We start from the raw sequence: 61,196 nt of genomic DNA on the forward strand, positions 1-61,196 counted from the left end.
GTGTTGGCGGTCGGTTCATATACCATGACTGAAAAGGTGGGTTTGATTTTGTTCAGATCCATCTCTGGTTTGATTATCATGCTTACAGTGCTGTATTGCTCTTGCTCCTCCAAGTTCATGGTTGTGTTTCGTAACAGGTCTTTTGGGCTAGAAATGGTTATGTACCTGTTGTCCGTTGTTGCTGCGAATGGTGGGTGCGGGTGTTACCGTGTTGGCGGTGCTCGTGGTACTCAGACTCGTTGATTGACCATCCCTCGATCTGGCTTTCAATTGGTTTTGAGTTGCTTGCTTTTTGTCGCAGCATAGCGGGTTGTAGGTGTGGGCTTCTGTATCTGTGTTGGCAGTCGAATCTCTCACCTTCAAGAAGTTTGAAACTGTATAACTTAGGGGAGGTTTCAAAATCCTCATCAATATTTGATGTTGGACTGATTGGTTCGATTCACCGGTGTTGTTTTTATTTTTTGTATCATCCATTTGGGTTGGCCTACACTTTGTGTGGATTGACTGGGTCAGGTTTATGTCCCCCCAGTTCTTTTTTGTTTTTATTTTTTCCTTTTTTTAATAATATATATGAGCACCTGACATAGATTGGAACCAGCAAGATATTCTAACTTTGTTAGACCGTCTTCTATTCCTTTTTTATGTAGATGGACTCTTGCCTTATCAAAAAAAAAATTCAATCAAATTCTATTAATTTGCATTTATCAAAATACCTCAATTTCTTATTTCAATCATAACCAATTAAACTTGATCATAAACTTAGTTCATATTCGACCACGAGTGAGTTATGACACATAATATATATAAAAAAATACAAAAAAAAGTTAAACTAAATAACTTTCTTTTTTCGTCAATAAATTAAATAATTTTCTACTTAATAAAAAAAACCCAACATCATCGAGTTATTTAATAATTTAAATTTATTCATATTTAATTTATATTTTGTTAAAAAAAATCTATGTTTTTTGGAGTGATTTCTACAATATTTAACGTATTTCTGCACAATTTTATTAAAAAATACAAAAGTTTACATATGGACTAAAATTAGTGATTGAGAATTTTATAAGGACTAAAAGTTGAAGGAAAATTTTAGAGGGATTAAAAAAAAGAGTTGATATATTTATAAGGACCAAATATAAATTCTACATATGAGTTTACTTTAAAAGAGGGACTAAAAGTGAAGATAATAAACTTTAAAAGAATAAAAAGTTGAAGAATTTTTTTAAAGGGATTAAAACGAAAAGTTGACATATTTAACAAAAAAAATAGAATAATAATTAGATGAGCGATTCTTTAAAAAAAAGGTTAAATGCGTTTTTAGTCCTTACAAAATCACGAGTTTTTTGTAATAGTAATTTTAGTCCCCAAAATATTGAAGTTTGTAAAAATAGTCTCAATTTTGAAAACCTTTTACAAAAAATAGATATTTTTAGTCCTCCAAAATAGTTCCTAAAAATACAAATAGAGACCAAAAGTGAATAATTTTTTTATAACAACTTTGAAACCTGCTTTTACGGTCGTGCGCAGGTTTGCTAGGTTATCCGTGATGAGTGAATTGTTGTTAGGATATATTAGGGATTGTCCACTTGGTCTATTATATCATGATGTATTCTCGTTCGTGTTGTACCCAGGTCAGGTTTAATGCCCCCAATATCTGTATCTTTTGCTTAAAGAAAAGTAATAAATTAAGTGATGAACACGTAACATGATCGACCACTATTTAGAAAATCCGACCAATCATTTATAAAATAGACTAAGTGGACCAACCTTAATATGATAAAATATCTTTTAACAAACGGATACTTTAAGTGTGTCGTACAAAGTCACTATTGTTTTTTTTTTTGAAAGAAAAGTCACTATTGTCTTATGCGTATGAAAAAAATCTGGTTGAAAGAGGACAACCCAATTTGTGTGCTCCACTGATTCTTCGACGAAGATTAGTATTTATTTTTTGGTACAAAATTAGTCATTGTTAATCAACGGTAAAAACTTTGTATCAATATCATGATAAAAAAATGATTTACTATGTATAATATAGGCCCCGTTTGTTACAGATGAAAATAAAAGTGATTTTGACATAAAATAATTTAGAGATTATGAGCCCGTTTGTTATAGCCTTTTTAAGAAAAAAATCACTTTTTTTAAACAAATAATCACTTTTAAGAGTTTTGCATCCGTTTGTTACAGATTTTTAAAAAAAATCAAAATCTAAAAACAGCTTCAAATGAGAAGCTGTTAAGAGCAGCTTCTCAAAAAATAGATTTTTTTTAGAGGAGAGCGAAAATACGATTTAAAAGATTGAACTAATTTTGTAACAAAAAATCCCTTTTATATAGTTGTATCCAAACAAACTAGATTATTTGTTTAATAAAAGTGATTTTTATTACGGTAAACAAACACAAAATAGATTCTGATTTTTAACAAAATCTCTAAATTATTTTATGTCAAAATCAATTTTATTTTAATCCGTAACATTTTTTTTATAACTAAAAATAATAAACATAACAAATAAGAAAATAAAATAAAAGGGATATTATTTGTTGCTTCATGTCGTGGACACATCCCTTATCCGTTACCTTATTCTTAAAGCTTATTAGGTTAGGCAACACCTAAACCTAAAAATTTCCCTCTAATTGTGCTGCATTAAATTCTAAGGATGTTAACCCTAAGAAAAGTTCCCCTAAAAGATGTTGGTAAATAAAAATATGCTAATTTTATTGGTAAATATTAAAAATATTTTACTAATGTTTTTCCCCGTTGATAAAAAAAAAAACTAAGAAATAAAAGAAGAATATCAGTTCTTGGTAAATTATTTTTTTTTGTATTTTTTAGATCTTTGTATAATTTTTAGATATATTTTTGTCTTTTTAATTAAGGTTTTTTCTAACCTATTCTGGTACTGTTCTTACATTTTTCCATTGTTTATGCTAGTAAAAAAAAATTGTTAGTAAATAAGATTATGATTTTTTTTTTGGTAAATTAAAAGAAGATTTTTTTGGTAATTTGTTAACGCCATACACTTGCTTGCTCTTCTTTTTACCCTTCTGCGAAAGTGTTAAAAATTCACTATCTTTTAGCGTGCGTTATTTTATTTTTATTTATAATACTGCAAATTTCGAAAGTCAATGAATTACTTTGACAATAATGTATGAAATTTGTTTGTGGAATTCATTGTTATGCTTAATCAATTGAAACTGGCGCAGAAACAATTTTTCTGACTTATGTCCCAAACTTCATACTCTCTTTTTAGTTACTATCCCGCTCCCGCGAGTCACTCTTTTCCGCTCACTCTCTCATTTTCTGGTGACCTTGCATCCCTAACTTTAGCGGCGGCGGCGGCGGCGGCGACACCTCTTCTCTTCTTGTCGCAGCATCCCTTGAATTGATTCCTTCAGGTTTGTTGGTTTAAACTTTACAGTTTGTTGTCAATCGTCATCTTCATTCCATTCTATTATTCAATTTTAATTGCTTAAAAATTGGGCAGAAATTTAACCCTAGAAATAAAAAAAATTAGGGAAAATTTTGTAATTTATAGATTTTTTTTCACTTATGAAATCGCACTCGAACCCAACTTCAATCAATATCATTTATAAGTTGTATTTATTCCATTTGTGCTAATTAAACTCAACTATATCAAATGTCATTATATATTATTGTGTGAAGTTGAATTGATTCTAAAGTTTCCTAGTTTTATTTAATTGATTCTAAAGTTTGGTTCTATGTCATTAGCAATTGATGTGTGAATTGTGCATTTTGTAGGAGCGATACAACTGTCAAACAAATACAACTGTCAAACAACATAAGAAACTTAATGCATTTTTCAAAAGGAAAGTTAACCGAAGAATATGAAAATTCTATAGCTTCAACATTGACACTTGAAAAGAACCCTCAACAATGAGCAGCCTTACAAGATTTTGGGCAAGATCCGCCATTGAACTGAGTTCGGTCGAATAGATGCACCTGACAATGCTATGTCCCTCCAACGCAAACACTCTCACACATTCATCCATGTCCCAATTCCACAAACTCAACCCTTTGAAATCTCACATTCCCTCTATAATCACCAAACCTTCCACATCAAACCCGGTCCACTCAACAATCATCAATGAGCCCGGTTCGCTCAATCCACTCACCAACCTCACCACTCTTCTATCCTTTTGTGCCAAAACAAAAAACCTCCATTTAGGTCAAACAATCCATGCTTCAATCCTCATCAATGGATTCTTAAACAAAACTTTATTTCTCAATTCCCTCATCAACATGTACTCCAAATGCAACCAAATCCAAACCTCTCGTTTCTTATTCGACAATTCTTCGATCAAAGACGATGTTTCCTGGAATTCAATCATTTCTGCATATGCTAAATTAGGTACTAAAACTAGTTACAGAGAGGTCTTTCATCTTGTAACTAGAATGCATCGATTTGGTTATGCTTTCAGTGATTATACTTTAAGTAGTATACTTAATGCTTGTTGTTTTTGTGTTGATGATAATTGTTTTTATGGGAGATTGATTCATGGATTTGGAATTAAGCTTGGTTTGGATTTGAATGTTGTTGTTGGAACTGCTTTACTTGATATGTATGCGAAAAATGATTGTTTAAGGGATGCGGTTAGGGTTTTTGAGTGGTTTGATTTGAAGAATAAGAATGATTTTATGTATAATGCTATGATTGCTGGGTTTTTGAGAGGGGGTTTGTGTCGTGGAAATGCACGGGAGGCGATTAGGGTTTTTAATGAGATGAGGAGGATAGGAGTGAAGTGTTCAAAGTTTACATTTTCGAGTATTGTTAAGGCGTCTGTTGGCATTGATGATTTTGAGGTTGGGAGGCAGATTCATGGGCAGGTATTGAAGAGTGGTTTACAAGGTGATGAGTTTGTCGGGAGTTCTTTGGTGGATTTGTATTCGTTTTTTGGTGATGTTGATGATGGATTGAGGTGTTTTGAGATAACGCGTAAATTGGATGTTGTTTCGTGGACGTCAGTGATTGCAGGTTGTGTAAAAAATGGACAGTTTGAAAAGGCTTTGTCTTTGTTCTATCGATTTTTGGCCGATGGGAGGAAACTAGACGAGTTTATTGTATCGAGTGTGATGGGTGCTTGTGCAGATATGGCTGCAGCAAGGACTGGAGAACAGATTCAGGGTTATGCGTTGAAATTCGGTGTTGCGGATTTTACCATTGTTAAAAATACGCAGATTTGTATGTATGCGAAATCGGGGGACATTGATTCCGCTCGGATCACCTTTCAAGGGACAGAGAATCCTGATGTTGTGTCTTGGTCTGTGATGATTTGTAGTTATGCACAGCATGGTTTTGCTAAGGAAGCTCTTAGACTTTTTGAGTTGATGACTGTCTCTGGAACTGAGCCTAACCAGATCACATTACTTGGGGTCTTAACTGCTTGTAGTCATGGAGGTCTCGTTGACGAAGGATTAGGATACTACGAAACCATGAAGAAAGATTATGGCATAGCAGCTAACGTAAAGCACAGTGCTTGCATTGTTGATCTTTTAGGACGTGCAGGAAGGCTGGAGGAAGCTCAGAGATTTATTTTTGATTCTGGTTTTGAGGATGACCCGGTACTGTGGCGTGCCTTGCTCGGTGCTTGTAAGGTTCATAAGGACACTGACATGGGAAAACGTATTGCGGACAAAGTAATTGAGCTTGAACCTTATGAAGCTGCGTCTTATGTGCTTCTTTACAACTTGTACAATGACGTGGGGAAAAAGAAACATGCTTTAGAGGTTCGGAAGCTCATGCAGGATCGGGGAGTTAAAAAGGAACCTGGTATAAGTTGGATTGAGGTAGGAAATACTGTTCATACATTTTTGGTGGACGATTGTTCTCATCCAATAAGTGAATTGATTTATTCAAGGTTGGGAGAATTGTTGGCGAAAATAAAGGAAATTCGCTTTGACAATGAGAAGCTTCCTTTGGGCATCTCTGAAATTGAATGCAGTGGTACTGTCAGAATGAGCCACCATAGTGAAAAGTTAGCCGTAACTTTTGGAATTATATCTTTACCAAAATCAGCACCAGTGAGGGTGATGAAGAACTTGAGGGTTTGCTCTGATTGTCATACAACGATGAAACTCATCTCCAAGGTAGAGAAGAGAGAAATAATTCTTCGAGATGCCATTCGTTTCCATCATTTCAAAGATGGTTTATGTTCTTGTAAAGATTACTGGTAACACAAAGATCAGTTCCTTTTGATAGCATATTTTCGACAAAATCAACTCCCCCGTGTGATCATATGTTGGCTAGGAAACATGATACTTTACTGTATGAATAGAAGGAACAACAGCATTGCCAAGCTCCTAGGCCAACAGTCTCTTATCTCTTCTGTTTTGCAAAAAGAGTGGTAACTAAAAGTAATTATTTCCTGATGAGGCGTGTATGTGTACATTATAATTGCTCTCATACAAGTATGGGATATAGAAGAATCTCTGCTAAAAGGTTTTATAATTGGTGGATTAATCATATATACTGCAAGAGGAGGGAGAAATACAAGATTGTTTTCTAGCAAAAAGAGGTATTGACATTGAGGATTTCATTGTTACTGTTTAATCATGTTTAGTTATTCACTCATTTTGTATCTATATTAAGTGTTGATAATGAGTACTTTGGACATTTCAAAAAGAAAAAAAGATAATGAGTACTTTGGCACGACAGTTGGGGTTCTGCCATATGACTAGAATGTCATGGGAGGTTGAGGAATCAGCCTCTTGGCTCTTGCTAATGTTTTCCAATTGTAAGATAATGTTACAACTTACAATGGTTCCAACCCCTTCCAGAACTCTATCATGATAGCAGCTTTTTTTATCATCAAGTTGTTTTTTCCCCGACATTAATGATAATTAGTTTTTTCTTTTATTGACCGTAATTTTGAAAATTCCATGGAAGTTCTTGTCTCTATTAAGCTTTACATTCCATGTAAATTTACACTTTCTTTTCATTACCTCACTTTTTCTCTAGGTCTTTGTGGGGTACTTGCAATTTCTTTCAACCATATGCATTGCTTGGACCATTCAACCTTCTATTTGTCAAGCATCTTTTCAATAGTTTACGTGGTTTTCCCCCTTTCTGCTGCCTTAATTCTACCAACATATTTCTAATTTCTATAAATTACTTGGCTGGTTGTGCAGGTAGTTTTGAGCTTATCACACTCATATGAAGAACAGAACCAAGGTACGGAAGATGCTCATTACTAATGTAAGTTCTGCCTCTCTTGCTTTTTGTTTCTTGAACGGCGGTTCTTACATGATGACCTATCCAGTGTCTGACAGATATATCTAAACTGCTATTCAATTTAATGTGAAAATGCTTGCTCATGTGAAACTTGTACATAAATATGGAATGGCTTTTAAAACAAGACTACAGGGCGACAGGTGGTTGAGCACAATAATCTGTCTGCTACTAGTATCCCACTTTAGTTGCAAGAGATTAGGGCTCATATATGTACTGCTGCAACAATTTATTTAAATTCATTACATATTGAGTCATGGTCTTGAACTTGATGCAGCGCTTAACTTTGAGATTCCTCTATAATTTCATTTCCTATTCCCATTCTAATATTATTAAAAGAAAATATTAATTTATTTTTTTATTAAATATCAATTTACATAATTCTGCTGTTTAACGTGAACTTTATGCGAACTGTTTGTAGATTCATGCCTTCAGACTCTGCGGTTAATGGGATTGGAGATACCATCAAGAGTCATTATATTGATCCATGGCCATCATAGACACGAGACTTGTTATTTGGAGATTTGACCGAGCATTTCCAATTGACTAATTTCAAGGAATTAACAGTTCCACTTTATTACAGGGAATTTGAGAATTCCTCCTCTCTTTCGTCTCTCTCATAGCTTCACAAACGCTTCTATCATCATCCTCGCTCACCCATGCTTCTCTCATCATTCTGCAAATCGCAAAGGGATTCATCTTTGCTTCACTTCTCCCTCTCTCATCGCTCTCGCTCTTTGCTTCAATTCTCCACGAAGAAGAGAGGTGATCTGAAGGTATTCATCTTCTTCATCTACCAATTAAATTCCTCTCTTCTTAGATCTCGTCATCTTTTGCCAATTGATTTTTATCTCATGTTCTGTGCTGTTTTATCTTTGATAGTTCAAATCATGAAGGAATTGTTTAACGTTTTACCTTCCTGATATTGATGCCAAACTCGCATTAATTCTAATTATATGGATTCATTGAATATTGAATTAGGAATTAGGAATCCTTTTTTTACCTAGAGTTTTGATTTAGGTATATGTTCACATTCAGATTTAACAATTTAGTGACACATATCTGCTTTTTAATGTTTATTAGTCAATGTTTTTGTTCTGTATGTTGAAAATTTTCTTATTTTTACTTATTCAAAGCATTGCTATCTATTTTATGTTGATGCCAATCCGTGACATGTTTAGGAGATATTTTTAGAACAGAGTCCTACATTGTCTGTGTTTGAATCACATCCATGTTTGTTTTGCAGTTTCAACAACTTATCAAACAGTAAACCTTCTTTGTGGTCATCCATGCTAAGTACAAGAGATTGATTATTTTTGGTCATGCCACCTTTGAGTCTCTTTGCATGTGTAGATGCTTCATAGCTAAGGTAATTCTCTTTGGAAGAATAAACTATACTTCTCACGAGTCTCTTACCAGTGAACTCATGAAATGTTATTTAGATATAAGATGGCGAATTCTTGTCTGAACTTCCCATTTTAAGTTCATTTAACATACATGACTTATCCGTGATGTTCTCTTAATATAGTATAGTATAATCTGTCGGCGAAGAAAAATATTTAAATAATTTGTTTCTATAAAAAATATATAGTATAATCTGTCAGTGAGGGAAAATATTTAAAAATGATGTATAATTGATAAGTATGAGAACCATTTATACTAAGGTGTCTCATAAGTGATTGCCAGTAGTCATGCTTAGACAAATGAGATTGTTTGTCTTGCCTTTTAGATATTTGAATCTTATGATGTGAATATGTGACAAATGGATGGAGATTGAAGAGCATTGTTTGAAATTAATTGAGAACTCGTCTTCAATCTAATTTGATCTTTAAAATCATTTTGTTCAATCTGCTATTAGTCTACCTATGAATTGGAAAACATCAAACATAAGTTCCAAACTTAGTAAAAAGTATATCGCAGCGAAATTCGAGCTAGACATTTATGTTCCTTTGGGAGCACATTTTTGACAAAATCAATCCCCCTTGGCATCGTATGGAAAAATGATAGCATTGCCAAGCTCCTAGGCCGACAGTTTCAAATCTCCTCTGTTTTAACAGAGTCGTTACTGAAAATAATTATTTCCTGACATCAATAGGAGCTTTGTATCGCCAAATTGTCTTTTTCCTCTTGACATTAATGACAATCAGCCTTTTCGTTCATTATGTATTTTTTTAATTGACTATAATTTTGAGAATTGCATGGAAATTCTGGTCTCTATTGTGGGGGGACTTGTCAATTCATTCAACCATATGCATTTCCAAGACCATTCAATTTTTTATTACTTAGCATCTTTTCAATAGTTCATGTGGTTTTCCTCCTATCTGCTGCCTTAATTCTGTCAACATATTTCTAAATTACTTTGCATGTTTTGCAGATAGTTGAAATTTTGATCTCAACGCACACATATTAAGAACAGAAACATGGTACTGAATATGCTCATTACTAATGTAAGTTGTGCTTCTCTTACTTTTTGTTTCTTAAATGTTGCTTCTTATATGTGACAACCTATCTAGTGGCTGACAGATATGTCTAAACTGCTAATCAATGTAACACGAAAATATTTGCGCATCTGAAACATATTCATAAATATGAAATGGGTTTGAAAACAAGAAGATTGGAATAGAAATTTGGTGGGATTACTGTGAATTTTAACCAATAAAAAAAAGTGTTTTGGAAAATACTTGTGTTAAAGAGTGTATTGTTGTTGTTATTTTTCTATAAATTCATTAAAAGTTGCATCATAGACTTGATGCAGCTTGCAACTTTTGAAATTCCTCTATAATTTCATTTCCTATTTGCATTTTTTTTTACTAAAATATCCTATTTCCATTCTAATAATATTAAAAGAAAATATTTAATTTATTTTTATTATCAAATATCAATTTGCATCATTCCTCTGCATAGCCTGAACTTAAACTTATATTAATAAAATCAGTATAAATGACAAAGTTTTGAAAATACAAGTACATATATAACATTTCATATATTATTATTATTAGGTGAAATTTTACTACTTGTCTTATATTTACTTTAGATTTCATGTGGTCTTTTTTTTTTCCATAATTATTTTTCACCGAAGATAGTTTTATTTGGAACATTGTTGAATCAAATAAAATTGAAAATGTCGATTTTATGAATAAAGCTTATTAACAAGTGTTTCAATAGCATTGTTTAAATAACTTTAAAAAAAATATATTGTTTTAAAAATACAAGTTAAATAATTATCAAAGTCATAAATACATATTTTTTTACTATTGATCACTAAAAAAATGTTTTAAAAGTATTAGACCCCCCTATTTTGTCAATCTCTCTTTGTTATAATTATTTATTTATTTACTTTATATGTATAATGATGTGTAAGTTTTGATTGGTTGTGACCAATTGCAATTTCTTAGTCATGTGACCATCTAAGAAAATGTAGAAGAAAAATAAAAGTATAAGACTCTATTCATTGTTTCTTGGGGAAATAGTCACTTTGGTCCTTGAATGAGTGACGAGTAGTCACAATAGTCCCTCAATGTATCGAAATAGCAAAATAGTCCCTGATTGTGCACTTTGTTAGTCAAAATAGTCCTTGATATTAAAATATTTCATTAATATTGTCATATTAGTCCTTCAATAGACTTACTTATTGTCATATTAGTCCTTATACGCACTTACTTATTATCATTTTAGTCCTTATATCAAAAGAGTTATTGTGAGTATTAAGGGGTTATTTAAGCTTTAGGGACTATTTTGACTAACAAAGTGGACAATCAAGGACTATTTTAAAATTTTGATACATTGAAGGACTATTGTGACTACTTGCTACACATTCAGGGACCAAAGTGACTATTACCCCTGTTTCTTTCAATAACACATTGTATCACTCAATGGTAAGTTATCCAATTTCCCATCAAATTCAGACTTTCTGCAGTGAACCAACTCTTTCCAATGCACTCCACCACTTTCTAACAAAGTCAAGTTCCATATTATTTTTTCATTGTCTGTACACTGTCCAAAAATTAAAGTAAACATCTATCTATCTCTATGCATGCACACAGTAAGATTCTCTCATCCCTTTTTCTATGTCAAAACAGTAAATGATCTATACCATCCTTTCTATCTTCCCCTGTCTATTTAAACATGCATACTTTATGTTAAATTTCATAAACCACCTAGAACAACAATAACATCAACAAAGTATTTTGATATTCTTCCTTTCCCTCTACGCTCACTAGAAGGTATTCTCCATTTTCTTCACTTTTTTTCATTCTATCACTTCAATCTCAATCCATACTCTTAAATGTTGCTCCAATGTTTATTATTCTCCTTCCATTAATCTGCGCATAGTTTTGTTTGTTCCTATTTGTTGCCTTATAGGTTCAGTGCTTAATATTTTGTTGTTATATGTTCCTATTTGTTGTGATATCAATTGAAATTCATATTGTTAGGAGGTTCTAAAAATCAACTGTGGTATTGTTATTTACTTATCTGTTCAAAGAGTGTAACTGTTTGTTTTGAGAATTTTCTGGTTTGATGAGCATGGCTCGTTGCATAATTATGTCAGATTGTATAGAAAACCCATAACCTTCCTCTGAAGAAAACCCAAATTACACGGCTTAAATTTGTCTTACAACTTCCTAGACTATAAAACCGCATTGTTTTGTAAGTTTTCAACAACAAAAAAAGGTAGTATTTTAACCCTAACAAATTAACTTTGGTTGTATGTTGAAAATGATATTTAAATTATTTTTGGAATGGTCAAAATGTGAAATATTCAACTATTTGCTGGCTCTGCTTTCTTATATTTAATTTAATCTCTTGTTTTGTCACCAGATACATAAGTGAGACAACAAAACTTGGTTCATACAATATCATTCCAGGCTTGATTAAATGGAGGTCATTCAACAGCTTCTCTATTATGATTTGCTCTATTGTTTGTAATCTCCAACTTGAGTGTAATTTCTTTGATTAATTAAAAAGGTATTACCTATTACTCCTATTTCTTATACTAGCTTATTTTAGATTAATGTAATATGTTTCATGGAATATTTTCTAACTTTTTATTTATAATAGTAAAATTCTGGAAATGGATTTATTAATTATAAACACTATGCTATGATGATTATCATTGATAAATGACAAGTAATTTTAAAGGAGTTATCATCAAAACACACGATTTCAAAACCATATGTCTTTCTTTTGTTTGAGTCCCTATCTATCTACTTTTGGAAGTTACCATGTTTGGTTCTTTTTTTGTGTTGATTTGGTTTCATTACTCAAAAACTCATATGGGTTTGTTCAGATTCTTGTTGGTCTATTTGTTTTAAAAAAAAAATTGTAATGGTAATTGGAGGGACCAAAGCTGTAATATCCCACTTAAAAACTCTATCAATTATCTATATCAATTATTTCTATCTTTGAGATTTTAGTAAGGGCAAAATGGTAAACCTGCATTGTAAGACTATTTAAGTGGCCAAGACAATTTTTCCTTCATTTCTCCAATTCATTTCTCCACTAGAAATCCAAGTATATGGTCCATATACAATCCAAGTATATGGACCATTTGTATCTAGGATATTTATTCTAAATGTTATATCTGGTTGAGCCTGATCAACTTGACTTGTATATGACAGTTAGGGCAAGATGTCCGGAAGACGAAGAGGTTCAGCAAGGTCTGGTTCTAATCAAACTGCTGATGAAGGTGTGGATCCTGCGGCTTACATGTGGGCTCAGATGATGCAACAGCATCAGGCAATGCAACAACATTATCAGGATCAACAATCTCAGAATGCCCAACAACATCAACAAATGATGCAGCTAATGCAACAACAGATTCAGCAGCAGGCCCAAGTTTAGCAGCAGTGGGCTGAAATGATGCATCAGGGTCCGGTCTTTCAGCAGCCCCCTCCTCCGCCACCAACTGTTGGTAATCCGGTCTTTCGACAGTATAACAGACATCATCCTCCCGAATTTAACGGATACGGTGAACCTCAAGAAGCTAAAAGGTGGCTGAAACAAATGGAGAAAAATTTCCGGATGACAGAATGTACTGATGCTGATGCTGAGAAAGTAATGTATGTCACTCATCAATTCAGAGGCGCAGCGGAAGAATGGTGGGAATTTGCTCAGCGCCGAATGCAAACTAATGGTGTAGAAATCACATGGGCTACTTTCAAGGAAGCAATGCTAGAAAAGTATGTTCCATCGTCCTACAGGGCACAGAAGGAAAGAGAGTTTTTGGAACTCAAACAGGGAAGCATGTCAGTCACTGAATTTACAAAGAAGTTTGAAGAATTGTCTTACTACTCTGGTTACAATGAGTGTGCAGAAACAGATACTTGGAAGATAAATTAATACAGGCGTGGCTTGAAAGGTGAAATTGATACGATTGTGAGTTTGCAGAAAAACACAAGTTTTGATGAACTGGTTCATGATAGCTTGACTGCCGAAATGGGGATTGAAAAGACAGCTAGGGAGATAGCAATGGCCTATGAGAAGAAGATTTCAAGACAAGCATCGAGATAAGTTGAAGCCTAAAGGTTCTCCACAAAGGGGAAAACAGCCCAATCTTCTCAGAACAAATCCTATTTGTAAGAATTGTGGAAGAGCTCACAAAGGATAATGTATGTTTGGTACCGGAATTTTCTATGCATGTAAGCAACCAGGACACCTTGCCAATGAATGCCCGAACAAGCGTAGTAAAGGCACTAATGAAGGTACTACTACCAGCAGGGGTCAAGTGTATTCGCTGGACGGTAGGAAAGCTCAGGCGAACACAGATTTGATTGCGGGTATGTGTCATATTGGTCAAAATCCAGTTAGAGTACTTTTTTGATTGTGGTGCAACTTGTTCTTTTATTTCCTTTAAGTGCATAGAGACCCTGCAGTTACCCTACAGATGGTGGAATTGTAGCTAACTACGTTTGTCAGAATTGTCCTATCACCGTGTCAAATAAGACGTACTATATAGACAGTGTGTCTTCCTGTGAAACAGCTAGATGTGATTTTAGGCATGGATTGGCTTTCGGCAAATAATGTATATTGGATGTTCGGAGAAAAGTATTTACATGCCTACTAATGATACGGCCGAGGGAGTAGCGTTATCAGAATTAATTAATCACACTCATCAGATGCTCCAGTTCATTTTTGCTAATGATAAGAAGATCTATATCATGCTCACTGTGACCTCAGAATCAGAATTGAGTCCCCATGACATTCCAATTGTTAATGAGTATCTTGATGTCTTTCCTCCTGATATCACCAGTTTACCCCCAGAAAGAGAAGTTGAATTTTCTATTGATCTCATTCCGGGAGCCGAGTCTGTGTCAGTGGTGAGAACTCATTAACAATTGGAAGAATTTTAAGAATTTTCTATTGAAGGAGACAGTCTTATTAGTCTTATCTCGATAAGTTCTGAAGTTGAATTTTCTATTGATCTCATTCTTTAAGTCTTATTAGTCTTATTCTGGGAGTTGAGTCTTTAAGTTGAGTTATCAGGCCCAGTGTGTCCCCTATGGAGGTTATGTAGAAAAGACAGTCTTATTAGTCTTATCTCGATGCTTGTCTTGAAATCTGTCTTTCCTCTTCTCATAGGCCATTGCTCTCTCCCTAGCTGTCTTTTCAATCCCCATTTCGGCAGTCAAGCTATCATGAACCAATTCATCAAAACTTGTGTTTTTCTGCAAACTCACAATTGTATCAATTTCACCTTTCAAGCCACGCCTGTATTGATTTATCTTCCAAGTATCTGTTTATGCACACTAGTTGTAACCAGAGTAGTAAGACAATTCTTCAAACTTCTTTTTAAATTCAGTGCCTGACATGCTTCCCTGTTTGAGTTCCAAAACCTCTCTTTCCTTCTGTGCCCTGTAGGACGATGGAACATACTTTTCTAGCATTGCTTCCTTGAAAGTAGCCCATGTGATTTCTACACCATTAGTTTGCATTCGGCGCTGAGCAAATTCCCACCATTCTTCCGTTGTGCCTCTGAATTGATGAGTGGCATACATTACTTTCTCAGCATCAGTACATTCTACCTTATGTATCGTGTACTCGTCAGTCAGTGCACATTTATTCAGACAAGAATTTTATTTAATGTACTCTCGTCAGTTAGTACATTTTGTATTTAGACATGACTTATGGATGGTACTCGTCAGTTAGTACCTCCATCAGATTTTGTTCTGAGTAGGGAGGCATAGTCCAGAAATAAAAATTGGAATTAGTCGTGGTATGGAGTACCACTCAAGGGGTGGAGAGAAATTTGCTTTCTAGTGAGAGAAATGAAGGAAAAATTGTCTTGGCCACTTAAATAGTCTTAAAATGCAGGTTACCATTTTGCCATCTCAAAGATAGAAATATTTGATATAGATAATTGATAGAGATTTTAAGTGGGATATTACAAAAACAAATCTTGATAGATATGGGTTTAGTGGGATATTACAAAAGCAAAACTTGATAGATATGGGTTCATTTGTATAGTTGATAGATGGAAGTTGTGAAGGGAACCAGCAACGAATTCATTGAGTACATGTTTGCTGAGGAATGGATTTCGAAGTTGTTAAACCTCAAGCTGGTAATTACTTTCTCCTTTGCTATATATGGAACCATTTAGGATGTTAACATAACAAACAACCTATTGATTTACGATATTGTTTGTTCTTGTGTGCAGATCTCTATGTTCCCATTGAAGATGTAAGTGAAAATCACTGGCATCTCATGGTTCTACACATTGATGACAAGATTTTTCAGCTGGACTCGTTTCTGGTGCCCGAGAAAATTGATGGCCGTCACGCGGTCATTCGAAAAATCGTTTCTGCTAATCAATGTAATACGAAAATATTTGCACATGTGAAACATATTAATAAATATGAAATGGATTTTAAACAAGAAGATTGGAGAGGCTTGGCTATAGAGCTGAATATAAAACTCCCACTCTAGGTTGGAAGAAGCAATAGGTTGCTAGTATCCACCTTAGTTGCAAGAGATTAAAGCTCATATTTGTAACTACTACAACAATTTCTCTAAAATTATTAAAAGATAACATTTAATTTATTTTTATTATCAAATATCAATTTGCATCATTCCTCTGGATAACCTGAGCTTAAACTTATTAATAAAATCAATATAAATGACCAAGTTTTGAAAATACGAGTACATACATAACATTTCATATATATTAGGTGAAATTATACTGCTAGTCTTATATTTACTTTAGATTTCATGTGGTCTCTTTTTTTTTCCATAATTTTTTTTTCACCGAAGATAGTTTTATTTGGAACATTGTTGAATCAAATAAAATCGAAGATATTAGTTTTATGAATAAAGCATAGTAACAAGTGTTTCAATAGCATTGTTTAAATAACTTTAAAAAATATATTGTTTTAAAAGTACGTGTTAAATAATTATCATAGTCATAAATAATAATTATCAGAGTCACTAAAAAAATGTTATATGGAGTACGAATTTTCCATTAGCAAAACAATTTCAAACCGAAAATGCTTCAAAACCACGTAATGAGGAACATTCATCGGACATATCAAAATAGGATGATCTGAAAAATCCAATCTAGGAATGATTTTAACATTCTCAATTCTTTCCTTAAATTGATTACATTTCCTAGAAGAAGTTGGAGCACCACCCTTTTTTCTCATTAGCACACACAATATGAGTGAAATCTCCATATAACATCCATAGATCGATAATAACCCTAGCAATTTGCTTCAAATCATCCCACAACACTCTTCTATTATCTTCATTAGGACTAGAATATATTGGAGTAATATGTCATATCCTATCATTGGCAAATTTCACTTTCAAATGCATAAATTAATTTGCAGTTAAGAATTCAATATGCGAACTACATTCAAACTAATCTAACAAATAAATATTAATATCTGTCATTTAAAAAAAAAAAAAACTTAATTCAAACTAATGAAGATTTTTCTCGTGTAAAATGATTGAAGGGGATTAATGATTGGGTCAAGGCTTGATATCGTTAAGAAATGCGATGAATTTCTTTTTCCACCTCATATTTCTTAGAGACTCTTCATTTGTTTGAATTTTAGAATTCAAATTTCTAAAATCCAAAAAAAAAAAAAAATGAAGGTCATCTAAAAAGTGTGGGGCAAAAAATAAACAGTCAGATTTGCGGTTTCCATTAGTAACACGCCTTCAGCTGTACAAACAATAGCGGAGTATGAAAAAAATGTTTGAGTGGGCCACCAAAATAAGCTATAATGTATAGACAAAAAATATATGTTGCCATAGGCATTATGTACAGAAAAAAATTGGTTACAACATTAACTACAAACTTTTTTTTGAAGAATCATTAATTACAAACTTGATCATCAAAAAATTAAACTACATATCTTAAAAATTTAAAATATTTTCTACGTATTTTGAGGGACATGAAATTATCAATATAAACTCATGAAATAGGAGAAAGTGGTATGGATGAAGAGAAAGAGAGAGAGTAATTTATTTTCAAATCCAATGGTATTTTAATAATTTTTCCTATAATTCTTTTGTGGGGTGGGCCATTGCCCACATACGTTCTAATGTGGCTCCGTCTCTGCTTAGGGCATCACATATGTTGCCTTAAGTTGCCGTTGTCACCGCCATCTCAAGTCATCGTGTTTGTAAATCCTCTTCTTTGGTGAATGTTCTATTTTCTATTTGGTCAAAATGTATTAAACTTAATTTCTCCCTTTTAAAACCCCCTAATATTGATTGATGTCTTAGTAATCTCCTTTCTTATCCCTTCAATTTCAATCAAACGACTTGATTTAGCTAATCTCTAAGCACATAATATAAAACCCTAAATATTTACTATATGAAATAAACATTGCTAGATCGTAACTCATTTTATTTTATCCTTTGATGCTATTATAATAAAATCTTTTTTTCCTTAATATTAAGAAATCATATCAACATTACTTTAAAATGAAATTACATTATTGATTTGTCAACTCTTTTGTAAAAAATTTGAAGATTTTATTTGTAGATATACTTGTACAAACACATTGAGATTGTACAAATAGCTCAGTCATAGATCTTTCTATCAAATATTGCAACAACATAAGACTGCAAATCGTTCACATTGTCCACCTTTAGGGTAGCCATGATCTAAACAATATTGGTTACAATATTCATCATTATGTGGGCACCAATGAGTAAGATGCTTACATACTGTTTCATCAAGATGTGGAAAACCTTGAAATGCAGCTGCAATCAATTAAATGAAATTAGAAATTAATATGATCTAATATTCTAGAGAAATTTTGGCGTTTTAGAAAGATTTTATAAATTTTCATAAAAACATAGTTCCTAATTCTTCAATTAAAAATATGGTTTCTAATTTTTATAAACAACAAAAGAAACATGGTCCGTAAAACTTCAATCAAACGTATTTTTAGTGTCCTCGTAAGCTTAGCTCAGTTGTTAGGGACAATACATAATATATGCAAGGTCCGGGATTCAAACCCCGGCCACCACAAAAAAAAAAAAACGTGTTTTTAGAGAAAATATAAATAAACTGAGTTATAAAACTAGTTTATTACCTGCAACCATAACAAAAGCAATGCACATAATTGCAAAGAAAGAAAAGAGAGGATTGAACTGGATTGCCGTTCTGCCTTCAAATGTGTTTTTTTGAAAGGTTGACATAAACCAAAACAACAATATGCTATTTAAAATGATCTAAGAAGTTGATGCAATAAATTTTGTTTTGACTAAATTAATGAAATAAATAATTTTTTTAAATTAAAAGATATATGAAATATTATATTTTTTAATATAAAATACATTATTTTATAATTATTTCTTTTAATATTGAATGGTTGATAGAAACCGCGTAGCAATATGGTATTGAAAATGAACAAAGAAGTCAATGCAATGAATTTTTTTGACAACTTAATTAATGAAAAAAATTCAAAACAAATTTAAAGGATATATGAAATATGACATTTTATCATAATTTATTAGGATATAGTTTATATATTTCACATTGAATTCTTTGCATTTCACCTACTTTTATGTATTTTAAATTGATTAAAATTTCAAAATATTTGTGAAAGTGACTAGAATATATATATAACAATATGCTACTTAAAATGAACTACGAAGTCAATTCAATAAATTTTGTTTTGACTAAATTAATGAAATAAATGAATTGTTTTTAAAAGATATATGATTTTTTTAATTAACTAAGCGAAATTATATTAAAGAAACAACAAATAGTTCCTCAAGTACAAGACATGCAGGAGGAAACTGAAAAGTGAGGATTACACAACAGTTAGGTTACATAGAAGCCGATAAAAAAAACTACAAAAACAATTACAACAAAGCATGTAAACAACGTAATGAGTTTAGCTTCCAGAAAGGATAGTTGAAGTCAAACATAAGGTAGTGCCATGTGAACCACCAATATTTTGGAGTTTAACCTTTTCTTCAAGCGGTGCAAGCTGGTCCATCTGATTTTGAAAATAATATAAGCAAAAATCAACTTTTTATGTTCATTCATTAAATGATGTATCTAGTTAATAATATTGACCAAATACATAATTTAATGAATGAACCTTACCCGTGACCTTACCGTGTTTTTAAAAAATATGGTTGAAGTAAGTTATGTGAATAATGTACGTTATAAAATTACGACATATATTTCGAAACGGAGGGAGTAATATATAAGACAAATTATAACATATAAGATGTTTGCACGCGGGTCGGACTGAACGGGTGGAGCGGTTTATTCGGCTTACCAAACCCAGTTAAACAAGGGTTGATACGGTTCATTGCAGATGGATTATACGAAGCCTACAAGAACCAAACCCGACCGTATATATTATAAATATGTAATAAGCTTGTCTAACACGTGGACTATTACACATGTTAAAACAACTAAAAATAATAATTGTTTATTGAAAAACATTAATTATTTATTTAAAAGTTATATATTTAATATAAAATATATAAATTTCAGGACAAATTTACTATTTTAAATTTCTTAACATATACAAATTTACACGTAATAGAAAAAATCATATATAATTCCTGATGGCTTAAGATGTAAGCAAAGCTATTGTCAAGTCCAATCAAATAAAAAGTTTTCAGCATCTCTTCATTTCTTATTCCAACATTGAATATATCACGTAAACAAGTTGACATAGCAGTAATACTCTCTCCGTCTCTTAATAGATGACCTAGTTGACAATATACATTATTGACTTGACATATTTTGATTATATTTTTCTACTAATTCACAAAGATAAATAATATCATGTAAGATGTTGTTGGATTCGTCTCGATGAATATTTTTAAAATATTAAATTTTCATAATTTTTTTAGTAGAGAATTGAAGATATCAAAGATAAAACATATGCATTGATACGTATGTTGGAGTCAACTAGATCATCTATTAAGAGATGGAGGGAGTATTAATTAATACTCCAACATACACTTCTTCAGTTCATATCTTCAGAAAATAATATCTTCACAAAGTTGTCTCTCTCTTCATTTATTTTTCTCTTCCCTTCATAGTTCATACACAACAAGATTCCCTCTTCTGTTTCTCTATGCCAACACAGTAGAAATCAATGCAATCCTACCCTCCTCTAAATATTTAAACACGTACTTTCTCCTTTTTAAAATGAGTGTCGTTATATGTTTTGGCATACAGATTAAGAAATAGAATGAAATAATCATTCGATATAACGCTTTTAGTAAATTGCCCTTACTTTATACGAGAAAGACAAAATTAAAGTTGCATTGAAAATTGTGTGAGAGAAAAGTTGGAGTATTTGTTGAGGGTAAAGTTGGAAGAAAAAAATTAAAGTTGTATTAAAAATGTAAAGTGACATTTATTTTGAAACAATTTTTTTTTATTAAAGTGATACTCATTTTAAAACGGAGTATAATATACTGTAGTGATAAGTTAATAAATTAATAGGGTGGTTCTGAGGTTAATTATAAGACCATTTACAATGGTCACCAACATTAAACACCCTTCAACACCCACTTTTTCAATTCCCAACACTCCACATCATCTTCTCTCTCTTAATTCAACACTCATTCAACTTTAACCTCTCCAATGGTTTTTTTTCATTCAACACTCTACCCCACCACCTTTTATTTCTTATTCTTATTTAATTTTATATTTTTGTTTTTATAATTACATAAAATTACAATTATCGATTATAATTAAATTAAAATAAAGAAACACTTAACATTTTTTTTTGTAAAAACAAAATTTATTTAAATAATTTATTTTTATTTTCTCAGACTTTTTTGTGTGTTTGTAATTTTATTTGGCGAGCATGTATATTTAAGTATTTAATTTTTTTTTCTTCCATGTTCAACATATCAAATGGCGAGCATGCCATTTGTTGTTTTTTTTTTACTATTTTTTTTTTGTTTGCCATGTGAAATGGCGAGCATAATATTTGTTTTTTTTTTTTTAGATTTTTTTTTGCATGCCATGTGAAATGGCGACCATGCATTATTGTTTTTTTGCAATTTTTTTCCTTCTACCCTTCAATTGAAAAAAATTGATGGATATGGCCCCATGTTTGATAAACAATTTGGCGAACAACAGCTTTTTTAAATTTTTTATTTGATGTTTGATAAATCATTTGGCGAACATCCTTTTCTCAATTTTGCAGTCCAATTGCGCGCCGCCACGTGGCATTCTGTGGCAGATTAATTGGTGTTGAATCTGTTAATCCTCTCTCTCATGCAGCAGTTCATTCAACACAGATTCAACATGCCATTGCAGTGGTTTTGCTTGTTGACTGTCAGGTTAAACACTCCCATTGCACATAGTCTAAGGGTTGTTGTGTTGTAAATAGTTTTCAGCTTTTGCAAGTGTTTGTCGCATAAAGCTATATGCAGACCCAAAGGAAAGCCATGCAAGTGTAGGCTTTTCAGCTTGACTTGACCACACATGCATGCAGAAACTTCACCGAGCCAAAGTCTTGTATAAAGTGTCGCAGCAGGTACTACTGCAAGTGCAACTGCCTATTGCGTGTTTATTTTTTTCTTTTTTATTTTTCGTTTTTGTATACTGTTTCAGAAATCAAACATTGCATTTATATTGGAGGAGGAATTTTATTTGAACAATTATTATTGTATTTTTTATGTTAGGGTTTGAGCTCCAACTTTGTATATATTATGCATTGTTCCTACCAACTGAGTAAAGTTCACGAGGACATAATAATTCATGCTTTAATATCATCGTTTTTACTTCTGAAAAAAACCATTATTTTACTATTTAAACAATAAACTTGATTATTTATTTTGATATTAATATTTTAAGACATCACAGCTTTTTGTAAAATTACTATTACGAATTTTTTATATATAAAGAATCACTTTTACGGATTTAGATCAATGTAAGAAAAAGAGTAGTAAATGAAAATGCTAACAAATATCTTTAAGACATTGTTTGAAGCAACAAAAGTGATAATTTTTGCTTAAAAAATTACGTACTTATTACTTTAACATGTGTTTACTTATATTTTTAAGATGAAATTTTTTATAACAATTTCCTTTTCTTGAAACAATCAAAACTCAGCTAATATCATTTATTAAATACACCCTCCGGTCACAAATATAAGCAAAAATCCATATTATAGATTCATTCAATAAATGATGTATGTTGTCTACTATAAAGACCAGATACATCATTTATTGAATGAATTTAAAACATGAATTTTTGCTTATATTTGTGACCGGAGGATGTAATATACAATATAAGAAGGAACATAATCATGAACATGACGACTAGCATTTGAGATAGCTAAAGCATGAGCAATTATATTCGTTTGAAGCTGAAGAAACTTGACGTCAAAGTTGTGATGTAATGCTAACAAACCTCTTATCTTTGAAAATTACATGAAAAAGTTGTGATGTAAAGCATGAGCAATCACCTCTCTCTCCCTTGTTTGTCATTTTATGCCACTATATGATGTGAGTTTATCCGTAGATACATTATGAGTCTGCAAAACAATGTCAAGGAGTAACGTCCAACACTCCACTAACAACTCCTCCTACCACACCCACAACCGCCTACACAATTTCTACGCCTAAACCGCCTACCCCAACCTAATAAGGAAACATTCCAGCCACCGTACTCGACTTATTCTCAGCTAAGTCAAATAAACGCCTAACCCGCACACTCAAAGAAGACCGTCCTAACCACTGGTCATACCAAAAATAAGAATATGTCCCATTTCCCACCTTTTTCGATACACTCTTTAGTTTTTTTACAAATTAGTACAATTTCTAAAAAAATTATTCATTCGTTTAATTTTGACTCATGTTTGATTAGTTGGTCCATAACCTATGTCGGGTTAAAGCAACGATGCTTTCTCTTATACAGTAGAAAAATTTAATATTTCCCTCCACTATATCAATTTAATACTTAATGGTAAATTCCTAAAAAAACATCAAAATTAGTACCTAACACTTTTATACAGTGGACAAATTATTCTATTAGTTATTAAAAAGGCTGCTAATTTACACTCATCTAAAAACACTAAGGTGTAAGTTACCAACATAAAACAGAATGAATTAAACTCACAAGTATATGATAACAGTCAGAATATCACAAGCTCTTTAATAATGCCAACATATTCCAGTAATTTGCACAATCAAACAAATCTGATAACAAACAGGATTAAATGGAAAACACGGAACTGTGAGAAAATCAATTAGTATATACACAGAATCAGAACTATGAGAAAACTCTCCTTAATAGTAATTGCACTTTATTTCAAACGAAAGTAAATTTACATCCTTGAGATATCCTAGGATAGGAGGACAATTCTTCTATAATTGTATTTATTCCCAAAACCATTCCTTCAGTAGTAATGCCAATTCTCATCTCCTGTAAAAGACTCCCATTCTTTAAAATATATTTTGCAAATCGAAGATCATTTGCCGAGCCGTCAAAGTTTAAAATAGTACATGATCTGAGGTTAGATGTATCGCAATCAAGAACCGGATATGGGCAATCCAATTCCCCGCATAAGCTGGTAAACCTATATCTCCACTGTCAAAGGGATAAAAATTAAAATTTATCAAAATATATACAACATCGATCGCACGACGCAATAATGATCTATCAGATAACATTTATAAAATATAAGGAAAAACAAAAGAACAAGCAAACAAAAATACCTTTTTAATGAAAAGAATTTGAAGCTTGGGACAATGGCGGAGCAGTTTTACTACACCATACCAACAAATATATGAATAACTAGGAAACAGTAGTTCGATGGAAATTAAGTTTGGAAAGAGTGGAATGGCTTTCAAAGAGACCGCTCCTGTGCATTCCATGACTATGCGTTGAAACTTGACATTATTAATACCATTAAACAGACCATCCATTATCCCTATACTCACTCTAACCAACATAGGCAATGCCAAGGGTTTAAGCCCTTCTTCTGCTGCATTGTTTTCATCATGTCTCATAAAATAGATAAGTTCAGCATGCAAATCTTCTAGGATAGGACAAGCATGGAGAAAATTTATGTAATCATCCCGATTTTCAAAAGAAACTGATGTCAGATTTAGGGTTTTGAGTGATGGAAAATGAACACTCGAAGTATCCTTTCCAACATATAAACTTTGAAGTTTGAGAACAACAAGGGTTTGCGAGACGAAAATAACATGCTTTAAGGTGTGGAAAGGCAAAGTGAGATGAATTTCCTCTATATGAGGTTTTTGTGCGGCTGCGAGCCAATTTGTCACATTAAATCTACTATTTTCCTGGTGGTATCTAAAGTCATACTTAAGGCAAATTTTTTTGATGGGTTGGTTGGTTGAAAGAGGAGAGAGGACGGCATTATTGACAAAACTCCGGAAGCTCTCAACAACAGGGAGTGAATAGCAGAGTGTGGTCCACCGCTTGGAAAGAATGGACGTAGTAAAAGCCAGTTTGGTTTGGAGAAAAGAGAGAATGTAAAGCAGTAACTCATCTGGTAAATCACTGATTCTATCGACCAAATTGTTTTCGCAATTGTAGAGCGCCTCCTGTGAAAAAATATTTATTAGTTGACCATGGAAAAAACTACTATTATTTCATAAAACTACTATAATAAATTTTTGAAACAGATACACAAAGCAGCAGTAACAATTAACCTGAACCATAGAAGAAGAAGAAGAAGTTGAATGAACCTTCTCTTCTAATTTTTTCTTCGATTCTCGGCGTTCCCTTCTTTTCTTCATCGCTAAAGTAATGAATAAATTCTCCAATTGTATAACTTGGTTGCTATTTATACTAAAAGGCTCACACAACAAGCCCAAGGTCCAAACCAATATTTTGATATTTCATCTAAAAATAATAATTTTGATCTAAAATAATTTTTGCACTTTATTATTTTATGTACGGTTAAATAGTTGTTTCCCTTAACGTATAAACGAGTTTTGGAGAGAAACTGCAATTTGGTGAATATGTATCAGAACAACATACGAAACCCTAACATAACAACCAGCGATGTAAAACCAAGAAACATGGCAAAAATTGTGGCATACAAAGTACTATGTTAATGATAAATCTGGAAAATTTAAATCTAATAATTTCAAATTCTATAGGTTAGTGAGTGAGGAGAGAAAAACAAGCACAACAAACCTTTCCTTAATTATTTGAACAAATTCAGTTTCCAATCATCAAAGAAAGCGCAAGTCTATTGATAGAAAAAACCAAAACACTCACATCATGGGTTTGCTGGAGGATTTTGAGCACCATGCCACCAAAGTCTATTGATAGAAAAAGAAGGCCACATAAAAAAAAATAAAAATTAAATGATGTATTGCTATTCTAAATTGACAATTATTTTGGGATATATTAAAAAAATGCAAAATTACACAATTTGTCTCGTAACTAAATTTTAGGTAGCACTTTCTTCCTTTATATTTTTTTGTTTTGATTTAGTCCTTTCTGTTATAAAATGTCAACATAGTTATCCATTTTTATGAAAAAAATAATAATAAAAAACTCCAAAAATATTTCATCAAACTCATAAACAAACCAAAATATTCATTATACAAATCTAGAAAATTATAACTCATTGAAAAAATCTCATAAAAAATGATAAAATATTAACATTTTTAACATAAATGATTAAATCTGTACAAAAAAAAAGATATTTTTTTTTTGAAGACGCTAAATTAGCCCATCCAAATTGAACAAAAAAAAAGAAGATAAATGACGAAAATGTTACCTAAAATTAAGTTAAGGGACAAATTTTGTAATTTTGCCTATAAAAATTACTAAAGTAAATTAAAATGATAAGAATGGAGTATCATTTAGATATGTTTCTCTGGCCTACCGACTCTTCACCTTTTTTGTTTTTGGTACAAAAGAATGCTTAAGCCTGGAGAGAAAAAACAAAACTAAGAAGCTAGCCGAACACTCTTAGGCATGCAAGTCCCAGAAAAATCATCAAATAGTAAAGTGAGCTCATGACCTTTTTAGTCACTTGACAACAAGTTTACAGTTCGCCAAGTATACTTTCTTCCAAAGGAATATAAATCCAACAGGTTGCATTCAGAAATTACTTGGGAAATTTTATCTGCCCTGGATTGGGAGAAGACACCTAGCTCCTCATTACCTTGAAGGAAGTAAGATGTCATTAAATTCACCTAACAATAACCATGGTTGATTAATACGGCTTCTCAAATTACAAAATAAACCGATAACCGGCCACGCATAGACATAATAGGACTAGTGTAAATACCTGAGCATAATTTTAAACCAAACAAACATTGTTATTAACAAACTTATTCCTCTACAGTTAATCAAAACTGAGAATTAGATTGGTAATCACATAAAACTCCCTGTGGATTGATACTCGTTTTACTACTTGATAGAACCGTGCATTTGTGGAACCTATCATAATGCCATGAATTTTATTTCTTTGGCAACGAATAAAAAATTGAGTAGGAAAGAAGTAACCAGTACGACTTCCTTGTTGAAATTTGGGGCCTAACTCAACCTTACAAAACAGGCTTTGTGGGGTTGTGTTAGGCCCAACCACGATTTCTAAGATGGTATCAGAGCCTCTCCAAGATCCATTGGGCCACCTGCTATCAGGTTTGTTTCCGCTATCGGGCCACCCACCATTTATGTCCACGAACCAAGCCCAATAGTGCTGGTCGTGAGGGGGTGTGTTAAGAGTCCCACATCGGATAGGTGATGTTGTGAGGTGAGGATTGCCCCCACTTATAAACACATTGTCAGGCCATCACCTATCCGATGTGGGACTCTTAACAATCTTAACATTGTCAGGCCATCACCTATCCGATGTGGGACTCTTAACAATCTTAGAAATCGTGGTTGGGCCTAACACAACCCCACAAAACCGGTTTGTAAGGTGAGGATTGCCTCCTCTATATAAATTCTTATCAAGAGGGCCTAACACAACCCCACAAAACCGGCTTGTAAGGTGAGGATTGCCTCCTCTATATAAATTCTTATCAAGAGTCTTATCTATCCGATGTGGGACTTGGGTTTTTCCCAATACACCCCTCTCACGCCCAGCACTCTTTGGGCTTGGTGCGTGAATAGGTTTAGGCGGCCCTTCGACAAGCTCTGATACCATGTTGGAATTTGGGGCCTAACTTAACCTCACAAAACCGGCTTGTGAGGTGAGGATTGCCCCCACTTATAAACACATTGTCAGGCCATCACCTATCCGATGTGGGACTCTTACCATTCCTAACCTAATTCATTGCTCCCTTGATTTCTGGAACTAAAGAGTCTCCTCTTGAAAAAAAATAACCCCTCATATGCATAAAACTACATATTGACTTGAATAATGTCTTGCTGCATCAAGAGATACTAATTAGAACCTTTAATATTGTGGAGACAATTGAATTTCTTTTACTGAACTTGTTCAATATAAAGGATTAAACTGTTATTTCGCAAAATTGAGATACTAAATTGCCAACCCTTACAACAATATGGACTGAATTGCTCATTTAGTATTTTTGTCTGTCTGCATGAGCCTTATTTGATAGTAAATGAACACACTTTGGTTTTAGGTGGGCTATGCTGGTTTTGCTCTGTGTCAGAGGTGTTCTGTTTCCCAGGATGCACTCGACAATGGTGGAAATAGTTTAAGCTTTTCAGATTTGAGGGAAGTGAGGTTTGATCGCAAGAAATTTGAGAAGTACTATGAAAACTTTGCATACAAGGCACTTCTTTTTACTAATAATAATAGTTCAGCTTCAAGAATGTTGGAAAAGTTTTCTTTGGTGATCTATTATAGGCATGATGTTGCTGATCTCAATATATGGATCTCTTCCATCTTGAACAGGGGAGTGAAAAGTCTAAAGATTGTTGTTCATCTGAACTACTACCATTTTTTGCTAGCACATCCAATTATCTTTTAAATTCCACACTTCTGGAAGAATTGGAATTGGTGCTTAGGACATTGAAGCTCCCAGAAATTTTGTTCATTTTGGACACCTGAAACATCTGAAGCTGTCTGGTATCAGTTTTCTCATTCGCACTTCCTCTGATTGTCTTACACTTAGCTTACGAGTTCTCAAAAAGTTTGAGATCAAGAACTGCAATTGGTCAAGTGGAAAGGATGTTATTGTAGAAGCTTCTCTGCTCCAAAGTATTTTGATACAAGAAGAATATGTAGACATTGACGACCTACAAGGCCAATCAATCAAATTTAATGCGTTGTATCTCAAAGAATTTAGTTACTGTGGTTATGGTACATCACAACAAATTTACTTGTTAGGTTGCGGTTTTCTGTCTTATGCTTCTATCAAAATCATTTTAAACTCGTGTGAGAACATTGCAACATGCTTTGCTTTTCAACTTCTCCAGCATTTCCATCAAGTGAATTGTATCAAACTTGAAGGGTCAAAGGTAAATATATTGTCTAACTTTTTCTAACACTAAATTTGTAATGTCAAATATTGAATTTGTTATAACTTATTATTGATTTTAGTTAATAGAAAACACATACATATGTTGAATTCTTTTCTTTTTTATTCATTAATTGTTACAAAATTTGTGGCATGTTTATTCATAAGTTTGTTATCTATGATCAAATTTGTATTTCTTCTGTCGCAATACAAAATCAGTTTCTTTATGTCATCTAGGTCCTAACACAATCAGAAGTTGTGTCTTCTATATCTGGTCTACCTGAACTGGCAAATTTGAGCCATTTGGAGCTTGGCTTAGTTACCATTGAAGTTATTTTAGGCCTACTTCAAAGATCACCAGTTCTGAAAACACTAATTTTCAAGGTTAGTATTTAATAAATGGAAGTAATAACTTAACTATTGCTGCTCTATATTCTTAGAAGTTGCATATTTGTCGAGTCTTATTTTTCTTTTATTGTGACTACTTATAGGCTTGCGCAAATTTATTTGCTCTTTTTATACGAGTATCTTTTTTAACTTTGTTTGATGATTAATGAACAGAAACTACCGAAGTTTGCCAAAGAGGTTCTGAATTTAGCTGTTGTCCCTGAGTGTTTGACATCTACTCTCCAGATTGTGAACTTTGAAAAAGTTGATGGCGACAAGCAGGAGCTATTATTTTTAGCTGAATTTCTTTTGGAAAAGGGGAAGATGTTGGAGAGGATGAGTTTCTTCTTCGATAATCCAAAGCTGGCAAAATCTAAGGCTATGAAAGAATTTAAGGAGAGGGTTTACTCATTTAAGAAAGGTCCCTCTTTTGGTTATTTGGTATTTTCATTTGATTAGGATACAAAGGAAGTGCTGCAATGATTAGATCCACCAAGTTTTTTTTTTTTTTTTTTTTTGTATTTTTCATAGAAATGGTGACTATGGATTTTTAGCATATTAATTAGTAGTATCTTTGAACATATGGCATAGTATAATGCTAAACTGGAAGTCACCAATATTTTGACGGTAGCGGCCGATAATGGTGCTATAGCGGCCGCGCGTAGCGTAGCGGCGGCAAACCGCTACGCTAGTTGTTGTAGCGCTGCAGAATGAGATAGCGGCTGCTATAGCGGTATAGCGGAGCGGATCGCGGCCGCTTCAGCCGCTATTTGATTTTAGTTGAAAATTTTCAAATTGACACTATTTTTAAAACATTTTGTATGGTTTCCAAATTTCTAAATTGATTTTAGGGCATTTTGGGGATTCTTAAAACCAAATTGACTCTGTTGTATGGTTTCTCTGTTCTTCTTTTCTTCCTCTATTTTCTTTTGTTTTATGGTTTCTCGTTTCATAATTTTTTTATTTGTACCTCTATCTTTTGTTTTTTGGTGTTTTGATTTATGAGTGTCTCGTGAGATTTGAGTGTTATACCATTATTCATGTAAATTGTTAAAAAAATAATCAAATATCGGTGACTGCTATTTGTCTTACCGCTATACACTAATCGGCTATCCCACTTTTGAGATCGGCCACTACGCACCGCTATCTGAGATTGACTACTATATTGAATTTTGATCAAGACTTCTGATATTATGTTGGAGACTTGAAAACTTTCATAAGATTTGAGTGTTTTGTATGATTTATGAATGTTTCATGAGATTTGAATGTTATATTTAATTTTATATTAGATATATTTTTGTTTATAATTTATAATATTATTTACATAATTTGTCAAAAAAGTTATCAAATAGCAGTCATAGCGCTATGTGCTATCCCGCTATAGCATTTTTAGGGTCGTGTGAGTTATAATACCGTATGAATATATTGTTTACGTAATTAAGTAACTTGTAAATTTCCACTCAATCATGCATCTAATTGAAAGTAACCATCTAGAATTATGGATATTAAGTTCATGCAAAACACTAACGATTCAAGTATTCATACATTAATTCAAATGAAAGTGTACATCCTGGAGACCTAAGATAGGAGGACAATTCTTCCATGATTTCACTTTTTTGCAAAACCATCATTCCTTTACTAGTAAGGCCAATTGTCCTGTCTTGTAAAAGACTCGCATTCTGTAACATATACTACTCCCTCCGTCCCGCAATACTTGACCTATTTGGAAAAAAAAAATTGTTCCACAATACTTGACCTTCTCAAATTTTTAAGCTTAATTTGATAAGTTTATCCCTTATAAATACTTTTTGTGGTCTCCATATAAAAGTTTGTAGTGGAACAAAGAAAGTAATCATTACTTAAAAGCAGGGGCGGTTCTATGGCCCGGCGAGCCCGGGTACTCGCCTGGGCTCCGGCCCAAATTTTTTGCAATTTCTTATGTAAATCGCCTTGAATTTCTTATATAAACCCCTATAAATTGGGCAATTTCTTTAAATTTTTTATTATTTGCTTGCAATTTCATATGTAAACCCCTATAAATATATTGCAATTTTTTTTCGCCCGGGCTTTATAAAAATCCTGGCTCCGCCACTGCTTAAAGTAATCATTACTTATAAGGGCAATTCAGTAAAAATATCATTATCTTTCTATCATCTTTACACTTTTCTTAATAGTGAAATTGTCAAGTAGGTCAAGTATTGCGGGACGGAGGGAGTAACAAATTTTCTCGAAATAAAACAAACAGAATTGCAACATTACCTAAAACTTTAATAGAAAAGTGTTGATAGCCACTAGCAAATCTATGTTCTTCAAGAAAATGTCTTATGATCTAAGTTTAACTACACAATACTAAACCTAGAAAGAGCTGAAAAGGCAAAGAACAAGAAAGTTCAGGCAAAAAAAAAACCAATTCACGTCTAATGCAATTCTTCCGCGCTATCCGTTTGACTTGGCCATGAAGAAAAATTATAGAACAAACATTATGACCCAAAAATATCAAAGAAAATAGACTAGTTGCAGTCATTGAGTCATGGCAGTATCATTGAGAGTTAAACATGTGGTAAGTCATAAAGATGTTATCAAAACCACGAGAAAAACATCTGAACCATGGATTTATCAGAATCAAATACAAAAATGTTATCATCCACAAGTGGTATGTCATAGAAACAAGATAGAATAAATACATGCACAAGTGCTCGACTAGGTCTGGAAGAAGAATTATAGAACAACTGTTATCATCCAAAAATGTTGAGTCATGGCAGTAGCATTGAATTGACAGTTAACAGTGCCAAAATATTCAAAACACAAGTACAGTCAAACAATTCTGACAATAATAAGGACATAATTCTCACTTTCAATGTAATAGAGCAAAATAATATTAAAAGCATCCAAACATAATCATTATTAAGTCACAATGGTACATGAGACCAAGCCTATATATGTTGTCTAAACTATCAAACTAAATGGTTGCAACATAATAGAATAGAAACGAATGAAAAAACCAATAATTCTAGTAACTATACTCATTCAAATGAAAGTTTACATCCTAAAGATATCCTTGGACATGAGGTCAATTCTTCAAGAATCTGACTTCTTTCCAGAAGCATTCCATGAGTATTAATGCTGATTTTCATGTCTTGTAAGAGGCTCGAATTCTGCAAAATATATTTTGTAAATAGAAGATCATTTTCCGACCCTTGAAAGTTTGAAATAGTACATGATCTGAGGTGAGACGAAACACATTCAAGAACGGATGTTGGGCATTTCCATTCTTTTGATGAGCTGTTATTCCCCCACTGTCAAAGAGATCATAAATAACATATTTATCAAAATACATAAAAAGAAAAAAAAAGAACAAGCAATCAAACAAAATACAACTCAACAAACCTTTCTAATCTTAAGAATTTGAAGCTTGGGAGAATAATGGAGCAGTTCTGCTACATCATCCCATCCATGAAATGAGCCATCTAGGCATAGATTAATATAAATCAAGTTTGGAAAAACTAGAATTGCTTTGAAAGAAGCCGTTTGATAATTGGCTCGTGTGATTATGTTTAAACACTCGACATTATCAATAACATTAAACATAGCATCCGTTGAACTAATACTCGCTCTAACCAATTTAGACAAGGTCAAGGAAATCAACCCTTCTTCTGGTACATTGTTTTCATCATGGTTTATCTTACTAAGTGCACAGATAGGTTCAACGTGTAAATCTTCTAGGTTAGGACAAGCAGAAAGAAAAGTAATGTAATCATTCCGATTTCCAAAATGAACATATTTCAAATGTAGGGTTTTCAGTGATGGAAGATCAACACAGGAAGTATCATTTGCAATATGTAATGTGTCGAGTTTGAGAACAACAAGGGTTCGGGAGACGAAAATAATGGGATTCAAGGTGTGGTAATACAAATAGAGATGAAATTGCTCTACACCGCGCCGTAATGCGGCTTCAAGCCATGAGGCTAAACGTTTGTTGATGATGCCACGTTGATTGAGGTTTCCGTACCAGCACTTGATGCAAAACGTTTTGAGGGGTTTGTTGGTTGAATATCGAGGAGAGAGCATGAGATTATCGACAAACCGACACAAGCGATCAAAGGTTCCATACTCGTTGAAGGTTTCATCATCGAAGTTGAGAACGGGGAGTGAATGGCAGAGTGGGGTCCACCGTTTCGAAAGAAGGGGGGTTGTAGTGAAAACTTGTGTGATTGGGAGAAAAGAGAGTATGAGAGACAACAAATCGTCAGGTAAATCGCTGATTCTATCAGCCATCGTTTGAGTAACGACCAAGGAAGGTTTTGCGGTAGTCAATTAGGGTTTGTTTCTATTTATTTATACGATCGACAACGAAGTCTCCTGAATAAAATAAGATCGTGGAACTAGTATTAATTAAAAAAAGAAATCAAAGCCTACGTTTGATAGAATACTTTCTTTTTTTAAATAGATTTTTATAGGGTAAAATCTTTTTGTTAAATTTTTTAAATAAAGCTTTTAAATTAAAAATTTGTTTGGGCTCCAGTGGCAAGAAGCTCCTTCCAAGGACGTGCCCCGGGAATATCGGGTTCGATTCCCAGGGGGAACAATGTTTGTCCAGTGCGCATGCCGCTACGCACGAGCCGGATTAGTCGCTCAACTTTGGTGAGTCGGAAACTGGTGCGAAAGCCAATACCGGGTTCGATTCCCAGGGGGAACAACGTTTGACCAGTGCACATGCCACTACGCACGAGCCGGATTAGTCGCTCAACTTTGGTGAGTCGGAAACCGGTGCGAAAGCCAAAAAAAAATTGTTTGAATAACTTATCTTAAAATGTGAATCTAAATATTCCATTATTTTGTTATAATTTTTTTGGATAATAAATTTTTCAAAAACCTCTGATACAAAAAAAAACTATTTCAAAGGATATTTTTTATTTAAATAAAGAAGTGGTAATGACACGGGAGATGCCTGTTACGGCTCTGCTACGGTTTTGATCCTAGGCTTTGCTTCATCGTCTTCCTTCCTTCCTTTCTTCTTCCTCCCTTTCCTGTTGCGATTCCAAGCCTCACTGGAAGAGTCGAAACTTCTTTTTCTTTCTGTATCCATTCTTCTGTAGGGATCGCAGCTGCCATGGCATTCGATTGGCAGTATGAGCTCTCTGCGGTACAGGCTCCTTCAAAACCATCTCATGTCACGAATAATATTTCACCACTATACTCGCGTTCACTCTTTCACAAAAGATATCGTGCCAACATCCAATGCCGTAACCGAACCACTTCCCCAACCGGTCTTCAAGGGTGACTCTTTGTCCATCAAAATTATAGAGGAAGTATATGCCAAGGGTATTGCCGCATGTTTGACTGATTTGCACGGAAGGCTTGTTCTAAACATGGGTGATAAACCCTATAATGCCAAGGAAATCTCAGATAAGTTATCGAAACAGTGGGAAACTGCCGCACCATGGAAACTCATTTCCCTTGGGAAAGGATTTTTTGAGTTCTCCTTTGCCTCTGCTGCTGATATGCGACTGGTATGGGCTATGGGCAAGTTCAACTTGAAACTTGGGCTGCTGCAGGGCTATGGGCAAGTTCAACTTGAAACTGGGGCTGCTGCATTTGTCTCATTGGACAAAGGATTTCAACAAACACACTCAACGGCAAACACATGCACATGTGTGGGTCCGGATAAGGGAGTTGTCACAAGAGTATTGGTTGGAGCGCACACTCTTATGAAACAATAACTCATCCGGTGAATCGCTGATTCTATCCACCATCGTCATTGAGGTGATGGAAGGAAGCAATGGAAGGGTTTGGAAGAGCGATTAGGCAAACAAAAAGAAGGGTTTGCGATAGCGTGTGAATTATGGTAACTTCTATTTATAAGATTATAGATTACGGAATCAAATAATATTGGGGAACAAGTAAACATAAAAAATCACCTTTAAGAAAAAAAGTAAACATAAAATATTCGTCAAAAAAGTCATAGTAACAAAAATTTCAAATCTTATAAGATTTTTTTTGAAGAAATCAAAATGATATATTAACACGAAACAACGGACTATCTAGACGGCACAAGATGTACCATCTAAGACATCCGAAAAGTACAACAAGTGTTCAGCCAAAAGTCAAATAAACTAGCCAATACCCACACATAAGAATGGGTTTTGACACCAATAATGAAAACTATAATAAAAGTTTACATATTTAGCTTTAAACCACCAGAAGGAAAGAAGTTTCACATTCTCCAGGATCTGAATCGGAGAGTTTCTATATTTTGAAACAACCTGTCATTTCTTTCCTTCCATAATTAACACCCACGAACAAGCGAACCAAATCAGATGCATAAGTGAACATCGAGATTTGCCAAAGCCGGAAGAAGTACCAAACTGGTAGAAATGATCCACAATATTAGATGGATCAGCCGAGTAAACACCAAGCCAATTCCTAACCAACTACCATAACTGGCCAAAAAAAATTACAAGACAAAAATAAGTGAGTCTCTGATTCCTATTGCCCACGTCCAGAAACACACAGTTGAGCCTCAATAGTAATAATTCCTCTTCGGAATAGGTTTGTCTTAGAGGGCAACCTATTTCGAAAAAGACGCCAAGCAAACACGGAAACCTTCAATGGAACGTCCGTCCTCCAAAGTAAAGCTGTTGGGACATGCATATTGGTGGGCGACCCTGATGTGAGCACTCGATAAGCACCACAGACAGTATATCCCACGACCGAATCAGATGTCCATCTCCAAGAATCCTCAATATAAACCTGCAACACAACATTTAGCAAAATAATCCTACACTCCTCTACCAAGGCCTCCTCCCACGCCCACAACCTCCTACGCCACTTTCAAGCCTTTCCTCCCTCATCCCATCCCCAAGCATACATTTGTACAATAGTCACCATTTTGTTTTCTAATAAGTCAAACAAACGACAAAACCTAACACAAAGAGGGACCTCACCTACCCACCTATCCAACCAAAAGAGAGAGCTAACACCGTTTTCGACAATGAGACATAAATTGTCAGGAAACCAACTACCCGACATCGCACCATCACCATCTCGGATGCTAGCTATCCTACTTCACCACACCGACCCCTCCCAACCACAAGCCTTCAACAGACCCCCTACTAAGCCGTATCTGTCGACTAGAATTCTAAACCAAAGGCTCTCTCTATCCTCCAACAGTCTCCAACACCACTTCCCTAACAGAGATAAATTAAATTCCCTAATTCTCCTTACCCCAAAACCGCCAACCTCCTTAGTCAAACAAATGGACCCCCAATCAATCCAAGTAATTTTCCTGTTATCCTCACCTCCACCCCAAAAAAGTGAATTAAAAGAGATTCAATAGAGGTAATGATACTTGAGGGAGCTTTGAAGAAGGAAAGAGCATTAACAGGAGCGAAGTCAGGACAGACTTTAGGAGAACAAGACGACCACCAAAAGAAAGATGTCTGTTTCTTCAAATCTTATAAGATACGACTAAAGCTCTGAGTTTTATATATATATATATATATATATATATATATATATATATGGGTTTTGCTAGAAGCCACCCATGAAGGTGTCTTTTAGCAACTCACACCTCAAGGTGTGATTTCCACTTTTTAGTTATAACTTTGCTAAAATACATCTTCATAAAAATTAGTTGGTGTCTTTTAACAAATGCTCATAGAATAACTTGCTAAAAGACACTTTCTAGCAAAACCCTATATATATAAGGGGCTTTTAACTTGCACCCACCTAATAACACTAAGGTGCAAGTTAACAAGCTGCACCTACTAGTTATTTACCAAAACACCCATGTTTTTCTATTATAAACAAATATTAGACAAGGGATAGTTTTGTAAATTTAGTTTAAATAAAACACACTAACCGTTTTCCTCAAAACATGTTTTATCTAGCTCTTATGTTCCACTGTTCCAGTGTTCTTTTTTTTTTTTTTGTTGAAGGATGTTCCGTAAACCAGTTTGTTGAATGATGTTCCTCTTTTTTTAACTAATATATTCTTTATACATGACTATCCTCTTTTTTGTAATCGATATTAAAGTTTGACCTAATTATTAAATAAGAAAGGGTACTAAAGCATATGAAAACACAGAATTAGAACCATCTTAAAAAGTTCAACAGAAAAAATTACTTGTTTTTATAGTATAAGGTGAGACAAATCGAACATAAACGGATATTCCGCCAGAAAATTAGGAAAAACAGTTGTGTCTTTATGCTATTTACAAAAATGTCCTTTTAATTAAAATAAAGTTTAATAGAAATAAAAGGGTGTTTTAGTAAAGTACAAGTAGGTGCAGCTTGTTAACCTGCACCTTAGTGTTTTTAGGTGGGTGCAAGTTTTTTTTTTTGACAAAAGGTGGGTGCAAATTAACAGCCCCCATATATATATATATATATATATATATATATATATATATATATATATATATCCTCTAATTATCAAACTTAAAATGTCTAGCAAAATGACAATATTTCTCCATCTTAATATTTTTCCTTTTGTGAGAGAGAGTAACTTTTAAAAGATTGATGTGATTTTGCAACAAAAATTTCTTTTATATTGGTGCATCTAAACAAACTAAATTATTTTTTATAAAAATAATTTCATTAAATAAACACAAAGTAGATTATGATTTTTTTCAAAAATAAAAAAAATCTCTAAATATTGAATGTCAAAATTATTTTTATTTTAAATCATAACAAACGGTCCTACGAGGTTTTTAATAACTTTAAAAAATAATTTTTAAAAGCACTGTACTTGTTTGTTATAATTTTTTAAAAAACCAGGTTCAACAAAAAAAAAAATCTAAAAGCATCTTTTAATGATATGAGATTATAGAAACTTTTAAAAAAAATATAGAGAGGAAGAAAATAAGTATCAAAAGATGAAAATAATTTTGTAACAAAAAATCCATTTTATATAGTTGTATCCAAACAAGTATTTTTTTTTAAAAGAAGTGACTGTTATTACGATAAACAAACAAAAAATAGATTATGTTTTTTCAAAAATTCCCTAAAGAATCCTTTCATCTTATGGTATTAATATTATTAATTGAACGGTTGTTTTCAATCCATTATCTTTTTGTCATGTTATGATGAGAATCAGGGTTAGAAATCATAGATGAATTGATGATGATTAGGGTTGTTGTTTTTCTTGAGAGTTTAAAAGCGAGAGAACAAAACTAGGGTAATTAAATTAAGAATTTAACCATGTAAAAGATGATTGTAATTAGTTGGATTATGTGGAAATTAGTGTTTGGATGTTAGGGTAACCTTAGGGGAGATGTTTATGAACAATTTGTGAGTGTTTAGGGTCAAAATCGGAGTTGGGGAACCTCCTGTTGGAGATGCCCAAGATCCAATCAATTATGTAACCAATTTTAGACTTAATAAATATTCATTATCTTGTTTACTGTTTAGTGAAATAGTTAATTTGATAACGTCCTTGATTAAGACTATAGACTTGTTATCATGATAGAGATTATGATAATGAGAAACAAGTCTTTTATTATTTTAATCTAAATTGTTCTTGATTGTATGATTATTGTGAGTAGGACATCAATAATTCGGATAGATCAATATATATGTGATATTCTTTATTGGATAAAGATTAATAAGTCTCATTTATTAAATTACATATATAGATGATACATATAGTGATGTGATCATTGAACTGACTCGACTGAGAATTTCTAATGGTCGATATTACCTTACAATGTCAATAGAAAAATTCTCAAGAAAGAATATAATGATTTTCTTTGACCTGAGATTGCATGGTAATTAACATGTTATTTATTGTATTTTGATTCTGAACACCTAATACCTTGGGGTGCTAGTTGAAAGGATATTGGATACGATTAAATACTTGTATAATTAATGACTAATCAAGATGGGATCCGTCAACTCTTGGTAATGAGTTTGAACTCTATGATAAAATTAAAACCCTGGCCAGGGAAATTAAATGAAAGAAGAAATGAGTTTCTTAAGTCAAATATGTTAACTTATTAGAGTTTGACAATTGTACCATGCTCTAGAGTTAACAAGAGTTGTAACGACGGAAGAAAAATATTATATTATTCTAATTGGTTCTTGAAGGAAAAGTAATACTTCATACTACCTGGACGTCAAGGAGTGTTACTAGACGCCTACCTTGATTAATATATTAATTTGATTAATCTATTACCAGTTTAGTATTGAACCTACAGGGTCACACACAAACGAGTGTTCTAATTCTTGCTAAAGAATTACTTTATTATTTGATGATTAAATTGAAGAATTTAATTAATCAAAATATAAATTTTCTAAGTGGAATATTATTGTATTTTTTGCTAGTACAGAGAATACAAATAATATATATGAACAAGAGCATATTATTTATTGAAAAAGTAAATAAATAAGAAAAGTTTGGTGTACGTTGCATTGGCCATGTATATATGGAAATAAGGCAATTGGTCAATGATTGATCTTTTAGAAGAAAGAAAACGTACAACATTATATATATGCAATTATATATAATTATGTGGTATCATATTGGTCAATGGTCATCTTAGTAGAAAACTGGTTTTTCAAATAAATTAGCATTAACATGTGTTAATTGTTTTTATAAGAATTGACCATATGAAATTAAAAGGTCATTAAGATGAGTCAACACCTTCTATTTGATAGTAGTGTGTGTGACCTATAAATAGACCTTAAGTTATTTGATCAAGACACACAACACAACAAAATACAAAACAAAATATGCTCTAGTTTTCTTGTTCCACTACTCAAAGGTTGAGAGTAAGAATTGGTCTCGGTGTGGATACGCGTAGAGTCTTCATATCATTGAAGAATTTTTCATGCTTCAAGAATTGATACAAAGGTACACTTTTAGTATCTAAATTATAATTTTATAATTTAATCGCAAAATAGATCCAAACTATATTCCGTTGCATGTGTTATGAACACTATTTTTACTTCACCTCCCATGTCGAAATATCACAAAATATGAGATTTCTGCACATTATGTACACTGAGCACGACCATTCCCTCAGGGAGCATGACCCGTGCTCAAATTTCTGCCTATGTTTCATTTTTGTGTTGTTTTGGGGGTGCATGGTCATTTCCATGGAGAGCACGATTGTGCACCCTTCTTAGACCTAGAAAACCTTACTTTTATGCCTCAAATAAGTCACTAAAGTGTAAGACAGGGTTCCTAACCAATGTACCCAGGTGAATGGAGTGTGTTTAAGTGTCTTGAAAGAGATTCCTTAAAGCAATGGTGACCCTATAGAACATGAATAAGTTAAAGTGAAAGACGATGATAGGAAGGAATATGGAGTAGTTGTTTAGGATAGTTTATTATGACACAATAATTAACGTGAAAAACTTCAAAACCATAGAAAAAAAAAACAACGGTCGTTATTTGTGCTTTAGCCATGAGTACCTAAGTCCTTTGAGATTAGATCATTAGATGATTATGTTCTAGCTCATGACAATGTCATATGTAACTCTAGACTTTTATGAATGACATTCTAGTTTATTCAGTATAAATTGTTCGTAATGATTTTATGATTCTGACCTATTTATACTGTCCAGCTTAACGGACAATATATGGATGGAAAGTTGTTAGGTTGTGAATTTAAAATTAACGTAGTAAAAACCTTTGATGATTATAGGTTCACCTAGGAATTAGGTAATTATAATTGGAAAAGAGGGCTCTGGGTCAAGGGATCGACCTGAGCTATTTTGCTAATTGTCTTAAACTAAATAGCATTCTTAGGATTTAGAAGCAGGTTACTAATGACTGATAAACAGATTATTTGAAACACCTAATCCCTTCTCACATCATATTTTAAAACAAAGTTTAATTTAAGTTATTTACTATAATTGCAATCATAACCAATTTACCTAAGGCAACCCTCATTTACACATAATCCTAAGTGTCAATGAAATTGCTAAATAGAGATTAAACAGTCCCTATGGATACGAATTAAATTATTACTTCGATATAAGTTAGTTCAGTTGTTAATTTTGTATCAGGTACTTCAGATATATTAGATACCATACATATATTATAAGTTATATATATTTGCTTACCAATCAACATACAGAATCTAATACCAAATAACAGAATATCAGAAAGAGTAAACATCATAAGAACCAACCAAAAACAGAATTATGGCTTGAATATTATTGGCAGAATATCCCTACTGCCTAAGAGCCCAGCTCCTTCAGAAAATAATTCTCTCATCATACTCCTCAACCCTTATCAAATACATCACATTCATTCCCTTCCATTTCGTATATTCTTCTAACATCACACTCCATACAATTCAAAAGAAACAACCAAACCAAGATTGTTAAAAAAGATTGTTAACTAATTTCTTAGCAAGTCAAAGGTGTGAATGCAAAAGCAAGATTGTTAAAAAAGAAAAAACAAAACCACAACCAAACCAGAAACACAAACGGGAATCACATAAAAATCTGAAAGAACTAAAACAATAACAGAAGGAACAAATAAAACAATCCAGAAAGGATGCTAGCTTAATGAAAAATATCAATAATTATAGAGCCAGAATGGTAGATCACAATAGAATTTGTCAATAGAAACAATGAAATTTCTAGTATTCATCCTTAAATTCAAATGAAAGTTTACATCTTGGAGATTTCCTTGGACATGAGAACAATTCTTCTATAAACTGGCCTTTTTCCAAAAGCATTCCATTAGTAGCAACGCTTATTTTCATGTCCCGTAAAAGAGTCGCATTTTGCAAAATATATGTTGCAAATCGAAGATCATTTGCCGAGCCGTCAAAGTTAAAAATTATACACATTCTCAGGCGAGACGAAACACATTTAAGCACCGAAATTGGACATTTCCAGTCTTTGGATGAGCTGCTCTTTTTCCACTATCAAAGGAAAAAAAATAACATTTATCCCAACAATGAAATAACAATATATGGAGAGAAATAAAAGAACAAGGAAATAAACAATCTCATGAACAAACCTTTGTAATATAAAGATTTTTAAGCATGGGGCAATTGCGGAGCAGTTCGACTACACCATCCCAACAATGAAAGGAGGAACAAAGAAACAATAGATTAATATATGTAAGGTTTGAAAAAACTGGAATGGCTTTGAAAGAAGCCTCTTGATCTGTGAATCTTGTTATTATGCGTAGACTCTTGACATTATCAATACCATTAAATGGAGCATCTACTGAACCAATACACACTCTAACCAATTTAGGCAATGTCAAGGATTTAAACGCTTCATCTGGTACATTGTTTTCATCAAGATTCTTCTCACTACGTATATAGATAGGTTCAGCATGAAAATCTTCTAAGATAGGACAAGCAGAAAGAAAATTTATGTAATCATTCCGATTTTTAAAACAAACGTGTTCCAAATGTAGGATTTTGAGCGATGGAAGATCAACACACGAAGTATCACTTGCAATTTTTAACCATAGAAGTTTGAGAACAACGAGGGTTTGGGAGATAAAAATAATAGGTTTCAAGGTGTGGAAATTCAAAGAGACACACAAGTTCACAACACAACGCCGTTTTGCAGCATCTAACCATGCGTCGAAGGTTATGCGAGTATCCACATCCCGGTGTCTAAAATTACAGTTGAGGTAAAACGTTCTGATGGGTTTGTTTGTTGCAAGAGGAGAGAGCATGAGAGTATTGACAAAAAGACTGAAACGATGGAAGGCGTCATAGTCTTCGGTGGTTTCATCTTTAAAGATGAGAACCGGGAGTGAATAGGAAAGTGGGATCCACCGTTTCGAAAGAAGGGTCGTAGCGAAGGCATGTTTGATTGGGAGAAAAGAGAGTATGTGACACAACAACTCATCTGGTAGATCGCTGATTCTATCAACCAAATTGTTTCCACCATTGTAGAGTGCATGCTGTAAAACAAACAAACAAGAGTAAATGAGCATTTTGTACAAGAACAAACAGAATCAGTATTATGAAACAATGGAAGAGCAAAATAAATCTTCATTATTGTGAAATCAGAATGATACAAGAGTATTTATAGACCTAAGAGTTGTACTACACAAACTGAAATGTACTACACTAAGATGATGAAGTACAATAGTGAAGTTACTTGCATGGCAAGTTACTATTATTCTCTATATTATTCTTCTCTATATGCTGCTGCAATAGTCCCCCACAAGTTGGAGGGTGATAAATGTCTATCATCTCCAACTTCGACAACAAAGTATTGAATGGTTGAGGGAGAAGAGCTTTAGTGAAAAAATCAGCAAGCTGGTCTTTGGAAGAGATAGGTAGCAGTTTGAGAATGTTGGCCTGCAGTTTCTCTCGTACAATATGACAATCTATCTCTAAATGTTTGGTGCGCTCATGAAACACAGGATTAGCAGCAATATGAAGTGCACTCTGATTGTCACAGTAGATAACAGGAGTCTTGGAACATTGAATCTGCAGATCATGAAGAACATATAAGATCCATTGCAATTCACATGAGGCTGCTGCCAAAGCTCTATACTCAGCCTCAGAAGAGGATTTGCTGACAGTGAGTTGCTTCTTTGTCCTCCAAGAAATGAGTGACTTGCCCAAAAAGAAGCACTGACCAGAAATAGATCTTCTGGTATCCCTGCAACCTGCCCAGTCTGCATCTGAAAAGCCTTGTAATTGAAGGGAAGCTTTTCGAGGGAAGAAGATACCACGACCTGGAGATCCTTTCAAGTATCTTAACACTCTTGTTGCAGCATTAAAATGAGTTTGAGTGGGATTGCTTAGAAATTGACTCAACTGCTGAGTGATGAATGTGATATCTGGCCTGGTGGTATGAAGATATAAAAGTCTGCCAATCAATCTCCTGTAAGCAGGAACATCAGAATAAGGTTGTGAATCATCATTGTGGAGCTTAACATTTGGATCAGAAGGTGTACTAATAGGCTTTGAATGGAGGAATCCTGAATCTTCAAGTAAATCTAAACAGTACTTTCTCTGGCATAAAGATATTCCAGATGAAGAATGAGCAACTTCAATACCAAGGAAGTATTTAAGAATGCCCAAATCTTTAATTTGAAAGGTGTTGTGAAGAATATGTTTGATACTTTTGAATTCCTCCAAAGAGTTCCCAGCTAAGATCACATCATCAACATAAACCAGCAAAATAGTAAATGAAGATGAAGTGGATTTAAGAAAAAGGGAATGGTCTGAAGAAGCCTGTTTGTAACCATTGATGATTAAGACTGAAGTCAACCTTTCATACCATTTCCTGCTTGCTTGCTTCAATCCATAAAGTGACTTGTGCAATTTACACACTTGATTGGGATTGGAATGTGGAACACCAGGAGGTACAATCATATAAACATCTTCTTGAAGTTCTCCATGCAAAAAAGCATTGTTCACATCAAGTTGATGGAGATGCCAATTATGCATAGAGGCCAAAGCAAGAACAATCCTGACTGTGGTAAGCTTAGCCACTGGAGAGTATGTTTCAAAATAATCTAAGCCTTCAATTTGGTTGTATCCCTTGGCAACCAATCTGGCTTTATACCTCTCTATGGAACCATCAGCATGATGTTTCACTTTGTAAACCCACCTGCAGCCTATGGGTTTAACATGAGGTGGAAGGTCAACAATTTCCCAAGTACCAGTCTTACTCAAGGCATTAAGTTCATCTTGCATAGCTTTTCTCCAACAATCATGTTTGTTTGCTTCAGTGAAGGATTTAGGCTCAGGTTGAGTGTGGAGAGACAAAGCAAAACAAGAATGAGAAGGAGAAAGATTAGTAAAAGACATATAATGTGAAATATGATAAGGAGAAGAAGATGCATATATGGAATTGACAGTAGGACATATGTAATCTTGTAAATAAGCAGGGGTGGATTTAAGTCTAGTAGAGACTCTGACAGGTGGAGGAGCAATAATAGGAGAATCAGAGGGAGCAGAAGATTCAGAAGTGTTGGGTGAATTGAGGGAACCATGAGGTGAATCTTCTGGTGTAGAAATAGGAGAAGTGGGAAGAGGTAGGGGGTCAGGATCATCAACAAAAGGTTGAGATGAGGGAGTGATATAGTGCCAGGTATCAATGGCAGAAGTAGGAGTGGAAGGCTGGTAAGGTAAAACTGTTTCATGAAAAGTAACATTTCTGGACACAAAAATAGCTCTAGAATGCATGTCCATAAGAACATAACCTTTGTAACCAGGTTTATAGCCTAAAAATATAGACTTCCTTGCTCTAGGTTGAAGTTTGGTCCTGTGAGATTGGATGGTAGATGCAAAACATAAACAACCAAAAACTTTGAAAAGATTAGAATCAGGAATAGAATCATGTAAAACATGATAGGGAGATTTATGATGAAGAAGTGGAGTGGTGACTCTATTGATCAAGAACACTGCATGAAGAATAGCATAGGACCAATAACAATTTGGTAATTTGGATTGAAATAAGAGAGCTCTTCCTACATTGAGTATATGTTGGTGTTTTCTTTCTACTCTAGCATTTTGCTGAGGAGTCTCAACACAAGACCTATGATGAAGAATGCCTTTAGAGTTATAAAATGAAGGTAAATCAAATTCAGGGCCATTATCACTTCTAAGGATTTTAGGAGTGATATGAAACTGATTTTCAATGAGAGTGATAAACTGTTGAACATGAATAGACACCTCAGCTTTGGATTTGATCAAAATGATCCAAACAAACCTACTAAAGTCATCAACAATAGTGATAAAGTACTTATGGCCATGAATAGAAGGAACACTCAAAGGACCCCAAATATCACAATGAATCAATTCAAATTTAGAAGTAGCATGAGATAAACTATGAGAAAAAGGTAATTTCTTATGTTTAGCAAATTGACAAACATCACAAATGGCTTTATTATCAACACAGATAGAAGGGTACAAAGAATGCATATTTGACAATCTTTGATTGGACAAGTGCCCCAATCTAAAGTGCCAAAGTGCAGTTTCAGGAATATGAGTAAATGTACTAGAAACTATAGGTTGAACATCTTTATTTATGGATATATTACAATGAGGAACATTAGAAACAGAAGACTGAAAAGGAAAAACTGAAGGAGAAATCCTCAATTTGTATAAACCACCATGAGGATCAGCCAAACCAATCATCCTGTGGGTAATCAGATCCTGTATAATGCATTTATCAGGTAAAAATTGGACATAACAATTCAAGCTACTAATGATTTTGGCAATAGAAATCAGATTAACCTTGAAATGTGGTGAATATAGAACATTAGAAATTTTAAAGTGTGGAGAAAAGACAACAGTACCAGCATGATGTATGGTAACAATGGTTTTATTTGGTAAATGAACATGAACAGGTTTAATAGATTGATATGAAGTAAAATAGTTTAAAGAAGAACAGATGTGCTCATTAGCACCAGAATCAAGTAACCAATCATGAGATGAATCAGATAAAGCACAAGAAAAAACAGTTGATATACCTGAAGGAGGAGTACCAGAGGAAGAAGGGAAATTGGGAGTAGAAGCAATATGGTTTGAGGTTGGGGGAGAAGGAGTGGAGCCTGAAGCAAGCAAATGTGATTGCTGAAGAAGAGATACAAGATGATTGTAATGCTCCTGAGTCAAACCAGTAGGAGGAGAATTGTCAACTGCAGAATTCACAGGCTGAATCTCTGCATTGCTAGAAGAAGCATTAGTAGCATTTGCTGTAGGATTGGACTTATATGAATTGGGGTATCCATGCTTCTGATAACAAAACTCCACAGTATGGTTTGTACGTTTGCAAAAAGTACAAAACCTAGAGTTATTCTTGGAACCAGCAAATGATTTTCCATTTCCATATTGCTTCTTAGAATCAGAAGCATTAACAAGAATGCTTGAGTCTTCTGAAACAGAGGGAAGAGAGACTGTACCATTATTACTCTCCTCTTGAATAACCAATGAATACACCTTATTAATTGAAGGTAATGGATCCAAAAGAAGGACTTGAGACTTGATAACATTGAAGTTATCATTCAAACCAGTCAAAAATTGAATCACTTGATCCTCCATACGATGTGCGCGTGCAGATCTCATAGCTTCACACCGGCATGGAAAAGGACAAGTGCAATTAGGCATTGGACGATGAGAGTTAAGCTCTTCCCATAGAGTTTTCAGTTCAGTGAAATACTCTAAAACGGTTTTAGATCCTTGCTTCAAATTGTTGATAGAAGAACGTAAGGAAGCTATGCGAATACGATCAACTTTTGCGAAGCGTTCTTTGAGTTCATCCCAAACGTCAATGGCGTGCTCATGAAACACTAAAGTTTGAGCAATTTGTGGAGAAACAGAGTTGATTAACCACGAATAAACCAGATGATTGCACCGTTCCCATGCATCACGGTTCAAATCAGCAAGATCAGGAATAGGCACAGATCCATTGATGAAAACGAGTTTATTCTTCGCGCCAAGTGCACGTTGCATGGATCTACTCCATGCGAGGTAATTCGAACCAGTAAGGAGTGGAGTAACTACCACAGAGTTTGGACCTTCACTAGGATGAACATAGAACACTGAATCAACGTTTTGCTGAGTGTTCAAATTACGCACCATTGTTGAAGATGAAAAGCTTCAAATATGCAGAAAAACAGAGGAAGCAAGAAGAACACGAAGAAATCAATGGCGAATGTGCTGAAATTGCACGAAATTCAACCAGAGAAGATGAATTGCAGCGGAAGAAACAAGAAGAAAAATGGTTAGGATCGCAAGAAAAAAACGGTTAGGATCAGAACTACTCTCAAAGAGAGTGCTCTGATACCATATTATGAAACAATGGAAGAGCAAAATAAATCTTCATTATTGTGAAATCAGAATGATACAAGAGTATTTATAGACCTAAGAGTTGTACTACACAAACTGAAATGTACTACACTAAGATGATGAAGTACAATAGTGAAGTTACTTGCATGGCAAGTTACTATTATTCTCTATATTATTCTTCTCTATATGCTGCTGCAATAATCAGAAAGTGGCTAGGGTTTCCTAAAAAAAACGAAATCAAAGTGTCACGCTCAAACAGAAATTTATGATACAAATAAGAAGAAGAAAGAACCTTCTCTTTTATCTCAGTCGATACCAGTTTTCTTTTCTTCATAGCTGAATGAATAAATTTCAATTTTCTGCCTTGGTTTGGTATATATAGTAAGAGGCCCACCCAACAAGGCCCAATATATTAATTATGTTTGTTACTGTTATTGAAAAACATAAGAATTTTTATTAAAAAAAAAACATAAGAATTTATATTAAATTTATATTAGGTTGTGATGAATCTAAGTTATGAAAGGTCGAAAATTGTTTTTAACATGGGTACATGTTGTTAGATTCTTGATCTATTTTCCGATGATAATTATGATCTAGCATAAAGTCTTGATAGTAAGGTTTAGGTTCATCAGACACGAAGAAGAAGGAGAAAGATATATAGAAGCAAAAGAAAAGAAAAGAGTGGGGAAACAAAGATCACGTAGAAAACATAAAGGAGTTGAGTGATAGAGTTTTCAATGTCATCATTGGCACCGACGTTACATACGTTGCTGAAGCTATATTGCCTATTGAACAATAATGATTTATTTAATAATTAAAAAAAACTGCCGTTCTCTTTATATAAAAAAAAGTCACACTATCATAGTTTGTATAAGCAATTATAAACCAGCAAAGTCAAATAATCCTTAAAATTAATCGTAAACAATTTGAATCATAATCACTTATAAACCAACAAAGTCAAATAATCCATAAAACTAATCGACTTTGATTAGTTGTAACATGAAAGAAAAAGAAAAAACTTACAGGTTAATTCTGAATTTTGATACAGAGAGCTGAGAGAGGTTGAGAAAAACTAAACAATGAGGGAACGAACTATGAACTGTGAGAACCCTACTTATTAATATTTAATGTAGTTCTAACAAATCATTTTCTAAAATATTTTGAGTCCTAATCTTTTTTTTTAGAGGATTTAAAGTCCAATCTTTAACATTATTTTTTGCTCAAGTTTGTTACAAATCTATTTTTAGATGATTTAAAATCCAATATTTAACATTATATTATGCTCACATTTGTTACTAATCTTTTTTTTCAGAGGATTTGAAGTTCAATCTTTAACATTATTTTTTGTTCACATTTGTTACTAATAATTTTTTTTAGAGTATTTAAAGTTCAATCTTTAACTTTATTTTTTTCTCACGTTACAAATCTTTTTTTAGAGGATTTAAAGTTCAATCTTTAACATTATTTTTTTCTCACGTTTGTTACTAATCTTTTTTCTAGAGGATTTAAAGTCCAATCTTTAACATTATTTTTGGATCACGTTTATTACTAATCTTTTTTAGAGGATTTAAAATCCAATCTTTAACAATATTTTTTGCTCACGTTTGTTACTAATCTTTTTTTTAGAGGATTTAAAGTCCAATCTTTTACATTAATTTTTGTTCACGTTTGTTACTAATCATTTTTTTAGAGGATTTAAAGTCCAATCTTTACCATTATTTTTTGCTCACGTTTGTTACAATTGATCAAAGGCTAAGGAAGAATAACTTATATTAATAAAATAATATGTAAATACTGTTTTTTTTGGAATGGATATGAAAATACTTGGTCATCTTTGTCGGTTGTATTGAGGGGAACAACACAGATGTACAACATAAAAGCGGCTGATAAAAAAGCAACATGAGTTTTTGTTTTGTGCTAGTTTTTTGTGAGTTTGATCTTTGGTTAACGGAGGTAAAAGAGGGTTAACATGGACGATTAGTGACATGGATTTTTAATCCACGTGTTATTTTATAATTGGCTATTTGTATTTAAAATTAAAGGTATTTTTGGAAAAAAAGTCAAACCTAAAAGTGTGCTGAAAGGGTAGTTTTCTTTATATATAGAATAGATTTACCAAATTGCAGTTTCTCTCCAAAACTCGTTTATATCCGTACATAAAATAATGAAGTGCAATAATTATTTTAGATAACATTATTTTTTTAGATGAAATATCAAAATATTGGTTTGGACCTTCGGTTTGTTGCGTGGGCCTTTTAGTATAAATAGCAACCAAGTTATACGATTGGGAGAATTTATTCAATCCTTTAGCTATGAAGAAAAAAAGGGAACGACGAGAATCAAAGGAAAATAGGGTTCATTCAACTTCTTCTTCTTCTTCTACGGTTCAGGTTAATTGTTACTCACAGGAGGCACTCTACAATTGTGAAAACAATTTGGTCGATAGAATTAGTGATTTACCAGATGAGTTATTGCTTTACATTCTCTCTTTTCTCCAAACCAAACTGGCTTTTACTACGGCCATTCTTTCCAAGCGGTGGACCTCACTCTGCTATTCACTCCCTGTTGTTGAGAGCTTCCGGAGTTTTGTCAATAATGTCATCCTCTCTCCTCTTCCAACCAACCAACCCATCAAAAAAATTTGCCTCAAGTATGACTTTAGATACCACCACGAAAATAGTAGATTTAACGTGACAAATTGGCTCGAAGAGGCAAAAAAACCTCATATACAGGAAATTCATCTCACTTTGCCTTTCCACACCTTAAAGCATGTTATTTTTGTCTCGCAAACCCTTGTTGTTCTCAAACTTGAAAGTTTATATGTTGGAAAGGATACTTCGAATGTTCATCTTCCATCGCTCAAAACCCTAAATCTGACATCAGTTTCTTTTGAAAATCGGGATGATTACATAAATTTTCTCTATGCTTGTCCTATCCTAGAAGATTTGCATGCTGAAAATCGGGATGGTCTGTTTAATGGTATTAATAATGTCAAGTTTCTACCCGTAGATATGGAATGCACAAAAGTGGTATCTTTGAGAGCCATTCCACTCTTTCCAAACTTAATTTCCATCAAACTAGTGTTTCCTAGTTATTCACATATTTGTTGGGATGGTGTAGTAGAACTCCTCCGCCATTGTCCCAAGCTTCAAATTCTTTTCATTAAAAAGGTATTTTCATTTGCTTGTTCTTTTTTTCCATATATTTTGATAAATGTTATTTGATTGATCTTTATGGGGTCATTCGATCCATGCATAATGTTGATAAACTCACTTAGTGGAATAATGTTTGTTTATTGTTGTATAAATTTTGATAAATGTTAATTTATATCCCATTTGCAGTGGAGGTTTACCAGCTTATCCGAGGAATGGAAATACCCAATTTCGGTTCTTAAATGTGTTTCATCTCACCTCAGATCGTGTACTATTTTAAACTTACAAGGCTCGGAAAATGATCTTCGGTTTACAAAATATATTTTGCAGAATGCGAGTCTCTTGCGGGGCATGAAAATCAGCATTACTACTAGAAGAACTTGGAAAAAAAGTTGGATTCAAGAAGTATTGTTCTGCTGCCCAAGGAAATCTTTAGGATGTAAACTTTCATTTGAATGAGTATAGTTACTAGAATTGTCGGTTTTTTCATTAGTTTATATTCTAAATATGATGCAACTATTTAGTTTGTTAGTTCAGACAACATATATGGTAGATTACCATTGCGACTCAATAATGATTATGTTTCGATGCTTTTAATTTTATTTTTCTCTATTACATTGAAAGTGAGAATTATGTCCTTATTATTGTCAGAATTGTTTGACTGTACTTGTGTTTTGAATATGTTGGCACTGTTAACTGTCAATTCAATGCTACTGCCATGACTCAACATTTTTGGATGATAACAGTTGTTCTATAATTCATCTTCCAGACCTAGTCGAGCAGATAGCCTTGAAGAATTGTATATATTCTTTTGTTGCCTGAACATTCTTGTGCTTTTCTTTTTCAGCTCTTTCTAAAGCTATCCTTTTTCACCTCTCTTTTTTTCTGTTATCCTTCAATTAAATACGATAGTTTTAACGGTAATTTATCCTTCAATTAAATACGATAGTTTTGACGGTAATTTTTCTGTTATCCTTCAATTAAATCTGAAGTCATATGAGTGGGTGAGCGCGCACTTGTGCATGTATTTATTCTATCTTGTTTCTATGACATATAGCTTATTAGGTCAATTTTTAAAGTACCAATTCTTAGAACCAAAGATTCATAGTCAACATTAATTTGATAAAAAGCCATAGCCAGCAGAAGGAAAAATGTTAAGACACTTTACTTAAAAAAAAAAAAAAAAGCAAGATCATCAACATCACAATAATATTGTCGAACATATGAAAGAAATATATCACTATCCCATGAACAAAAACAGTTGTGACAAAGAAACAACTAAATCATAAACAAGTCAATCCTAGAAATCGTAGTGCCAAGATGATCTTAATTGATTGACATCGTTTAAAATCAAGCTGTCCACACCAGCAGATTGACAGAACTGAAGAATCTCTCTATAACAAGTTTCAACCGAGAAACCTGAAGCAGGATCGGGAATCCATACCAACGCATCTGCTGCACCAGAGTAGACAGAACAGCAGCCAGACTAGCTTCTGCTGAGTTCAGCCGCCTGGTCCATGACAGTTTTCAGTCCTATTTGTTATCCCGCCAATCTCCCATCTTAGCAAGTACAAAGTTTTTGTTTAGTCCTCATGATGTATGAAAGTTTCTGAGATGCTATTTCATTTGACAGTATCCTCGGAAGGCTAGTTATTGGAATTATATGTTACTTTGTATTTTAATATTTGAATGTTAAATGAAATAGTAATACATGGTCTGACGCTTCAACTGATATTTGATTTGCATATGCTTAATAACAATTAATTACGAGTAAATCATTTCTCGTATGCTTAACCAATAACACTAGTAATGTAGATCACACCAGTTTGCTATTGCTGTTATTAAATTCAGATTAGTAACTAACTTGTCCAAACTTAGTTATTCAATTTAAAATCCCCCAAATTTGACAGCCAGTGGGATTGTTTATGTGTCCTTAACTAACTTATTTATGTTGCCTAGTTTGAGGTTTCTTTCCAAATTTTGTATCAAGTGTCCTATATATCAAACACGATTAATTGTCAACAAATACGACTTGGAACAATTCTCACTTTTCAATACAATAGAGAAAACTAAAATTAAAAGCATCCAAACAGAATCATCATTGAGCTAGAATGGTAGTCCACCCTAGAATTTAAAAATACTGAAGACCATGCCTATATATGTTGTCCAAACTATCAAACTAAATGGTTGCAGCCGTCTGATTTAAACATCAAAATGCTCATACAGTACGTGTATATCTCCTATCTCATAATTTTTATATTTTACACTTTACATATATTTCAAAAATACACTAAAAACATTTTGCTTGTTGTAAACACATATTTCAAACTATTACTGAAAGGTAGTTGACATCACAACATAACTTAATATGAGGGAAAATTAGTAATGAAAACTATTGTCTAACATGTTTATGTGATACTCTCTATTACGTAGTGCATGTTCATTATGAAGGTGCCTAACTGTGACTACAAATATAATGTGATATCAAACATGCACATTTTTTTGCCACAAAAGACAAAGCCATGGAAAAATTTCTGCAAATCAACAGCATATGACGCCGATCCCAGATTGTAAAGACAGTGCCAATATCCAAGAACATCAAAAAATGTATGCAAATCAACAGCATATGACTGCAACAAAATTTCTGTTCAAATTATCGTATTTAAGTAAAGGAGAACAGAAAAAGAGAAAGGTGAATTCATTGACAATGCTTATTTTCATTGGATACTAACAACGAATAAAATTTATTCAGAAATAAAACATAATGAATTAAACTAACAAGTAAAAACTAACAAGGTCACTGAACATCTTCATTATCAAACTAATTGGTTGGATATTAGATTTATTAAAATAAAAAATGAGACCATCAACACATGTTCGTACACAACCATGCAAATCAATTTTGACTAAAGAATTTTTTTTTTGAAGAAATTTTGACTAAAGAATTGTGACTAACTAGTGTTTGCAGATCAATTTTGCAATGTTCACCCGAATAATTTTGCACTAATATTTTTTTAAAAAAAAGTATTGTGGCATCAATGATCATTTCCATATGAGATATGGACAATGTCTCTTTCTAGGATATTTTACCCCATACCCCAACACTTATACCTCCACCCCTACAAATAATCATAAATACCAATTTTATCCTTTTTCAAATCTCATCCATTAAACATTCTAACACCATAATCATAATGCTTGAATAAAGCTTTCTGAAAATTGAGAACTAACTCATACAGTCTTTCTTTATCATCGGCCGAGAGATTGATGACAGACAAAATCACAATTTTTTTAAGATGAAATCACAACTTTTGCTCAAAAAACAAGAGTAGAAATTTGTACTAAAAATAAAAAATAAAAAATCGTAATCATAAGGAAGATAAGAGATTAGGATTTTAAACTAATAAGATTTCAATTCAATTAATTGTTCTTCGGCAACGATTCAACTACATACATGGCCAATGGTTAATTTTTTTGGGAGAAAAAAATTAGGGTTTGTTTTTCTTAATATGAATGGGAATCTTGGTGGTGATTATGGTAAAAGAAGAAGGGTAGTGATCTATGCGAAAATTTGATATTTTATGATGAACCTTCAAAATTTGATTTCCCTAATTTGATACTCATACGTTCTAATACTTTTGATTTCCCTAATTTGATACTTTATGATTAATTTGATACTCATACGTTCTAATACTAAAAGCACAGTGCTATGTCATTTTGGAATTGTGTAAGGTTTCTATTGCTTAATCAATTGGTTAAGCTCGGTTAGGTACTTCCAAAACTTGATCTATGCTTTTGGAAATTAATACACACATGTGATGCTTTTATTCTTTGAATCGAGGAAATGAGTTTTGATTAAGTGGAAAAGATAGCAAGAAAATGAGAAAGAGAAATCCAGAAAAGTTGAATGTGGGGTGAGTAGGGGTGATTTTGAAAAAGGTTAAAATTGGTAGTTTTAAGGATTTGTAGGGGTAAAAGTATAGTTGTTGGGGTATAAGGTATAGTTTCCCTCTTTCTACTACGCTAAATGTATAAATGATTTCATCTTATCCAAATATTGCTTCATCATGGTAAAGTTGGTGGGCTGTAATGAGATAGAGATGCAAAATATTGCTTCATCTTATCCAAATCTTGCAAGTTATATTGAAGAACTAATGATCCATTAGTTTAGATTGGCATTGGAGATATCTTAGAACTAATAGTCAATATTAATATATCTTAGCATTAGATTAAGCCATATGTTCCAAGATACTATTAATTAATAAGCAAAAAATTCATAGTCAACATTTCTATCAAAATATTTCAAGAAGAGTTGAAGGTACAAAATCACATCATATATGTGGTAATAGTAAAACATATAAAACAATGTCGACCTAATCATTGTAGCATTTCCTTCTGTAACCTAATTAATCATATGAAAATTCCAAAAAACCAAAAGAGGGACCTTTCTTAAATGAGTAAACCTTCTCCTTAAATTCTTTCATAGACTTAGATTTCATCAGCTTTGGATCACTGAGGATGAAACCCATCCTCTCCAATATCTTGCCGTTTTCCAAAAAAAATTCAGCTAGAAATAGCTCCTGCTCGTCGCCATTAACTTTTTCAAAGTTCACAATCTTCAGAGTATATCTCAAACAATCGGGTACACCAGCAAAATTCAGAAGCTCTTTGGCAAACATAGGTATTTTCTGATCATTAATCATCAAACAAAGTTACTTGTATAAAGAGCAAAGAAACTAGCGAAAGCATATAACAATAAATAAAAAAACTAGACTCTACAAATTTGCAACTTTTAAGAATATAGAGCTACCAGAAATGAGTTCAATACCAACCTTGAGAACTAGTGTTTTGAGCACCGGTGACTTTGAAAGTAAGACTAAAATAACTTCAATGGTAACTAAACCAAGCTCCAAATGGCTCAAATTTCCAAGTACGGGTAGAAAAGTTAAAGGATGAACATCTTCTGGTTGTGTCATGACCTAGATGACATAGTGAAACTGATTTGTATTGCGACGGAAGAAATACAATTTTGATCTTGATAGATAACAAACTTATGAATATAGCCAAAAAAAAATTAAACACTTGTTGCATAAAAAAAACAACCCTTCAAATTACAAGTTATAAAGTATTCATTATTTGACATTACATATTTAGCGTTAGAAAAATTTAAACATTATGCTTACCTCCGACCCTTCAAATTTGATGCACTTCACTTGATGGAAATGCTGGAAAAGTTGAAAAACAAAGCATCTTCCCTTCGGGGTGATGTTCTTACATTGTTTTAAATGAATTTCAACAGAAGCACAAGAGAGAAAACCACAATCTGACAGATAAATTTGTTGTGATATACCATAACCATAGTAATTGAATTCTTTGAGATACAAAGCATTAAATTTGATGGATTTGCCTTGTCGCTCAATACAGTCTTGTTGTATGGAAATACTCTCAAGTAGAGAAGCTTCTATAATAACATCCTTTCCACTTGACCAATTGCAGTTACTGATCTCAAACTTTATGAGAACTGGTAAGCTAAGTATAAGAAAATTAGAGGATGGCTTAATGACAAAATTGATACCAGACAACTTGAGACATTTCAGGTGTCCAAAATGAATAGAATTGGTGCGCATTTTGATGGTGGTGAACATCTTAAGCACCAATTCCAATTCTTCTAGCAGTGTGGAATTTAAAAGATTATTGGATGTGCTAGCATAAAATGGTAGTTCATAAACAGAAGAATGGATCTTTAGGTTTTTCACTCCCCTATTCAAGACGGAAGAGATCCATATATTGAGATCAGCAACATCATGCTTGTTATAGATTACCAAAGAAAACTTTTCCAACTTTCTTGAAATTGAACTATTATTATTCGTAAAAAGAAGTGCCTTGTATACAAATTTTACAAAGCGATTCCCTATGCCATTGTCACCAACCTTCACTCGCCTCAAACTGTTTCCATCATTGTAGAGTGCTTGTTGTGAAACAGAACACCTTTGGCACAAAGCCAAATCATCGTAGCACACCTTAAACCACAAGTGTGTTAGTTTATTATCAAATAAGTCTCATGCAAACAGATACAAAACGAGTTAATGGGCATGCATTTTAGACCACATTATTGCAAGAGTCGGTCAATTTTAGTAACTCAGTTTTATGAAATAACAGTTTAATCCCTTAAATTGAACAAGTTCAGAAATTCAAATTTGGTAACATAATAGTAAAGGTTCTATGTGTTTCTTATGCAGCAAGACGTTATTCAAGTCAATATGTCGATAATAATATTCAAGACATTATTGAAGAAGACATTCAAGACTAAATTGATTGACTTTTTTTTATTTTTAAGAGACAAATCTGCAATTTTGTTATTTTGAATGACCAAATTGCTCCAACTCCATGGGATTAAAATGCAAATTTACTCCACAAAATCTAACATTTTGGAAACAAAAAAAAAAAAAAAAACTAACAAGTTGTAAAGAATAATATTCAAAAATAAAAAAGTTTAGAATGAAATAAAGATAACAAGAGGAAGAATAGAAAAATGACCTTATCAGAGACATAGAAGGAAGAGTAACAGCCAGCTTTGCAGTGAGTGCAGATTCGAGAAGAAGGGGAGTAGAGACTATCATCAAAGTGTAGCTTGGTGACGAATGTCCAGTTATTTAACCATTTCTTTGACAAAACAGAAGTCCTAACTGCATCTCTTGTTGGCAGAAAAGATAAAATTTGACTTATAAGCTGCGGTTCAGATAGCTTGCTATGGAGTATGTCTTCTTCAGTATCATGTTTTTTCTTTCTTGTGCTAGACTCCATGTTTTCCCTAACCTAATTTAAAATACCATGCATATGAATTACTACAACATCATCTTGAATATATGATAATAGAAATTAAAGATACTACCTTGTTGAATAAAACAATAGAAAATATTTACAATAGAAAATATTCTTAAGTTAATTGAATAATTTGGTCAAAAAAAAGTTAATTGAATAATTGATGCATGTGGACATAAAAAGTGATTTTTGGCTTATAATAAATTTATTAGCTATCCATATTACAACAACAACCAAGCCCTAAACACAAATAATAGAATCTAGAAAGATGAACCAAATCGCCCAATCATATTGGTGATAACAAGAAAATTAGGAAACCGTAATTGAAGGATGTTGCTACCTTGGAAGCCGCAGAGAATGAGTGGTAACTGATAATGAACAAAACTAGGGTTTAGGGTTTTGTCGAGGATTGAAATAGAAGGAAACAACGCTCTCTCGTATTTTTTCTCTAATTGTCAACCTTAATTGTTATTTACTCTAAAATAAAATCCCAACAAACGCAGGCCCAAACTTCTAATCTTTTTTTTTTTTTTGGTACAAAAACCTTCTAATCTTTCTATTTTATTGGCAAAATAACTCAGGGCCCTTAAGTTTTACATTTGTATGGGTTTGTAAGTTTCATTTAGGACAAAACTTAGGTACAACTTTTTAGGGGTTTTTTTTTTTTTTGAACAAGCCAAAATGGAATATATTAAATTATCATAGGTGGTTCATCTCGCACAAGATGTGATAAAGAGAACAACCATCACAAACAAAGTTTAGTAAGATGTGCAAAAGAGAACACCCATCACAAGCTAAATCGAATAACAGAAGAAAATAGACAAAAAGCTACCCCAGCACACCCATGCATAATAAAGGATGTTGTCCCCAGTCGTTATAACTGAAGGCAAAGCTGGGGATATTTGCCTTAAACCAATTAAAAGACATAATCTCGACCCTTTCTGCTAAACGATCCGAAGTAATCAACTTATGTTGAAAAATCCTGTTGTTTCTTTCCTTCCATATAACCCAGACACAAGCATGCCATATTATTGTCAGGAAAGAATGAATAGATCTCGATAAACTTGCCAACTGGCCAAAATGCTGAAAGTGATCACCAATTGTCGCTGGAGCAATAAAAGAAATGCCTACCCACCGATAAACATAGTGCCACACTGAACCGAAGAGGCACATTGAAGAATGAGATGCGCCGCTGTCTCAGAAGAACCGCACCCCCCCAATACAACAAGTGCCTTCCTGATGAATAATTCCCCTACGTGGATGGTTTCACGTATGGTTTTCAACTTAAAATACATTTTTTTTTATATAAAAAACTTTGAGAAAATTATGGATTTAAGGAAATTGAATTTACTAAGGACCATACGAAATGCACCTAAAGAATTGTACATAAGTTTTTCCTTTCATTTAATCCATGTCTCAAAAAAAAAGTTTCATTTTAATCCTTTTAAGTTTTATAACGATGACACGGTTGCCGGCCCCAAGTTTTTAAAAAACGGTCCGTTATCGAGAAAGAGGCTGCGACAAAAAGGTATAGCTAGTCAAGGGAGGTTAGTTTAAGTTTTAAAACTAGAGGGGGTGTCTGTGTTATTTGAACATAACTCAAGGGAGGTGAGTGTAATTTTCCCTATTTATCAAAAAGTTACTATTATATCTTTTCATTTAAAGACGCTTTTAGATTTTTTTTTTGTTGAATCTTGTTTTTTAAAAAATTATAACAAACAAGTACATTGTTCTTTAAATTAAAACTATTTTTTTTTTAAAGTTATTAAAAACCTCAAGGGACTGTTTATTACGAATTAAATTTTTTTTTTTATTGACATTCGGTTATATTGAAGTATACATTCGGTTTTTATCAGCCTCTTAATTCTCAAGTACATGCTAAGTTATATTGAAGAACTAATGATCCTTTAGTTTAGATTGGAATTGAAGATATCTTAGAACTAATAGTGAATATTAATATGCAAAAAATTTAAACATGCACGCACATACATACTGCTAATACAAACAAGCATTTCAGATTTTCAGTGACATAAAACAATGTCGACCTAATCATTGTAGCACTTCCTTCTGTGAAAAGGATCTGTTAGACATTGAGAGTGTAAGAATATAAAAAAAAAATCTTATTTTAATGTAAATTGATAAATAAATGCACAAGAAAACAACGATTGATCATGAAGTTTGGCCAGTTGCGTCTACGCCCCCAATAGAGGAGTGACTGATGCATGCAATTGTTAGAGTTATAGAATAGAAGCTCTACGTAAATATTATGGTCCCGGTTTAATTTAATTGCCTCTACGCCACCGGCATCTGCCTACTTAACGGCGAATATGAGCAATAATTAACGGTGAGGGAGGGGAGTGCTAGAACATATGAGACCGTGAATATGAGCAATAATCAACGGTGAGGGAGGGGAGTTCTAGAACATATGAGATTAGAAAAGAGATCACATCCTGATTGAATATAATTGATGAGTTGCATTTACATGTTGCTGATTAGGTCTATCTATGTTTTCAATGATCAACTTTTCTTAAAAGAGGTGATATGAATTCTAAATAAAGTGAAAAAAGAGGGGATTAGCTGTGTATATGAATTCATATCAGCGTTGCCAAATGTAGATTACATAAAATATCGGATATAATTTGAGAGAAGTCTATGTGTTGTAAAATGTCATTACAACAACCGTTGTTTATTCAATTGTTTTAATGTTTTCTTAAAAGAAAAAATGTACAACAATGAAAACCGAAAACCAAACCAATTGGATGAACAAATATCAAAATTGAAGAGATTTGGTTGGATGTTTTTACTCCCAAAATCAAACCAATCCAACCCGTGAACACCCATATATATATATATATATATATATATATATATATATATATATATATATATATATATATATATATATATATAAACACACACACACACACACACACACACACACACAAAGAAAATAGACTTAAAATACAAGAGTTTGGCCTGGTATTT

At 33.2% G+C, this 61,196-nt stretch overlaps 5 protein-coding genes and 1 pseudogene across 12 annotated transcripts; 3 read left to right on the forward strand and 3 right to left on the reverse strand.

Annotated features, from left to right (window-relative positions):
• Positions 1-3,117: 3,117 nt before the first annotated feature.
• Positions 3,118-16,296, forward strand: LOC146913250 (pentatricopeptide repeat-containing protein At3g13880-like). Of its 7 annotated transcripts, XM_085716480.1 has the most exons (10): positions 3,118-3,395; positions 3,760-6,533; positions 7,147-7,213; positions 7,668-8,022; positions 8,493-8,615; positions 9,621-9,693; positions 12,065-12,211; positions 12,865-14,022; positions 15,710-15,803; positions 15,900-16,296. In XM_085716480.1, the coding sequence occupies exon 2, from the start codon at positions 3,955-3,957 to the stop codon at positions 6,190-6,192; it is 2,238 nt and encodes a 745-aa protein (XP_085572606.1). In that variant the 5' UTR covers positions 3,118-3,395; positions 3,760-3,954; the 3' UTR covers positions 6,193-6,533; positions 7,147-7,213; positions 7,668-8,022; positions 8,493-8,615; positions 9,621-9,693; positions 12,065-12,211; positions 12,865-14,022; positions 15,710-15,803; positions 15,900-16,296. The 7 variants fall into 7 exon arrangements, with proteins under 7 accessions (XP_085572606.1, XP_085572609.1, XP_085572607.1 ...); XM_085716483.1 differs by lacking the exon at positions 12,865-14,022; XM_085716478.1 differs by lacking the exon at positions 3,118-3,395 and having other exon boundaries at positions 3,823-6,533; positions 12,065-12,127.
• On the forward strand, positions 15,773-30,081 carry LOC146913251 (uncharacterized; annotated as a pseudogene). Its single transcript, XR_015016548.1, has 5 exons — positions 15,773-15,803; positions 15,900-16,024; positions 28,274-29,114; positions 29,351-29,497; positions 29,675-30,081. The product of XR_015016548.1 is annotated as an uncharacterized LOC146913251 (transcript).
• Positions 30,082-32,518: 2,437 nt separating this feature from the next.
• LOC146913252 (F-box/FBD/LRR-repeat protein At5g56420-like) lies at positions 32,519-33,775 on the reverse strand. The gene is made up of 2 exons (XM_085720896.1): positions 32,888-33,775; positions 32,519-32,796 (listed from the first exon to the last, which is right to left on the reverse strand). The coding sequence occupies exons 1-2, from the start codon at positions 33,773-33,775 to the stop codon at positions 32,524-32,526; spliced, it is 1,161 nt and encodes a 386-aa protein (XP_085577022.1). The 3' UTR covers positions 32,519-32,523.
• Positions 33,776-42,093: 8,318 nt separating this feature from the next.
• Positions 42,094-43,480, reverse strand: LOC146913253 (F-box/FBD/LRR-repeat protein At4g26340-like). The gene is made up of 3 exons (XM_085720897.1): positions 43,436-43,480; positions 42,480-43,385; positions 42,094-42,381 (listed from the first exon to the last, which is right to left on the reverse strand). The coding sequence occupies exons 1-3, from the start codon at positions 43,478-43,480 to the stop codon at positions 42,094-42,096; spliced, it is 1,239 nt and encodes a 412-aa protein (XP_085577023.1).
• A 7,069-nt stretch (positions 43,481-50,549) lies between these two features.
• LOC146913254 (FBD-associated F-box protein At5g60610-like) lies at positions 50,550-52,246 on the forward strand. The gene is made up of 3 exons (XM_085720898.1): positions 50,550-51,407; positions 51,579-51,697; positions 52,237-52,246. The coding sequence occupies exons 1-3, from the start codon at positions 50,550-50,552 to the stop codon at positions 52,244-52,246; spliced, it is 987 nt and encodes a 328-aa protein (XP_085577024.1).
• A 3,549-nt stretch (positions 52,247-55,795) lies between these two features.
• On the reverse strand, positions 55,796-58,193 carry LOC146913255 (F-box/FBD/LRR-repeat protein At1g78750-like). Its single transcript, XM_085720899.1, has 4 exons — positions 57,927-58,193; positions 56,573-57,409; positions 56,222-56,368; positions 55,796-56,077 (listed from the first exon to the last, which is right to left on the reverse strand). Exons 1-4 carry the CDS (start codon positions 58,191-58,193, stop codon positions 55,796-55,798), a joined length of 1,533 nt encoding a protein of 510 aa, XP_085577025.1.
• Between the last annotated feature and the right edge of the window lie 3,003 nt (positions 58,194-61,196).

The sequence above is a fragment of the Medicago sativa genome, chromosome 6, assembly GCF_051527215.1.
Source record: "Medicago sativa cultivar Bolivia chromosome 6, Bolivia_mono, whole genome shotgun sequence".
Lineage (NCBI taxonomy): Eukaryota > Viridiplantae > Streptophyta > Magnoliopsida > Fabales > Fabaceae > Medicago > Medicago sativa.

Coding starts and splice junctions, on each gene's coding strand:
- LOC146913255 (XM_085720899.1), bottom strand. CDS start 58,193: ATGGAGTCTAGCACAAGAAAGAAAAAACATGATACTGAAGAAGACATA. Junction 56,369..56,572: donor TCAAATTTGAAGGGTCGGAG/GTAAGCATAATG, acceptor TATGTCATCTAG/GTCATGACACAACCAGAAGA. Junction 56,078..56,221: donor TCAAAACACTAGTTCTCAAG/GTTGGTATTGAA, acceptor ATTAATGATCAG/AAAATACCTATGTTTGCCAA.
- LOC146913250 (XM_085716480.1), top strand. CDS start 3,955: ATGCACCTGACAATGCTATGTCCCTCCAACGCAAACACTCTCACACAT.
- LOC146913253 (XM_085720897.1), bottom strand. CDS start 43,480: ATGAAGATTTATTTTGCTCTTCCATTGTTTCATAATACTGATTCT. Junction 43,386..43,435: donor TGTTTCATAATACTGATTCT/GTTTGTTCTTGT, acceptor TTTGTTTTACAG/CATGCACTCTACAATGGTGG. Junction 42,382..42,479: donor AAAATCTTTATATTACAAAG/GTTTGTTCATGA, acceptor TTCCTTTGATAG/TGGAAAAAGAGCAGCTCATC.
- LOC146913254 (XM_085720898.1), top strand. CDS start 50,550: ATGAAGAAAAAAAGGGAACGACGAGAATCAAAGGAAAATAGGGTTCAT. Junction 51,408..51,578: donor AAATTCTTTTCATTAAAAAG/GTATTTTCATTT, acceptor TCCCATTTGCAG/TGGAGGTTTACCAGCTTATC.
- LOC146913252 (XM_085720896.1), bottom strand. CDS start 33,775: ATGGCTGATAGAATCAGCGATTTACCTGACGATTTGTTGTCTCTCATA. Junction 32,797..32,887: donor AAATTCTTAAGATTAGAAAG/GTTTGTTGAGTT, acceptor TCTCTTTGACAG/TGGGGGAATAACAGCTCATC.